The sequence below is a fragment of the Poecilia latipinna genome, unplaced genomic scaffold (assembly GCF_001443285.1).
Source record: "Poecilia latipinna isolate Pla-1442-1.1 unplaced genomic scaffold, P_latipinna-1.0 Scaffold1531, whole genome shotgun sequence".
Taxonomy (NCBI): Eukaryota; Metazoa; Chordata; class Actinopteri; order Cyprinodontiformes; family Poeciliidae; genus Poecilia; species Poecilia latipinna.
Window position 1 is genome coordinate 1 of NW_015114147.1, and position 66,330 is coordinate 66,330.

Here is a 66,330-nt window from a genome sequence, read left to right on the forward strand (position 1 = left end):
TGGACAGTGTTGTTTTGTCACGAGGGAATGAAAATTTGACACTGGCCATAGAGTACATTTTACACTATTTTCGAGTGGGACCAAATGTTATCTGAAACGGAGTTAAATTCAACTCTATAGGTGTTAAATTGACACTTCGTTTTTTACTGTGAACCTTCATGGCCACCCCTGTTTAAAAAATCGCCTGCCCTGGATAAAAACACTCTGTTGTCCTACGCTTCTGTTGTTCTCCCTCTGTTCACTGATTGGCCCAGTAGAAAATCTATCAACAATCCAAGTCTAAGAGAGAAACCCCAGACTGCGTTGTTAGCAAGTGGAATACAGGAAGGCAATGGACAGTCTATTGTCTCCCCGACCCAGAGAAATATGTTCAGTTCTTCTCAAGGCACACAGGGTCACCTTCTTCAATCAGGAAATACACGTAAAACCAAACAATTAAATAAACAAATGAGTACTTTTTAAGTATTATTTTCCTGGGGTAGCCACTGCATTAAACATTGATATGTGGATCAAATCTAACAACTCCAGTCCTCGAGAGACATCGTCCTCGATGCATACCGGCTCGAACACACCAGAATCAATTGAATGGGTCTTTACTGGGCATCGGCAGAATCTAATGGCATACTGAGGAGGTTGCAGGACTAAGGCACTCTTGGCCTTTGGAGATCTGTGCATGTGTTTCATTTACAGCAGGATTCATCAAATTGAGTGTTTTACTCTAGCATGACAAAACTAATTCAGGTGATTTTTCTCACACTGGCAGTTCAATTATTACCAACGTTTCACATATCGGTAGCAAAAATGGAGACACTTATGAAGCTCTAATTAAAGACCGTATACGGGCAGTCTTTTCCCATCTCTATCGGCCAAACATGAAAACACCCAAACAACAAACACACACCCATCTTTCCAGATTAGGAGGTGAGTAAAGCCATTAGATGATATGGACCAGTATGATTTCAAACGAGCACATGGAGGTTTACTCTTGTCAAACCCCTGCACATAAGAGGAGACTCAATCTCAGCCCAAAGCATATTTTATCATCCCTGAACTGCCTGAGATCCTGAAGAAACGCCCAAACAACTGTTGTTCAGCCCTGAATGCCTCAAATCCAACCTGGAATGAAACATGGACTGTTTCTGCACTCACTGAGGCTGTTTATGTGTCTGATCTCTATGAAACTATTCTTTTAAGCGTATCACTGTTGACATTTCTTTGCTATCAAAAATAAATACAGTTTAGAGTCATAATAATATGAAATTACACCAAAACAAAACTCAGAAGCTTCTGTGTCTGTTGCAGAGCCATAACTAATCCCCTCACATGCCGTTCTAGACATGCCAGTTTCTTGCGAATCAAATCCTTTACAGTCATGGGAATAATTAAGTACAACCCACATTTCGCTAGACACTGGAACCACCCTTATTAGCAACACCTTAAGAGAACTTGAGTAGCTGTGTTCCTCTCTTCTAAACAACAGAGCTTCAGTTCATTTCTGCACATCTCCCTTACGGTATGAGGAGTTTGTGCTGGCATTGCTGCAGAAGGTTCATGCAATGCTTCCAAAAAAGCTACAGCATTTTGCTCCTTTCCTCATCATCCTAGCATGAAATATAATACTTAACATACCTACTTTGGCCTGAAGAGTCAGAGATGGGGGTTCTTAACGCTTCTTTAATTTGAAAAAGCTTGAATTAGCTGGAAATCCTGAGAAGATTGGCAGCTGTTTAAAAGCTCTCCAGTTGTGAATAACCTTTATCTCTGCAGGATAATGGACTTTTAATTGTCCAGAAACGGTCCTGTAACCTTTCCGGGATTAACAGGCAACAACAATTGCTTCTCTAAGGTCATTGCTGATTTCTTTCCTCGGCATTGTTTAAACACACACCGAAACGGCTAAAACTGCTGCTTGATAGCGGCAGTCGTACACTCGAGTGCATTTGATTAGAAGCACCTCGTTGCCACTTTTTACCTCCTGAAGGGTTTATTTTTTTTCCACATAAGTTTGATTCATCTTTTCTGAATAGGTAAGTTGTTGGTGGAACTGGTTGAGTGTTTTTTTTTTTTTTTTTTTTTTTTTTTGCAAAAATTTTGGAGCCTGTTAAAAACCAGGTCTGTTTTTGTATCCTCAAGTGTGGAACCTTAGAATTAAAAATGGGTATTATTGTTGTTTTTGTCAGTTTGTGTACAATAAGGCTAATAAAAATGTTTTATTATTATTATTATTATTTTTTAGCATGTGTGACGTTAAGCATGAATCAGCTTGGGACTTTATTTGGTTTAATTTTGAGCATGACACCAAAATTAAATATTATATATATATATATATATTTTTTTTTTTAACAATTCAAGTGTTAATCCATGTCCAGCTATATATAATTACTGCCCTGGTTCCTTTTCAATAATTCATGTATCAACTCACCGATGATAACGACTAATGAGCAATGAATTATAGTGATACACAGCTTAGCTGCAGCAGACAGCATGATTAAAACATGCTTAACTGTGCCATGCTGATGAACGATGGCCATTCTGGACCGCATACGGCCAGTCATAAAAAGGAGCCAGACTAAATCAAACTGGCGCCTCGGACCATAATGGCTGCACAAACAGCTTCTCGGATTCAATCAATACCGCGATTCAATTCTGACCGTATTTAGTCCTATCGAAGCGTATCTCTAAAGCAATAATTACTTGTTATTGTTTCCTGTTCTTTGACGCTGTGCACTCAGCTTGATAACTGTCAATAGGACAGACAGGCAGCGTGGCAGAATGGGAAGTCCTGTTTAACGGTGCAATAAAATGAGGATCACAACAGTCCGGGGGCAGAGATGAATCATCCAGGCATCTACTTCATGGTGCAGAAGTGAGGAGGAGGAGGAACGAGAGAGTGCGAAGAAAAAGAGGGGACAGTGGAGCAGAGCAAAGCGAGCGGCGAGACAGAAAAGTCAAAGGGGAAAAGATGAAAAAAAAAGAAAAGAAGAAGAAGAAGATTGCTCTGAGGGGCAAACGGTACGAGAGAAGCCAAAAAAAACAAAAAACTGAAAGGAAATCCAGGAAGTGAGGCTGGCATATGACTGAGAGCAGCGGCTGAGAACAAACTGAGCGGAAAGATAAAAGGAAAAGGGGAAATGTGGAGGAGACGAAAAGGACAGATCGACGTGAGAAAATAAAGCAGAGAATCGAACCGATTAATCTCAGGAGAAAAACGATTGTTAAAATTCTGAAACTCTCTTTGATTTCTTTGTTTTCTAAAGCTTCAGTAAAGTTAGCGAGTCACGGTCGGACCACGCGACGGATTTGATTTTCCCATCCGTGACCTCAGCAGAAGGGCGATTCGACGACAACTGGGCCATTCATGCATTTTTTTTTTTTTTTTTTTGTATGGAGAATCAACCGAGTCTTGTAATCAGAGGTCAGGATGAATGGATGAATGGATCTATCATTAGTTGGAAATTGGCCACAGTACAACCAATTGCTGCTACTCCAAAAAAAAAAAAAATCACCAATCTTATGTAATTCGAGGACTAACTTTTTAACACATCTAGAAACAGAGGAAGAGAATCTCTTACATGTAAAACACAGAGCAAAGTCAGGCAGAACATGGCTGGCTCCGCAAGCTCAAGATGCTTTCATCAATTTCTGCTCTAATTCAGGAAGTAAAGACACGAGCATTCAGGAAATTCGGCAACTGATTCAACTGCAGACACACACACATATGCACACAAACAAACACACAAACGCAGAGTCATGCTGAGATTTCGCTCTAGCAGACAGGCTGAAGGCTGAGATTCTCCTGCAGAAGCACAACAAAGCCACTCTGGGGGGTTTAGCTCTGTGGCACCGCAGACTGAAGGCAGAGATTTAACACACAGAGGCACGTCGGGCAGGCAATGTCAGCCAGACAGATCACAGTGGAGGGGAGAGAAGACACCATTAATACTACAGATGGAAAGTGTGAGAGCAACTCTAGTCGCCGAGCCGACCAGCTGAGAGGATGGATGTGGAAAAGGAGAGGGCACTGGTCTTGTAGCGATACATCATTCAGAAAAGACAAATTTACCCGACCGCATTCGAATGCTTGTGTTTCCAGACCTTAGCAGAGGTGGAGGACACCTGGTTGGCATGTAGCTACTGCACCTCAGTCAGTGAGAATTAGGTCAAATTTCACTCGGGTGGCTGTTCATGAACACATGCGAATTGTAAAATGATTGTCAGCTCGAGCTGCAAACTATAGCTAGCCGTTGCTTCTGTAGATAGAAACATTTACTCAATGCAAGTATACAACTGTTAGCCTGTATTTTGGATTCTTTCCTCTTGTTCTTTTCACAGAAAGGACACCTCGGGGAGCGCTTCTTTGTTAAGCCGTGTCTGTTTCTTTCATGGAGCTGTTGATGGAGCAACACTGTCGATATCCGAGTGTACTCCTTTTGTTTTCTTTCCTGTAGGACGTATTTACGGCCCAGTTCTACGTGTTTCAATATTTTCCTTTGAAGCAGTTGGTGTAGCTAATATTGACATTAATTATGTAAAAGCTCCTTGTTTTTTCAAGCAGAACTTACTTCTTGAGCAGTGATGTTGCAGTTAGCTGTGTACCCTTAACAGAGCTATTGACGGAGCTGCTGCTATTAACTTTGTAATGTCTTTGGACTTTTCCATTGAAAGTACTGCTCTTCCTGCGCATCAATGTCTAGTTACGTCTCTCTATTGTTAAAAGTCAGTCAGTCGTTTCCACTGTCACAACACCCTTGCTCAGGAAGAGGGATTGCTGCAACAGCAATGACTTGGTACAATTAGTTTTGCTTCCTCAGATTTTTTATGATTTTTTTCTAATGACCCTAACTTAAATGGACTGCATAGTATTACAGTATTGTCTGAACTGGACTTCATATAATTGGTTCTGATCAGAATTTGTCATACATTCAGTTCTGTAATGTATTGTTTTGCAATAAACTGGATTTAAATTTGATTTGGACCAAAGGTAAATTATACATGTGACCAAATTATACATTGGACCTGTTTTACTTGCAAGGTGCCTTTGACTTGTGATGTAATAAAACTGAAGTCAATTTTATAAGTAATTAATTTTAATGCCCCCCTGGACACTTAATTTATTTTGTCTTTAACTGCAGGTGATGCGTCTAAAGCCACACATAATAACAAAGCAACCTGCGTTAACTGCAGCAGCCTTTTCCTTTTTTACGCCTCAGAGTCAGACAGAAAGAAAACCGATCGTCAGCAGACCACCACTGTCACGACCATAAACGGCAACCCTGGAAACCGGAGGCTTCATTACATCACAACTTACAACTAATGCCACTCGCGCCAGCAAACTCTCTGTACCTTACCGGAAAGACCGGCAGTTTCCATGGGAACAAGACAGAACAAGAAAAAGAGAGGGATGGAGAGACACGGGAGAGAATGGATGCTGGGGGTGTCGAGAAACAAAGAGAAGCAGAGAGAAGAAGATGTTTTTTTTTGTTTGTCACAAGAGAAAATAATTCAACCTTATATGCAGGGAGAGGAAAGAGACAGGCGTCCATACAGTCTGTGTTTTGGATGTGGACAATCTGGCTGTCAGGAGAGGTTAAATAAGGATGTTTACTCTGACGAGAGTCCCTGAATGCTCCGTCAACCCCTAGGAGTCCGTGTCCTCTGAGACCATGTGGGGGCCAGACAGGGATTGGTAAACAACACTGTGAACAGAAGCCACTCCTAACAGCGGTCACTGTGCAGCTTCACTCGTCCCTCAACACCAGCTGTTATATGAGCACTACGTCAGTGAAATGTCTCTCAATGTATCTGGAGGAGTCACTGAATACATCTCTCTGAGCCACACAAACAAACAACAAAATAACCTTCAGATAAGAAAGAAAGAAAGAAAGAAAGAAAGAAAGAAAGAAAGAAAGAAGGAAAGAAAGAAAGAAAGAAAGGAAGGAAGAAAAGTGTTTGACAGTTCAGTGAACTCGGTTTTTCTGCTCTTTAAATCTTAAAAATCTTTTGAAGGATACCACAAACACATTCCTCAGGGTTGTTTCAAGGTACCTTGTGTCGACTTGTCTCTCCAAGGTTTTGGATCTGTTTTCGAGCTTGAGCTGAAAGCAAACAAGCCTGATAACCACACTGGAATGATCTTACCTTCTTAACAATTGCTCTCTTCACAAGAAATGACTGAGAGCTTGGAAACATTACTTAACAAAGAGATTGAGAAACAAACGGCGTTCATACAAGTAGCAAAAACAACCTCATGACACCATTCTGCTCTTTACCCTTCAAGGTGGTTATTCAACAGACCTACTATTGTTTAGCACTTAGCTTGCTCTAAAGTGGAATATTTTAGAAATTACTTTGCTCAAGTGTGATTTTGACCCATTCTTCTACAGAAACAGTCTTCAAATTTCGAATGGGGTCCTGCTGCACTCTGATCTCCAGATTTCCAGATGATCTGAATGGGACAATGGGACAGTTTAACTTTCTTACGCTGAAACCAATTAAGATTTCCTATGACTATGTGCTTGAAACTATTGTCTTGCTTAGAAATCCATCATCATCAGATTCTTATCAAGGATGTCCTGGTGCATCTCTCATTCCTTCAATTATATAAAGTCTGCCAGCACCATAAGCTGAAAATATTCAAACTGGGAAAAGATTAGGCATGTTCAGTAATTATTTTACCCCCTATTTGTTGCACCCTACCAGGTTTTGGCTCCTTGTAGGGTGCCCAAATGTAAATCAGTCTCATGGTTGGGACAAGACATGGAGCAGCAGACCATAAACGAACCTCATCTAAGGTGTTGAGGGTCCTAAATTTCCGAGAGGGCTATGAGAGTTTGGTTGTCATCTCATTTTTTTATTTTTTTTTTATTTTTATTTCATTGCTGGTCTTACCTCAAAAAGACCAGTTATGCAACAAGAGCAATATCCGGGTCTCAGGACCCGGCGTCTTTAAAAGCTCTCTCTCAAAGTAAAAGAAATGTAAAAAGGGATCAGACAGCGCAGCTGTAAAAAGCTGGCACTTTGGCTCCAGTTACTGACCAAGTCCCAGGTGTATCTTTAGAGAGCGTCTTTGCTCTGCTCGGCGGTTATGACATCAAGGCGTTGCCTATAGAAACAGTCTCCGAGGCTGCTACAGCTGATTATCACACAGTACATGTCACTAAAAGTAAATATTGACAATATACGATATTGTAGATGGATTTTTTTCCTGCTAGTTCTCATTTTCTGTTCAGTTTTTTTAAACTGGTTTTGCATTTCTAGGCGAATATTTTTTTTGTCATAATTTATGAGGCAAATGTCAGATTGAAGAGCAGACAGCAGTAAGTCAGTCATATGATGATTTAATAATAGAAACCAAAAGCATTTACAGGACAACGCCGGAGAAGGGAAGAGCATGTATGGACGTAGGAAGCTAGAAAAATGGCTCCAGTGGGAATACATACACACACTCACAGAGGTAATTAAGGGGATGAGGAACAGCTGGGACTAATTTCTGGGGAAGGAAAAGACACTGAGTATGGAACACAAACATGATTGAGGTAAAATATGATTCACAATGCTAATCAATGTTCAACAAAACAGAAGAAGAATGTTCAACAAAACGCAAATACTCGAAGATTATGACAATTTGGTAGTTTGCTTCATCGTTTCCTGCTTCTTCTCAGTCATTTTCTAGCTTATTGTTGATATTTTATGGTTATTGTCTGTCCTTGATTCTACGATGCTTTTTAAGTTTGCTATTCTTTAGAATTGTCTCGTGATTCTTGTCAAACTGTAATATAATTTTCTCCCTCCTTGTTACTTCTCTTGTTTTTTTTAAATGGTCTTCTCGTGATGGATGTGTGGCTCTTGCTGTCTGTTGGTGCACATTAATCAGTCCCTGCTAAACAGCATTCACCTGTTTGTGTGTGCGCGCGCGCGCGCAATGCAGAGATCATTCATGGATGTAATAGTAACGATTAGGTGACATTTGCTAAGGTCAGCATGCGTATGTTTGTGTGTTCCTTTCTGGAAATCCACCAGCAATAAGGAGCTAAATGGTTGTCAGAGCAACAAAGAGCCCATCTCCAAACGCCTTCTTGCAGTCTCTCCTTCCCTCCCCGTCATCTCGCTCTGCTCCTCCGCGGTGTGTTTGTCTGTCTGTGTCCTCGCAGGCCTCCCGAGCACACAGCGCGCCGAGTTAACGGGGGAGAGAAAAGACGAGGAAAGATGTGGGGAGCGTGCGACGGAGAGGAACCAGAAATACATTGCGATGCTGACCTACATTCTCACTACCAGACACTTCAGCAGCACAGATGTTGCTCCATCCCCGTCATTCCTTAGCTGCAACATGCGACCACAACATCTGCCCGCACCGACGGCAGCCTCATTTTGAGCTTCTGTGCATACCCAACGAACGCTGCCCATCAGGAGGTTTTTGTTTGTATTTGCTTGTGTGCACCGGCGATGGGGAGGGTAGGAGGATTTGCAGCGAATTTCTGCGCTTAAAAGCGGCACCTGACTTAGTTGGTGCGTCCACGTTTCTGTTAGGCGTGTGGACGCCACTGCACTCCTGTTAATAACCTGCATCCGGAAGGCTCTCTTCAGCCCTCCAAATCCTAAATCTGATGATGCAAGCGTCAGGGATGAAGACTTATTTCAGGCTTCACATGTTTAATATTTCTCGAGCCGAGCTGCAGCCTGATCTCATTGCTTTGTCTTCCATGAGTGCAACATAGAAAATCCCTTAGCATACTGTGATAGAAAATGTTTCAGGCTTCATTATTAGGTGTTGGTCAAGATTAAAAAATATATTGACTTCCACAGTTTATCAACTGACAACCTCTAACTTCAACATATTACGTTGGATTTGATGTAACTTCCTTGGAAAAGTAAGGAAATTGACACGTGGCTTTAAAGAAAAAATGCTTAGTAATACCAAACATGGAGTGTGGCATGCATTTGTATTCAGCAACCCTGAGTCAATATTTTGTAGAGCCTTCTATAATTACAGCCGCAAGTCTTTTGGGGTTTGTCTCCACCAGCTTTGCTCATGTCCAGACTGATGTCTTTGCCCATTCAGCCTCGCAGAGCAGCTAAAGTTCAATCAGAAAGAGAGAAATTGTATTTAGAGAATCCGTGAACATCAATTTTCAAATCTTTGCCACAGATTCTCAATTGGCTTGGATTTGTCTGGGTCATTGTAACACATGAACATGCTTTGATAGAAACCACTGGATTGAAGCTCCAGCTGGTGCTGAAGGATTGGAGTAATTTGGGGTGCTGCATGTTTTTTGTGAATTTTTTTTTTAAATTAAGATTTGACTAAAAGTCGCTTCTGTGGATCAACAACTAAAATGATTTCTGTCTTAATCTTGTCTAACTTATGCTGTTCATGTATTTGTTGCCCCGTGCACAGGAGACGGAGTTTAGGGTTCCAGCAGCATTTACTTCAGTTTCCAGTCACACAAAAAATGGGTAGAATTTTTAAAAAAAAAAAAAAAAAAAAAAAAAAAAAAAGCACCACCACTGATAATTCTCCGTATAAAACAATCCCCAAGCCTGTCTCTATGAATGTTTGTTTCAGAGCCGCAAACGAAGTCGATGTTGTTCTTGTTCTCTCTTAATGATGAATAATGCGCCGGACTAATCTTCCAGGCGGAGAGGAATTTTTCTGAATGAGTGCAACGCCACTTCACTATTTACATTTAAATTAAAAAGCACCTGCGTGCGGAGGTGAAGGATTTGCTTTGTCTGTAATCTGAGAACAATGGCGAGCAGACATCCACTCATGACACAGGCGGAGGGGCGACAGAGGAAGTGATGGTGTTTCTGAGTAATTGCTTTGCATCTCGGAAAGGTGAGTGATGGACATTTTCAGCTGAGTTTTTTTTGTTGTTGTTTTAACATTAAATATCTGACATTATGCTCTAATGTCAGATATTTAAACGTTTATTTATAAGTAAGTTCATAAAAAAATGAATTCATGTCATGCACATGAGTTTTAATGTTTTGAAAGTTGCATTGGAAGTTCAACAGATGAATATGGAAAACATATTTCCTCCACAAGGCTTTTAAAGTCATTTCATGTTTTGTCGTCTCAATGTGCTTCTTACTTTCATGCGAGTTGCTCATTTTTCATTTCTATGGAGAGGGCTCACTCAGCTGCCTTCATTTTACAAATCAAGAGGGATTTTTCTTTGATTTACTGCTGAAAATAGTAATAAATTGTATTTGAACTTCCTTAGCATTCAAGAGAACATTTAACTTGGTTTATATTTATAAAATGGATCTTTTCCTGTGGTCGTAGAGAAATGTTATTTTATTTTGTTGCAGTGTGGTCAAAAATACTTTTTTTGGAACTGAAAGGAACAAGAAGAGCTCCACTACTGAGTGATCACTTCTCCAGAACTAAATCTGACTGAAAATCAAAGGAGTCCAATTGCACAGAATGAATGCAAATAGAGGAGGAAAAAGCTCCAAAGTTACTTTTTAACATCTAAATGTTTTATGTCACAAAAACCTGGCATTGCAACATGAGTGTGTAAACTCTTTGTATCCACAGTGTAGCTTAAGAAGCCACAAGGAAACGGATCAGAATCAAACAGTTTGTCCTGAAATAATACATCTTATTTTTCACTGAAATTAAACAAGACTCCTGACTCATTTAAAAAAATAAAATTAAAATCTGACGCATTTTCAACGGCAGAATACTTCAGCTCAGGTTCTTTACAACATATATATTTGTCAGCTGAAAACCAAGCTCCTAGATTGTGATAAATGAAATCAATGGCAGGACCAGCTATGGCTGCCGAGATATGTGTGAGCATAAAAGGCCTCCAGGAGCATCGAGTGAGTCCCGTTATTGTTTTAGTCCCTGTTCTGCTCAAACTATCAATGTAATTAGGCGTTAAGAATGCTTTTGCACTTTCGAGGGCGCCGCTGGGGGAATCGGCAGCCAAGGTCGGCAGGGATTAAACGTGTTGGTCAGAAAAAGAGTGCAAATGCTATATTGATTAAGCACTGATGCTGCATTGACTAAATGTGTCAATAAAGAGTTGGGAGGGTTGAGGGAGGCCCTCCCTGCTCTGAGGAACGAGTGTGGCTGACTGATATACGGTAAAGATTGTTAAAGCACTCGGTAAGACAGCAAAGTCAATTATCTGTTTGTGTTGGGATGTTCTGGATAAAAAGCTTCCCTACACCACGCTAACACCCCAACACTATGAGCTGAACGCATCCTGCTTGTGATTATGTCAACCAATAATCGGTTCCCTTTTGCATCTTTGCTGCTCTCAGCCTGCTTGTTCTCGTTCCTGCGTTTTTGGACGTATTAATCACTCACAGTCCAGTCAGGTCTCCAACTTTAGCTCACTTATTATTTCATGCCTTCATGCCTCTCACTGACACCAGATGTGGAACATCAAATCTAATCAAAGCAATTACGATTAATCAGAGCCGAGAGCCGCCTTGCAAGCAGAACTAAATCAAAGCAGGAAAAAGTCAGATGTTAGAAAACACGGCTGGTCACCACAGCCAGAGACAGATGGCTGCTTTGCTTGATTTTAGGGGTTTGCGCAAATCTATAAAAAAACAAAAACAAAAAGAAAAAAACAGTTCTCCACCTAGTTAAGATAAGAATTCACCAGTTGCTGTCCAAAAAGGGGGCAAACTACAGGGCAGAGAGCTACGGTAGGAAAAGTTTAGAATGGCCTTGGAAAAATCCAGACAAGAATTTGTTTCAGAATGTGTGGCGAAATTTGCAAAGCGATGTTCACCGACACTCTTTATTCAGACAGAGCTACTGTCCAAAGAACAATGAATCAAAACTTCAGCCTGTTGGTGAATAAAACTGGTGGAGAGAAACTCCGTACTTCTAACAAATATAAGTCCAGTAAAAAATTATTCAACACAGCACTGACTCATAAAGGTGAATACAAACTTATTAAGCATTTTGAAAACCGAACATCTTTTTATTCTGCTTTATTATTGTATGCTTCTCAATGATCTGTCCCGCAGCACTGTACTTGAAGAAATGTTAATGTTGGCTTCTGACATAAAGCTCAGCCACACATGAATCCCAAAACAACTAAATTAAAGATTAAAGCTTGAATCTTTCATCTCGGTCAACTGCTAGAAAAACTCTTTGCCGGTGAATGACAGAGAAAACAAGCCCCATAGCTTTCAGGCGTAATAGAAAATTACTTGATGGCTCTATTTTGTTAAAGCGGCTATATTAAGATTGTTTTACTGATCTCATCTGCAGACTGCAGCTCCTCGCTGTGCGGTCCAAGCAGCCATATGCTGTGTCAGCAGAGGCACGAAGATGTTCAGATTCGCGTTGTAGCAACATGAATGAGTGTTGTAAAAAAAAAAAAACTAAAATCTGCTTATGTTCCAGCATCAAGCTGCAGCCATTTAATGCAGCCCCGTTGTGGCGCATTTGACCTCTAACCGGCACTGGTCCAAAGATAAATGGGAGGCGTCTTTACTGCTGCCCCTGCTTTCTGCGTGCGTGTTTAGCAGAGGATGCACGCCTCAAGACGAGGCAGGTAACTGCATTACTGATGCAGCTGCGGCGCTGTCAGCGGTTTGAGTCGTGATTAACATCGGCCCGCGTCTTTTAACATCTGAAAAGAGGTCCATCAGACATACACACACACACACACACACACACACACACACGCAGACAAACGGAGACCTCCGCAGCACCTCTGGCTCTTTGTCTGGAATCTTAAAAAGAGAATCTGTTTCCTCTCCTGAAAATCACTTGGTGCTCTCACTCGCGCCCATGCTCCCTTTTTGTCCTCGCAAACACAACAACGGTCTAAGAGCAAGCGGAGAGGAGACACCTGTGGCCTGTCTGATTGAGAGCTGTTTTACTTTTTAAAAAATACGCATGAATCTCCGATGTGACCTCCCGAGATCACATCGGAGAATGAAACAAGTATTTTTGTGTGTGAGCCGGTCGGTTTTTATGGCGCCTGAGAGAGAATTTGTTCCAATGCTGAATTTCACGTGAACTGATACTTCACGAAGATGTGGAGATGAAGTGTTTGTTTTTTCTTGTCTTGTTTAGGGCCTCATTCTCATTTGTACCTCAATCTGGACTTTGACTGGGCCATTACAACACATGGATAGGTTTTGAATTAAATTTTTCTCGTGTGGCTCCAGTTGGATGTTTGCATAGACATTATAAAGTCCTTTTTCAGTCTCATCTCTTTCAGAGCATCATCTTCCACGTTTGCTGTCATTCTGCATGGCAAGCCGTAAACAGGATTTCAGTAAATCATAGCACTCTTCCTTAAAGACCAGGTTTGTCCACAGCACAACTAATAATTGTCATGTCAACATATCTGCCCATCAGAGCTGAGCTAGTATCAGTGTTAGAGATTCTGAGATTTGCAGGTTTTTTTTTTTAACTTGACAATTATGCCGTATAACTTCAACCCCCAATGAAATACATTTAAGTTCTTCATTGCAGCTTGTCAAAATGTGGAAAAGTTCCATTAGCATTCAAGATATTGAGTACTACAGAGCTTACAGCTGAGTTAATGTTGCTTAAAAATGTCAAGAATCTATTTGATCACCTTTAACTCGTGAAACGTCGGTAATTCAGCACCTTAAGTATCAAATTGTTTCTCCTAAAACAATTTGATACTTAAAAACTGCAACAAAAAGAGCAGAAAGAACAACTTGGAGGACTAAAACATGACAAGTGAAAGTTTCTCATAATTACAGTCAGTTTAAAAGGCTTTGCAAGGTCAAAATAAATCAGCAGAAAATGAACTCTGATGTTATTTCTCGAGAACTGGCCTGTCTGTTTTCAAGGAGTTGTAAAGAACCAGTCCAAAAAAAGACACTGTCACACAATAAGTTAAAAAAATAAAAATAAAAACTTGTTTTGCACTAGAAACGTCCACTGACAATCTGTTTGAGCAAAAGGATGACTTTTTCTTTTTTTTAAAAAAGTTGTTTAAGTGGATCAGCTTGTGAATACTATCTACAGTGCATAGAAACTGTATTTTTCAAATAACTATTTCATTTATTAAGGGAAGACCGAGCCAGCAAAATGCGAAACATAGATCTTAAAAACATGAATTAGGACTGAATAATCTAAAAATAATGCCATAACAAATGTACCTTTTAATTATTTAGCTCCAGAGAACTTAGGTGCAGAGGACAATTATATTTTCACACAGGGAAAGGTTTGTTAGAACATTTATGTTCTCTTCATAAAACGAATCATGATTTGTTCTTTATCTCTGGTTATCTTTTGGCTAATATTAGAAAGTGTTTCTGATTAGAAACATGTTATTGGAGTGAGAAAATTAAAAAAAAAGGAAAAACGAAAGAAAGTTAAAGCAGAGCACATTAATCTATACTCATACTTTTAAACAGGTTTGGCTCGTGCACCGCTAACAAACTTTGATTCAAATAATCAAGAACCTCTCTCCAGAGAGGATCCACACCTCAAGTCAGACACTGCTTGGTGATTTCCCACAGTGGGGTTGAATTTTTGAACATTGCTTAAAAGTCTTTAATTTATGGAGGTGGGTGGGGATTTGAAACAGAGCGATACCGCATGTGAAAAAGCACATGATTCTCATAGTCTTTAAATGGAAACATATCTTTTTTATTTTCTCGAGCTGGTCTCCTGGAAGCAACAAGCTGCTGGGGCTCTGGGATGCCCCCAAATCAAACATTTTATGTGTAAATATGCAACCAAATCATGGATAAAGATAAGAGGAAAAAGCAAGAGAAAATTCAGGTCTAAATGATCACGTGCGTATTCATGGCAGAAGACAGCTACAGTTACACATGCGTCTTAACTATGCGGGATTTGTACTTGCTGCCACAATCAGATTCAGCACCACAGAAACACTTGTAATTTTAGCCTAAGGATCATTGTAAATTCATAAAGCAGTCATCCAATCAGACAGCAAGTGAGAGAAACAGGTTGTGGGCTGAACTGTGCTTTTTGTTCGGGTCAGCAAATGACTATAACCGTAACTATGTCAACCGCAGGACCTCTCTATAATCGCCAACAACCACTGAGTGAATACATGTGAAGGTCAAAGTCTGTGTGTTTCTCCTCGGCTCTGTCTCTTGAGATGAAAACGTGTCGAAATGTGTTTTTTTTTTATTTGTTTTTTTTTATACAAGTTTCATTATTTGTTTAAACCCATGAAGACATGTTGACATACTTGGTGTTACAAGACAAGCCACATTAGTTTTTTTTTTTTTGGCTTTTTGCATCTGCAGGCTGCAGAGCAGCATCAGTGGTCTCAGCAAAATAAACAAGGGTCCAGTGACTGAAGCAAAAAATAGTAGCCAGGTTTCCCAAAAAACCTGTCTGGACTAGATATAACTAAAGTAAAAGGTCATGCTCGCATTCACAGCTCAAGTTTTGGTGGATTAAAAGTGGTAAAACTTGTCAGAGAAGCAGCAAATCACTTGGAACAGATTTAACGTTGTGACATTTTGGAGATTGTTTAGATTGTATCTGGCAACTTCAAACAAAACTTTTCTCACTTTTATGATGAACAATGTGTGTCCTGCACACCTTTCCCACTGGTCTGAATGCACATCACTTTGTCATCCTAATGGACTTTTGCTCTTTTACATGTCATGCAGCATCTCCAAAACATGTCAAACTTTACACTACTTTGTATAATCCACAGGGTGCTACATCTCTCTAATTTCAGTCTTTGGATATGAACGGAGTGTCTAACATTCCCTCGGCATCAAGACTTTTGAGGTGTGATTAACAGATTTGAACATGAAGTTTCTGAAATGTTTGCCTATTCCTCTTTGTAAAATAACTCAAGCTCAGTCCAGTTGAATAGGGATTGTTGTTAGTCCCTATTCAATCAGACAACCATTTTTTAAGTCTGTCCACAATAGGATTAGATATAGGGGTGCACCGATTTATTGGTACCGGTTTCCTTAATTGCCGGTTAGTGTCAGTACAGTTTAAATTGAAGCATGTGACTGATTTAAAATGGCCTAGTGAAAGTACATACCTAATTAGGGGTGCACGGATTGCAGTTCTCTGGCTGATCGCCGATTCCCGATCTTTTAAAAAGCTTAACCTGCCAATTCCGATTTTAGCCGTCACCAATTTCTTTGGTCTGAAATATTGCTCAATATAGCAAGAAAGTTATTGAGCTGGCAACAGTGGGGTCACTATTGTTAATTGTAAACCTGCAGACATAACTTGGTGGGCCGGTCTGTCAATCAAACCTCTCTCACCGGAGAGCAAAAGAGGACAGTAGCTGATTCTTAGGCCTTTGCCAAGCTAGATAAGATTGGTGGATAAGATCGGCTTCACATGTAAAAATCGGCCGATCTCCGCAGTTAGTTCTGGTCGTTTTGTGAACTTGTAAATGGAGCAGTCACACTACTTAGCAGTTTTTTTCACTTATTTGACAACTTGGACTTTTTTTTCAAATCAAATCAGGTCAAAATGAATTTCTTTTCTATATTTAAAACAACAATAGTGGACTAAAGTGCAACAAATATATAAAATCACCAGTAGCTCTCAGAGTTACAATACAATAAAAACAAAACCAGGTAAAATAATATACAACATAGCGAAAATAGGTATTGCAATTAATACAATGTGATGCATCTCTCTGAAACTATTGTAAATCTTCCTTGTTAATTGTGTCTGTAACAGGGCTGATCTTCCTGTGGTTTATCATCAATAAGCTTGTTATTAGTTGCTAGTACTTGTTTTGGGTATCATTGCAGATAGTGTAAGGCCATAGTTTTTCTGGGTCTACTCTACAAAGGTCTGGCTATTTCTTCTTTCCTAAATGTGATTTTTTTTTTTTCTCATCTCGATTCCCCAAATTATGTTTACTTCTGAACATTTATCTTGTTTGCTTCATGGTTTTAGATTTGTAAGCCTTCTATCTCTTTTTACATTTCCTTTGGATCCCCTTGTAGCTACATGTGTCTGTTTTTAGTGCCTTTGGATTACTCCTGTTTTGCTCTGTGTTTCTGTTTTGCATCTTTGTCTTGTTGTTTTGAAGGCTCTAAAGAACCTGGAGCTCCTCGGCCCGTCAGGATTGTCGGTAATCCTCGCATCCTTTGTGCTGTGTGATGGAGAAAAGGGTATTATTTTGCATTTTATGTGGGATTAAAAGATCTTAAGACGTCTTAGGTTTAACCCGGTGAACTCTGCAGGAACCGGGCTCATCCACAAATGCCCTCGGCTGCTGTCCAACTGTAAATCAAAGAAGCGACTTAGCTATTAACACGCTGCTGCTTACTGCAGTTTATTTATTTGCTAGAGGCCCCTTCGTTCAGCTTTGCAATCGAACATGCGCACCTTTCTTAATTTCATCACTTTTCCACTGACTCCCCCCCACCCCTTCTGCGCTGGAGTTGTTATCTGGCTCCATAGATATGAAAGCACATCAGAGTTGCTAGGCAATGTAAGAAGGGCAAAAACAGCTGAGATGTTGACGTCTGACTTGCCATCATCCTGCTGTGAGCCGGTCAGGGCTTTGGTAATGAGAGCCTGGGGACCCAGCCCGACCTGCTGCGTGCATGTGAGAGAGGAGGGAGAGGGTGTTCATAATGTGGGTTGGTTACTTTATTCTGGGCATTTCAGGATATTTGATTGCAGTGGAGCCAGCTGCAGCGCGGCCACATTTGCAGGGATAAAAAAAAGTCAAGTGTTTAACCAGAGTCATGTGGATCTAACTAACATGATTACATGCAAATTTCTTGGAAAATTTGCACAACCAATGGAAGCCGGACTCTGCATCATATGACTGAAACTTGTACATCTCTGACCATTATTTTGGTTCATATTGAGCTCATTTAGTTTTTAATAGACAGTATTGGTTGTTTAGTTGGCCCAAATTAAACTGTTTATTACCACATATATCTATTTAATGATCAGCTATGTTCCAGATACCGATAGAGTTGCTCTAATCAGATTCCTACTGGTTTCTGGTTTTCTTTGACTTCTTGTTGACAGATGCTAATTTGAATGAGATTTTATTTCATTTTTTTCTCATTTATTCTTATTACATAAAAAAACTGTAGACAATGTTTTGATTCAAGATTTATTCCCTTTTAAACTTTTTCACAATTGATGGCAATGAAAGTCTAAACTTCAATGTATTTTAATGACCTTGTATAAGATGGATCAATAAATAGTGGGAAATAATTGTAAAGTGTAAGAAAAATCACATGTGCTCTTCAAAAAGGTCTAAAAATAAAAATCTAAATAATGTGGTTTGCAGGTTTATTCTACTTTGTGAATCTGCCTTTTGTTTCACATACAACTGCAGTCATTTTGGAGTATTTCTATATCAACTATGCACATTTTTACTCATTTTTCTTTACAAAATATCTCAGGCTCAGTCAGATTAGATGAAGAGTGTCTGTAAACATCAGTTTTTGCGACAGATTCTCAACTGGATTTATGCCCAGACTTTGACTGGACCCTTCAAGCACATGAATGTGCTCTGATCTAAATCTTACAGCCAAAGCTAGATGCTGGTTGTTTTGGCTGTAAAGTAAATCTCTGCTTCAGTTTGAAGTGTTATGCAGCCTCAAATAGGTTTCTCCTTCAGAACTGAACTGCATTTAGCTCTGTCCATTTTCCCATCAGTTCTGACCAACTTGTCTCTCTGGAAAAAAGCAACCATACACATTTGCAGTTCCACTACAAATGTGTGAAAACCTTGTCAATTTTCCACTTATGTTGGAAAATAAATATCATATTGGCATTGCTTCCATTGAATAAGAAGCGAAGTTAAAATCACACGTGAATAGGTTTGTTACTTCACTAAAAAAACATCCCGCGCCACTTTATCCTGCCACTTCCTGTCATCTTCTCTGTTTTTTTCCGTCAGAAGTTGCATCAGTTTGTTGATCACATGGCTCCTGTGAGGCAAAAAAAAAGTGTTTCTGTTGCAGTTTTGTAAAATACGGTCATTTTGATGCCATCAAAGATCCAAAAATTTGAATAGAAATATTTGTTTTTGTTTTTTCTACCATCATGTGTATCCAACAGGGATGAGCTTGTAGGGTAATGTACAGGCATACAGAGTTTAGGTGAAAAAATAAAAATCTCATCTCATCTTAACAGACTATCTTCATCCACATGTTTACTGCATGTAGCTTCTTATGGCTTTCTTTCAACAATGAATTTCTTTTTGCCTCTTCTCTGGAGCTTCTTCAGGGTTACTATGGACCTCTGCTCTCTGATCAATGTGTTGCATCATATGATGGATCGAACAGAGCTCTGTGAGACATTCAAAGCCAGGAATATTGTTTTATAACCTTACTCTGCTACAAACTTCTCTATATACGTCTCACTAAGTTGGCCGCCTTGCTCCTTGGTTTTCATGAAGCTGTTTGTTCATTAATGCTGTCAGACAAAACCCAGAGGCCTTCACAGAACAGTTGGACTCATAATGAGACAAAAATAGGTTTATTCTATTTAATAATTATGTGACTTTTAAAGAAAGTTGCTTGCATTGGATTTTTATTTACGGGTATCAGATTACAGGCAATTTTTAGTTTTAAAATCTTTGTTAGCATAAAAAAAAACATATTATTTTTCCATCCACTTCACTTACGCACTACTTTCTGTTGATTAATCACATAAGATAGCAACAAAAATACACTGAAGGTTGTGGTTGCAGTAGAACAATTTGGAAAACCTGTTCAAGGGGTATAAATACCTCTGCAAGGAACTTTATATTTTAGGCTTAGCTGCGGTCCATCTCCCAGTAAGGTCAGCTAAGGGTTGCCCTGTGCATGTCCAGACCTATGTTCGTGTCTGCACAGGTGTGTTCACTCAAAAACAGAGACATATTGGAGAGATAAGTGAGCTGAAGATTAGCGAGCGGGAACAACGCTCTCAACCCTCGGTTCTCCAGCCTCGCCCTGCTCCATCCCTCTCCGCCCTCCTTCCACTCTAATCGCACAGCTAATTGACTCAGCCAGATTTGGCAACAGGCTTATTAGTGTCATTTCACACAACAAGGAATGACCTATGCATATGGTGCAACGGTGACGGTCAAGATGGAGTGCACTCTTTACGATTAGAATCCAATATGACCTATAAACAGCCCATTCGTGTGAGCGCTACACTGGTCTCATTTTCAGCCAAAATCTGCAGAAGGAAAAAAAAAAAGATACTTCATCCCACTGTGTGTGTGTCCAGTACATGCAAGAAGAAGCAGATGTTTCAGTGCCTCAACTTTCCTTTAATGCAGTGAATATTAATGGCACCGCGTTAGTGTTATTTCGCAGCAGGTAAAGTTTGGGTGCTTAGAAGCATCTGGCGCCTCCAACGAGGGGAGCTGGAGGTCAAGGGGGGTCAAGAGAGTCCATGGTGTGATCAAGTAATTTGCATTTTAAATGCAGATTTGTTTATGTCTGAGTTATTTTTTAGTTTGTGATAATATAATAAAATTGCGTTCCTTTTTGATGAGCAACTCCAATATTCTTAAATGACCCCTATCTAACCATCCATTTTAACACATTATGCAGCACATAACTTCTGCTTGTAACAGGTTGTAGAAGGAATGGCCACATGACCGATAGTTCATATACATGTTTTTTTATATAGATTTTTTATAATTTTTTTTTTTTTTTACAAGTATAGGCCAAATATAAACAAGTCTTTATTTATTTATTTTTAATCTATTACTGCCTATGTCACTTTTCCCCTCCTTTTTATTTAAAAAATACTGATTCCTATCCCCTAAACCTGAAGACTGCAATTCTTACTTTCTAGTTTTTAATTATTTTACTATTTATAAATATAACATTGTGGCAACTCTAACAATTCTATTATAGCGATCATTGTTTGCGTGCCATCCAAAGATTATGTGCGACCCCCCATCGAGGCACCCCTTTAAAAAACTTTTTGGAGGCACCCTTGTAATCAATCCAGCTGGGTTTGTGTGTCTGCGTGAATAGAGGTGTGTTTGTGCGGCAGATCTTACCACTGTGCGCGCTGAACCAGCGGGGTGCAATGTGCAGGGGTAAGGTGTCAGCCAGCGACCCCCGGGACCCCAAATAGAGCACCCCGTCCGTGTGATGCCCGCCGCCCCCAGAGTCCTGGTAGCCAGTTCCGTGGGGGGCCGCCGTAGTGCCCCCAGACCCTCCTCCTGCTCGGTCCGAGTCCGTCCCTCTTGGGGTGTAGAAGCCGAAGGGCACGGCGGGACTGTGTTCGATGCCCATCCCGGCCACGGAGCTCACCGAGCGGCTCCGCAGGCCCATGGTGCCGCTCGGCCGGTAGTGACCAAAGTGGGCCGAGGGTGGCACCGCGCTGTCATCCGAAGAGACGCCGGGAAAAGCACCCCGGGGCCGCCCTGCCGTGCTCTGCTTCCCCCCCATCCAAAGCGGGAGAGAAATGGGTGGGGGTTCTGGGTGGCTCGATCCGTAAAGGGGTCGAGAAAGCCCAAACAGGCTGTGCCCCCCCTTCCCTCCCCTCGTTCCTGTCGGTCTCTCGGCCTGCCTGCCTGTCTGTCTGTCCGTGTGTCTCAGCAGACTCGTCAGCTCTGACTCTCTGCAGACGCAACAGCCCGTTTCCCTGCCGAGCGGAACATGAGCCAGCCCTGACGTCTGGATTCACCTCACCCTCAGACAAATTAATATATTATAATTAAAATAGATAACCTCGACACAACCGGAGGGGGCGGGAGGGGGGGTGGCTGCCGAGCCGAACCAAATCCCTGCAAGGTTAAACAGATGCACGCCGCTCCCCCGCGCTGTCCCAGCTGCTTCAGACGGCTGAATCACCCCGGCCGGTGCGGATCACAGGAGCGCCGCAGTCTTTACTCCGCTGCTCTCCACTCATCTGATCTCAGACATCGTGACAACTGTTGCTGTCTGTCTGACCGCCAGAAAAAAATAAAAGACGGTCTGTCTTGGAAATAAATGACGTCGTCACCGAGCGCTGGTCCGGTCCGGTGAGCTCCAACCAGAGGACACGTCTTCTCCTCCTCCTCCTGCCCCCCTCCCCGGAGATCGGGGTCACAGTGAAGCCGCTCCCCTGCGCTCAGATCGGGCGCTCCTCTCCGCTCCTCGCCGCCGCCGCTGCTGCCGCTGCTGCTGCTGCTGCTGCTCCTGACCAGACAATGGACGCGCTCAGTGCGCAAGCTCGGATCATAAACACAGACAGACGGGAGACGGCGCAGCAACACTTTGTTTTAATTCCTCGACATGGGATTGGCCTGGATTTCTCTACGTGTGGGGGGTCTGATCTGCTGGATCAGACAGGGGGCATTTCAGGATAACTTGCGACAGGTGCGGTGAGGCCGGCAGGCACCTGAAGGTGAACTGGGCTACGTTCTTGTGCACCAGTCTTTGGAAGAAGAAAGTGTGATAAGATGTGCGATTTGCTTTTATTACCTACTTCCCCAATTGAAACAGCTTCCTGCTAAGTCAACAAGTTCTGAGGGCTGATTCTTAAGAGCCACAGTTCTCAAAGGGATGGATGAATGAGGCCCCATGAAAATAAAAAAAAATCTATTTTGTTATTGGTCGTTTATCAATAACAAAATCCCAATAAGAACTTTTATTTGTCTTTTGTGTAATATCTATCCTCTTTTTTGCTTTTTGCCAGACTTAAATGTTCATGTCATGAAGCAAATGGGATGGGAGGACTATCTAATCCCCCCATCTCTTAACAGGTTGTGCCTTTCCTGGCAGCAGGGACTGCCATACGTCTTTTACTTCAGTGTGATGGGGCCCACTCTTCTCTGCAGAATTGTTTTATTATGGCCACACTGGAGGGCTTTCCCACATGAATGGCATAATTGAAGTCATGCCAAAGCATCTCAAATGCAGTCAAAATGTGGTGGCAGAGCCGTTCTAAACACCGGCCAATCTCCTTTTGGATGACTCAAAAGACTTGAGCCCGCAATGGCGATTTAACTTCCAGCAGAGCAACAAAGAACCAACCATATAGTGGAATGATCTGAATCAAAGTGTGTGGAATGACCCAGTTAAAATTCTGTCATTTCCTGAGTCTAATTGAGAAACATTAATAATCATGTTTTGCAAATTCCGAGTTTCTCTTTCCCCAAGCATTTATGTGTGGGGTTTCATTTTAAACTAATAAACTTAACGGGCTGACATCCGTTCTGGTACTTTTACTGTCCACAAGGCTGCAAAACGGACAGTGTCTGTGAACATAAATGTTCAGGCCTCACTAAAGATTCTTGAATTAATTTAGATTGGGACTTAGACTGGGCCAATCCAGACGCTGAAACTACACTGGTATGAACCATTCAAGTGTAACTCTGGTTGTATGTTTGGGTTTGTGTCCTGCTGGAAGCTGCTTCAGTACAGCTGGTCTAGTCAATGCAAATAAAATACACAGATGTTTGTGGCTGCTTGTGTTTTTTTCTTTTTCATTTTTTCTTTTCCTAACCCTACTTAATTTTCCAGCTGGCAGGTTTTGTTTGTCTTCTTGTTTCTATGTTTGGTTGAGTGTCTTACCACGTGCAGGTCTCTTGCAGTTGACTTGGTCTTTCTCCCCAATAAGGTAAGCTATTGTAAAGTCCTTACTGTCATGCAGAAGGTGTTAATCTGTCCTGCCGTAATGACAGCAGGCCTATAAATGGTCTACTCTCTGCTGCTCAGGCATGTAATCACACTCGCAGACTCAAACCAAACACAATCCACTCAAGAGGGTCCCATGTAAATTTAAGAGCCTGACAGAAAATAAATAACGTAAATTCATCCAGAGAAAGAAAGCAACGTTGTTGTGTAGAAATCATCCCTCTGTTACATTTTTGTAATCTTTTGAACGTATTACCTGCTTTCTCGGGCTTTCAGTAGGTCACTCTTAGGTTTTCTTTCAATCCCTGACCATTTACAGAGGAATGTTTCCTTGTTTGTTTAATCCACCTTTTTCCAGCACATAAATTATTCAGATATAAAAAGGCTCCTAACCCTTAAGTATTGAACCAACGTTGTGTCTTCAGGCACTTTGTTACCAGAATCTACCAAGGCGTCAATTTATTTTTACTTCTTGTGCAAAAAACGTAAAATATAACATAGTTAGAGAGAAAACAGAATTCTAGCTCCGAAAAAGCTGTTCTTCTGGAGCTGCTTGATTAAACCTTTGTATACTGAAAAGCAGCCTTGCTGCATTTTCGCTGTTACTTAAGCAAATCAGATACTGTTCATCTGCTTGGCGTAGTTGTTTTCCACAGCACTTCTTCCTTTGCCCTCCACATTCCTCATTTTTAAACCCCATGCTGCACAGAAAGTATGCTGCAAAGCTCTGGCACATGGATAGGTGGTCCAAGTCCAAAGTAATACTTTGAAAGTCCTTTATTTAGCCTCAGAAAACTTGTGATCAATGCTTATTTAAAACAAAACATAAAAGTCTGGCTACTTGGAGGCAATACATAAAGCTAAAGGTGAACATTCGAACCAGTGAGGCATGGGTGGGTTAAAGATGCGTAATTTGAAAGTACTGTTACAGTGAGAGAGGTGGTGTATGGAAAAGAGAGATCACTCTAACTTTGACCATCCAGTAAAAACCGTCTATCTCTTTCTGCTACATCCAGCAAGCCACCAATATATATTTTCAGATCTCCTTAATTTATATTGGTCAATCACACCAGCCTTCCAAAAGTTGATGTAGCTCGCCAGTCCGTCACAGGACAAAACAGAGAAAACAGGGCAAACAACCATGCACACAAACACTCCTACGTAAGTGCAGTTTAGAAAGAGCAATTCACCTTTCAGTCATGTTTCTGGACTGTGGGAGGAAGCCGGAGTACCAGAACCCAGGCAAGCACGGGGAGAACATGCAAACTCCTGAGACTAGGATTTAAACCCAGGATTTAAACGCAAAACCACAGTGCTAGTATGCCACTGTGCAGCCCTGCCATATTCTATCAAAGCTTTAATGCATTTTCTAGCTGAGTTTCTAAACCGCTTGAGATATTGAGTGTCTACAGTTGATCCTCTCTGTGGCTGATTCTGTGTGATTTATTTCTCATGGGTCCATTTTGGATAAGTTTGTGCCACTTTATGGTCATTTAGAGGCACTTTGCATCTATAAGACAGACATTTATACTCCAGAGCTTCTTCAAGATAAGTCATTCAGTGATCTGTGTCTGTATGCATGGCAGCTGAGAGCTTTTACAAATCAATATCAGCAATAAAAACAAACTGTCTATAAACTGAGAGACAAATTCAATATTCTTCAATTTTTTTTTTATAGCAGCCCAAATAAGCTCAAACTGTTTGTCTTAGGAAAACTGTGTCATTCCGAATCTCCACTTAGCAGCTGACCCAACCAGTTAGTAACCACAGCAGCAAGAATACGCTGTTATTAGTCTGTCTTCTGATGGACTGATGGAATTTGTCACAAATGGAAGAAATGCTGACACCAGTTGGTGAAATCGAGTACTGCAGCGTCAACAAACGCTTCACTTGGGTTTGGATTCAGACTTCCAGAAAGTGGACCATTCTGAGCTAAAGTTTTTCCTGGGTTTCTGCATTAACACAGACTTACTGGTGTTTACTCCAGCATCTCTGTTGTTAGTGATTAACAAATCAAAATATTCACATCTTGACTATTAAATTCTGCCTCAATAATGGAGAGATTAGTTTTGTTTTGTCAAAGTCTATAGCTAGAGATAGGGCTGTAACCCATAATCACCAAAATTAACAGAAATAACTCACACCACATATGTGCATTTGGGAATTACTGAATGAAATAGTCACTTTTTGATGCCATTCTTGAGAAAATTCTAATCAAAAGTATTTATTATCTTCTAGTTAATCAGTGAATAAGAAGAATCACTTCACTGTCATTTATAAACAAGCATTGACCTCTTGTTTTAAAAATTATAGATTTAATATTTGAGTATACTTTTGTTTCCTATTTACAAACATAATTCAAAGGATAAAATTACTACATAAAATTTATAGTCAGCAAAAATAAAAACATTGCGGAAACCTCAAGCTTTGGTGAGACCAAACTAATTCTGTTGTAGCATTTTAAAAACACTTTTAAAAATGAAATAAAACGTAATAACATATTACAAACATTGATAAGGCTTTAACTGGATTTCCTCAGCCACAGTAATACAATCTCATTATTTGATGTCACATTTTTATCATTTCAAGTAATTAAGAACAAAAACAGCAGCTATACTTTTTGTATTCTGTCTTCCAGGTGCCCTGGCATCCAACAGAAAGTACAGTGGTGATACATCTTGAAATTTTCTTCAATGAATTCTGGTGCACACCTACACGGACAACCTAATGATTTTTTTTTTTACTCCAATCTTATGCCATACTCTCACCCTCTGGAGAGAACTTCAGTTTATAACTCTCCTCTTTGGAGGATTTTCCCAGGATTCATCAGGTTCCTTGGGTCCAGACTGTCCTTGAGTCCCTGCATGACATGAATGGCCAGAGGTCCCACCTCCTCACACAGCAGCGCTCTCTTTCCTAAACCCACACCGTGCTCTCCTGTACACGTGCCGTCCATGGCCAATGCTCGCCTGCAGAAGAACGAAGAGAAAATTAGATTTTTGCATGTCAATGACACAGAGAGGAAACACAGACAGAAAGTCAGACAGTCACAGGTTGCAGGCATTGGTTCAGCCCTCAGAGAAATGTTACCTGGCCAGCCTCTCTGTGAACAGATGGACCTGGTGCAGCTCGTCTGGATCATTTGGATCCACAACCATCAGACAGTGGAAGTTACCGTCACCAACATGACCTGCAATAGGACCTGAAACAGAATGGGCTTGTATCCATTAAGCAGAAAACGCCCATTGGATGTTTTATGTGTGTTCATTTTATTTTACTTGGATTTGCTAAACAATCAATCTAGTTTATTTTTATAGCACATTTCAGCAACAAGGCAGTTCAAAGTACTTTACATCATAAAAACAAACTAAAAAAATACAAAGTCATAGAACACACACTCAACAATTGTGTTGCATGTACACTGCTGGTTTGTTAAGTGATAAAACTGAACTAGGTTGAATGCACTTAGAGGTTTGCTTTGCTAAAAACCTCTAAAACACCAGAAGTTCTCGTCTTTCTCTCACCTGTCAGCCGGCTCTCAAGCAGGTCCTTCTTTGTCTCCACGATAATCTGAGGAAGTTGCGACAGAGGGACACACACGTCTGTGGAGTAGGCCTTCACAAATCACACACACATATACAAGAAAGATAAGGTCACCATATCGGAATGGCTCTAAGCAGCTGTCTGTTGAAATCTTTAAAATTTAAACCATTAGTAGAGAGAGACGCATAAATGCCCCAAAAGGCAGCAGTTTGCTTCAGATTTGGATAAATAATGTGCAAGAACAGCAGCAGTCAACAAGACACCAGGGTTACTCTACAAAAAAAGGGTTAGGGTTACCCTTCATATATTAAGTAAAAAAAGTTTAATATAGGTCTTAATTGCATGTCCTTTGACTGCTCTTCCACACAAAGCTAGATAGAAATGCACTACTACAATATGAAACTGGCCTCCATCTTACTTGATGGAAAAAAAAAAAAAAAAAAACTGAGTACACTGAAAAAGCAAGGGCCATAGTATGACAATGACAATGATTTGTAACAATATGATTATACTGTTAATATTTGAGACCATCGGTTATAAATTGATCTAAGATTTGGTATAGTCGGAAATGCATCACATCTTGATATGGTTGACTTTTGCAGGTGTAATGTTGCGTGTTTCAATATCCTGATTAGTTTTACCTTGCAGCCCGGTCTCAGTGCCTGTGCAGCGTACCAGGCGTCATGGCGAGCTTTCCACAGACGGTTCCTTGTTTCGGCGTCTCGAGCCCACTGAAAGTCTGAGCCTTCATTACTCTGTGTAATCTCCTCTGGAGAAACAAACACGGAGACTGTAAGTGTTTTACTTTCCAGTATGACTCTTGATTCTTAAGTAATTTCCATTAGCTGGGTTCTATTCGTTTGTTGCCCAAATATCAAAAAATAATTAGTCTTAGCTTTACAATCACAACAGCCGATCTGTGTTAACACATTTGAAGGAGCAAGAGTCTTGAAGCTAACAGCAAATGTCAGAGAAATTGTTCCCGTTCACCACTCTCTCACACACCAGCCGTGCTGACTTGTTCTTCCAGGCTGCGTTCCGACCCGTGGAACTCCAGGAACAGAGTTGGGGTGACGGGGTAGGACAGAGAGCTGAACTTGTTGCACGCATCAATCATGACATCATCCAGAAACTCTGAAAGCAAAAAACACACAATGGAAATAGAGAGGGAAGAGGAATACAAATGTGACATTCTACATGTTGCTAATTTATTGAAGTCGCTTTATATTTCGTAGATGTCAACTTTTAACAAGTAGAAGATGTTTGACTTGTCCGTACCAATACGAGCAATAGGGACTCCAGTCTGCAGGATCTGCACGGTGCTGTCTACAGCGGCCTGGACGGAGGGAAAAGAGCAGACAGCCGACACCATGGCCTCTGGGACGCCGTATAGCCGTAACGTAGTCTTGGTAATGATACCCAAAGTGCCCTCTGAGCCCACAAACAGGTTTGTCAAGTTGTATCCTGCAGAAGTTTTCCTGAAAACAAAATAATGATGATGAAACTACAACAAGCAAGGCTACAGGGTGTATGTGATGGTTGACGTTGTACCTGGGACGCCTGCCTTTCCCGGCTGTATGTATGACCGTTCCATTAGACAAAACCACCTCCAGGTTCATGACGTTTTCTCTCATAGTGCCATAACGCACAGCGTTTGTTCCCGAAGCACTGGTGGCAGCCATGCCGCAGAGGGAAGCATCAGCTCCAGGATCTAAAACCAACGTCCAAGAAGACAGCTAGTTTGCCAGCGACAAGATTATTTATTACACAGGCACCTGAACTTTACCGGGTTCTGAAGAGATTTAAATCCTACAGAAAATATATCAAACAATAGACTCCACCATGTCATTAATTAGTCAAACAAATATCAAGCCATGACGAAAAAGGGTAATAAAACTAAAATGCACAACAAAAATCTAAAGCTGCTGTTTCCCATCACAATTATACTTTAATATTGCTAAGAGCTTCACAATAATCCACTAACTGCACAGAAACAACCGCACAGAAGTTAGCATTTAATCTGTAAACTGTGATTCATGGAGTATAAACTGGAGACTGTGTGACTGACCCACAGGGAACCATAGGCCTGTGTCCCGTAGGTAGGCGTTAAGAGCTTTCCGGGTCACACCAGGCTCAACGGTCACATCAAAGTCCTCTGGGTGAAGGTCTAAGATCTGATCCATGTTCCTCAAACTGAAGCAAACACCACCCTGAAAAAAGAATCACAGAGACGCATAAAATAAATATTTTTCAGATTGTTTTTTTTTTCACCTAAGAACGCATATGTTGGATTTTGTGTTTTCGAAACAAACAGTTTTGCATTTAAAGATTAAAACCAAAGCCCAATTGGACATGCTCCTGGAAACACAAACTTTTTTTTTTTTTTTTTTTGTCAGAGATGCATTCATGGAACAAATATTGACACACACTCTCACCTTCACCGCACCAACCCCTCCCTCCAAGCCCGTCCCAGTGCCAAATGGGATGATGGGAAGGTTGTGGTCATGACAGACTTTTGCTAGAGCACTGACCTCCTCCACACAGCGCGGGAACACAACCACATCTGGGGGCCGACATCTGCACAGAAGCAATGCATGATTCAGGTCACCCTCCACCGTTCACAGAAAAGAACACACGAGTTTTATTTATGTTTCTACAGCAGTGCTCGTAGTAAACAGAGAACTTCTGACCTGTGCACAGACTCGTCTTTGCCATGTTGTTCTCTGACGGCTTCACCCAGAGAGACGTTGTCCTTTCCACATATAGTTCTAAATGCAGAGAGAACCTTGTCTACAGCAGCTTTCTGAACAAATGACACAATAGTTTTCACTCAATAGGTCCATATCAGTTTTTTAAACATTTTCTTTAACTGGTCAGTGTTGTGTCTGACATTTAACTATATATTTCACTTTGCTACCAATGAAGATTATTTACGGACATTAGCGAAGCTGGGGATAAACTACTCTTGTGTCACCGAACCATCAATGATTTGATGCAATGCCAACGTCACGTGATTCATATTTAACCCGATTACAATGGCGGACCGGGTGTGATAGTTTGCAGGGGAAAAGTGTTAGGTTACGACAAAAATAAATAAGCTGTCTACTATTCCAGAATAACAGATTCTAAAAATAAAAGCAAAAAATAATTAAGAAACAATGCGCAAATGGAGCGAATGTATTATGGTGTTTTTCTACACTTATACACTAAAAACAAATGCATACTACGTTAAATAATTATCATTTCACATTTGAATGCATAATATTGCCCCGACTTTGAGTAGTAACCTTTAATTCCCCCTGGTTTCACTTTGCAAACGACCTTCTGAGACAAGGCTAAATAAATAAATAAATTTAAAAAAAGATACAACTCACCCTGGTGGTGTTTTCTAATGTTATGTTGCGATACTGAATGAGACTCCACCGGAGGGAAAGCAGCCTACGGCTCGGTGTCAAATTAAGCCACATTGTTTACCTGTGAACACGGTTCCTGACTCGTTAAGTTCATAATAATAAACATCACACAGAAGAGCTTCCGTTATTTTTGTTTTTTCAAAATAAAATAAACACAAATCAGACCTTGAGCGCCGTCTTGACTGCTGTTTATATTTTATATTTTTAAATAATACTGCACAATTAAAGCAAAAACATGTTTAGATTCATAATCCATGTTCTTATGGTGTGTTTTCCATGTGCAAATATATGTACAGTAATTGTTACGGAAGCCTAGAGCGGACGTTTTAAGCATATACTTTTTCCCGGTCGTTTTCCTGAGGTAAAGAGTTAATCTCGAGAAAACCATCGTGGAAAAAGTGTTTGCAGAAAACGTTGGTTTTTTTTAAAAAAAAAAAGAAAAAGAAAATAAAATTCAGTTGCACGTTTTTTTTTAATGAGAGTAAATTCGTAGTGAATAGAATGGACCCTTTGTTTTTTTATTTCTTTATGTTTTATTTTATTTTTTATATTTCATTTTTGCTAATGAAAAAACTAATAAGCGCAAAGTATTTGCTTTTATTTCGAAGATTCCCTTTATGTTCTTGTCGTCACCAAATGAGAAACTTAGTTGTTTTTTTGTCGGTAGATGGCGCTGATGACTGACGCAAAAGTGGGATCAAAGTTTAGGCTTACCACAAGACTGCACAGGTAGTGCTTACACATTTTCATGTCATTGTAAAGTTTACAGAATATTTGATAAATATTCGCTGTCTTTGGCTGAAGACATCTGTTATGACGTCGTGACGTGCTGTTTTCACTGTCATCGCTATTATCAGACGCACCGCTGTTTCCTGTAGAAAATGCCTCGAAATCTCAAACTTTTGTAAGAAACATCATGAAGCGCAAAAATTATATCATAATTATTGACTTAAAGTTTGAAACCCGTAAAAACCCAAAGTATTATGACAGGTTAAACATTAGTTTTGGTGTCACTACACCTGAGACTTTCCTATTTCTCCTCTGAAACTGGAAGGGCAATGTATCCTGTCGACCTGCCAGCTGTGGACGACACCGAGCTGACATCCGCATCTGAAAATTACCTAGCTTCACTGAACGCAACACATTCCTGCAATGAGTGGTTTCGGTCATTACTGACGTCAAAAGAGGTTGGATAACGCTTTCTTATTCTTGCCATTAACTGCATTTTTTTTTACATTTATATAAATGTAACTGTTTTGATTCCATGTACAGATTTATTATATATTAATTACCTACTTTTATAACGTTGAGACTTGTTACTGTCAAATATTTGAAGGTAAGTGAGTGAGAAAAAAAGAAAAAAAAAACACCAAAGAAACAATAATGAAAAATGATCAGCAATAAAAATATATGACATTTTGAATAATTATTATTAATTTTTACATTCAAATGGTTTTAAATCTAAAAGCAACAAGACTGACAATGATTTTTTTCCCTTTTCAAACCACAGCATAACAGTAATGTTATTATTAATGATGTTAAACTAATTTTTTTTTTAAATCATTGTTAGACTGAAATACTTGTAGACTTCTACATCTGACTGATTGACAGAAATCATGACAGCAACAAGAAAACAGTCGGTTGAAACAATTGAAACTGTTACAAAAACCCCTTCGAGAAGTTCGCTCAGACTGTGACAAAAGGTTAAAAGGTCTAAAATGTATATGAAGGACAAACAAAATGTCCAGGATTATAAAAGTGAAACATGGTAAAACCCTGGACCAGCTAGAAAGTTAGAGTAAACTACTATTGTGAACTCTACAATTCCAGCTGAAGGAAATGGGATTTAACACGTTGAAAAACCAAAGTAACAGAAACTAGAGGAGCTCCAGATGGAAGCCTTTATCCCTAATGCACAGGTGGATCTCGTTTCCAACAGTACAAAAAGGGATTGTTTATAATGAAGTCATTTTTGGGGAGAAAAAAATATTCTGTCCACCATGCACAAAGCCTTCCAACTTCTCTGCAGTAAAGCCAAACCAGTTCCATGAAATAACTTGAAAACAGTCTGGATCTCAAATCAAGGGGAAGTTTCAAACGTTGCATGACCGAGCTCCGTCCTGCAAAGCTGATCTGTCAGCTGCTGCGCAGGAATGCTGGATCCATGCCTCAAGGAATCCAAACTGTCAGAATAGCCAGAGGAGCTGCAGCAGAATATAAATATATAAAGACAAATAATAGGGCTTCATCTCTTCTGCTGCTGTTACAAAATGCAACACCACTTACACATTGTTTTTAAACTGTTGTCGTTTTCTTCATGTAGATTGCTGTAACACCAGCCAACATCAGACAGCTCCAGCTGTTTGAGGACGAACATCCTGCCTGCACTGTGCTGGCGCTTCATCCTCCGCATGATCAAACACAGGGTTTGGAACCAAACACGGTGTTTCAACGCCATGTCAGACGCAGACTCAACTCCTACCTCTCTGTTTTTACCTTCTAGTCTTAGCTTTATACTTGCACAAGAAGTGGTGGCCATTGGACGACGTGCTGCAGACCTCCAGTGAGTCCAGAAGTGGCTTGCAGCCAGTAAGTGAAACAATTTTAGAATCTGGTGAGACAATATCTCTTCTGGATCTGAGAGAACATCACATGTAGGACTTCCTGCACATTTGTCACTTGCAATATAGATTGAGGTCCAGTGAGTGAAGCATCTCTGTATTATCTGCACCTGCGCACGTCGTCCACAGGTGCAATCCATCATGGAGAGGTTGATCGTGTTCCTGCTCAGTCAGGTGGTGGAGAGGCCACATGGAGAGGTGTCCTTCTCCCTGCATCCACCCACAGAAACCTGCAAAGTGCTGTGGAAGGACGGACAGGCGGTCGGCTTCTACACCATCAAACACAAAGGTGGGGAAGATCAGTCAGTTTCCATTAAAGTTTAAAATGTTCAAATAGAAGACATGTAAGTTTTAAAGATACAGTGCTCTGCCGCAGCTGGACGGAAAGCGATTCGTGATTTTCAGTAGTTTCTTCAGACGGATATCTGATATGTTTGTCCTGCATTTGTATGATTTCTCTCATGTCTCTCTGATTCAACACTTTGAATCCACTTCTGCTGTAAATAAAACTGTAAGATTTTGAAAGTATGCCTCTACCAGCTTGGCACTTAACGGCGACTACAACTTCCGACTATTCTTTTTTGCAGAATAGCTCAAGCTTAGCCAGACTGGATGCAGAGCAAACGTGGAAATCAATTTTCAAATGTTGTCAGATTTCATTCTGGACCTTCACCGAACCACTTCCAAATGAATAAGCTCGATCTAAACCTTAATACTGTTGTTTTCCTGGAAAACGCCTACAAACTTGAAATGCTCCTCTGAAGTGAAACATCCTGTGGTCAAGCAAAAAACAATGAAAAGTCTTTCCTGTGCTGTTTCAGGCAGACTTTGTGACAGCTGGAGCAGCCGCTGCTACCTGCTGCCTGTCCTGGACACTGTGCTGGTGAGGAGACGATACAGGAGGAGAGGCTTCGGCCTTCAGATCCTGCACGACTTCTGCTCCTCCTTCTCCTCGGAGGAGTTCCTCGGAGTCAGCTTTCCCTTGTCGTCCGGCATGGTGGCAGGTCAGTATGTTTATTTCAAATTTAAACCCCTTCCTTGCATTTTATTTTTGTGTTGGGGAAGAATGTTTTGTGTTTTGCTGGCATATTAGGCAGACAAAATGAATATTTCATAAGACCTGTAACCATTGCAATGGCAACTTTCAGTTTTACTTGGAAATGTTCTGACATGCTATTGTCAATGGGGGAAACTCTATACTTGATATCTGGCTCTATTTACATGCTTTTCATGTCAAACTTTTTTTTTTTCCTTTTACTTCACCATGTTGATTATCCATGAATGAGGAACAGCTGGTGACTTAAGTTACCACTTTGGAGTCAGGGGGTTGGCAAAAAGGACAATTGTTAATAAAGTGATTAATTTTTTTGTCCCTTCATGCGTCACTTTTTGATGTCTGTCATTTACTGTGTGCTGTGACATTTGGGCTCGGATGTAACATAAAGTTTCCCATATGGGCACCCTTATTCGGAGTGGTGGTCAAGCTGCGGCTGCCTTTTTTATGCTTTACGTCTTAATGGCTAACAGCTCGCAGCACAAAGACAGGAGCTTTAATGGCCTCTCTCTGACCAGGTGGAGAGCTGAGTCAGTTTATTGTTTTCACCTCCAGTTGTTTCCTGCCAGGTGAAACGTCCTGAGGGGACAGTTGTTTGTTAAAGACTTATTAGTTCTGACTATTATTCCTTTCAACTCTTGCCACAGGGGGAGATTCAATACGCTCCCTGTTTAACACCTCCATGGAGCAAAACATGGTAAATTTAATGACCTGGAATCCCACCTCCTGCTTGGTTCGTCTTTTTATCTGCAGATAAAACAGACTCAGTCATACATGCTTCTAAAATTGCCCACATCTGTTTAATGGATCCTAGGGTAATCCAGCATGCATTTGTAGCAGTTTCCAGAAACCCCTGCCTTATTAATGTAATTAAACCTGCATGTGTGGACAGTTCTGCAGAGTGATGAGGTCAGAAGGCAGCAAACCCCTAGAATAGATGGTCTGGTTATCTAAGTGGAAAACCTGACCCACTGAGGGAGAAGTGTATAAAAAAGACTTTAAAGAAAAAAGTAAAACAACAAATTATGAAACTAAATGTTTTTAGGGCCTTGTGCAGAATGTTAAAGTTTATTTAATTAGTTTTTTTTTTCTTTTAACGCCGTGTTTAGTGATCAGGAAGTTCCTGCAGCAGCACGAGGAACATCGGGCGCGTCTCTATGAGGTGGAGGCTCCAGGAGGGTGGAGTCAGAGAAGAAACATCTGGCTCAACATCCAACTCGGTCGCTACGCTTCTGAGCAGGTGAATTGCCCCTTTTCTCTCAGACCATTATGAAAGAAAGCATGTTGTTTCTTATCATGTACTTACAAGGAAAAAAAACAGTAAAAAAATTAAGTACACAATTACTAAAGTAGGAAAATCAGTGTTCTACAAGTACAACTTTCCCCCAAGCTTATTGACACCCCTGGTAAAACCTGTGCAATAAGACCTAATTGCACAAATGTACTCAAGTTAGGTTTTGCTAAACTCTACATTGAGATTATAGTAGGAGCACATATATAGGTTATCTTGGCTTCTTAAAGGTTCTTCCAGGATCAAATGAACAAGAACTGAGATCACTGGGAATATTATGAGTAACGGTCAGAGTCAGATGAAGTTTATCATCATGGAATCCACTGATGAGTATAGAAAACCCCTCTGTTTCCAAACGTATACATTGCATGAGCTGATTGTGAACAATGATGGGAGTGGTTTGTAATAACAAGAAATGGAATTAAAAAATATTGTATGTTTTTAAAGCTGTTTCTGTCCGCCCACAGACTGGTTCAGCTGTCCTGACCCCAGTGAACCCCTGTAACTCGAACGCTCCCCCGATAACGGCCTCTGCTCTGCTCTGTGATGTGAACCAGGAAGATAACTCCCTGAGCAGCAAGCTCTCAGGGACAGGATGTTGCTCTTCAGTCTGCACTGATATTCTGGATTTTAAAGCTCCCTGCAGGCCCCGAAAGTTTGAAATGGAAGGAAGCTTCATCAAGGAAGCCTAGAATAGAAAGACCAGAGGAGATGCAAAACAGGTCCAAAAGAGCCAGAAGAACATCCATCAATGAGTAAAAACACAAACCTAGCTCATTGCACAACATCACGCTCTAGCAGGAGCCCTTGTGTGCGAGGGGTGCATGAAAGGGCTTTCAAATATCAAAATGAGAAAAAGCTGCATGCTGTATGCAGATTTTGTGTTTCAGAATTTATTTCTTACTCAAGACAGGCAAAACATTTTAGCTTTTTGGAGCTCACCTGTTCTATTTTTCTGGTCATTCTGTGGTAATTTTACCCCCTATATCTTACTTTATGCTTCTTGTATTTCTGAATATTTAATTATTTTCACCTTAAAAGTCCTGTTTTGATGGAGGCAACTCAACTATCATCAGATAGAACACAGATAGATGGATAGATCTGTCTGTTATTTTGTTCTTTGTAATTTATGTTAAATAAAAACTACAGATCTATATAAAATTTCCTATGTTCCCATATTTATATAACATTAAGAGTACCTGGGATCCATCAATGTCCGTTTCTCTAATAACTTTTCATTATAAATAGTGACGAGGTATAAAACTTGCCCTGGAAAATATCACATACAAGACTGCATGATGTAATGACGCATTTAAAATCCACTTAAATAAAACATGTTATTCAGTCATGCTCCGTTGTACCTTTCTTGTTTCGATCTTTGGTTTGCACTTATCTGGCGGCACTGCAGGCGTAAAAAACGAGCGCACCTCGCTCTAGCACAGCTACATGTAGGAACAGGAAGTTTGGAAACAGGAAAAAAGTCCCTGAGAGGGAAGAAAAACTTGAGATTACGTTTAAAAAAATGAGCAGAATCTATCACAACACGTCTTTACAGAACAAACCGGTGCACAATGAGAGTTTTGACCGTGTGTGGTGTCCTTCTTCGTATGAAAGGTAGGAGCTCCAAACTAATAAATCCATCAAAGTGCAGTTTCACCAAATCCCAATAGTAAAATCACAGTTTTTCTATTGCTCTTAACATTAAGAGCAGAACGCTTTTATGTATATCCTAAAAACCTTTAACTCCAAAAAATAAACAATTCGGCTGTAATCTGCAAAGTGCTAAAGGAGATAATGTTGAGATACCTATACAACAATACAAAAACATCAACACATTTATATCCGCATCAATATGCTAGAACCTTTAATGCAGTACTTTACAAACCAAACATATTTTAAAATTGAAATGTAATAACTGATCAGTTTGACAATAATTGTACTCATTCAGTTCAAACTTGACATTTTGCTGTCTCTCAGTGGTCCTGGGATTCTTCTGGAGGGGAAACTGATGGATGTTTCCAGACATTCAATCAGTGATGTCAACGGACAAAAGGTGTACCAGACTTATTTATATAATTTTACTATATTTTCTCTTATTTCAGCTAATTAATTTTGGCTACATGTGGTTCAAATTTATTTATATTCATAAAATTATTAAAAATTCAATTATTTTGTTGTTTTAATTTAGCGTGGTGTAATGTGTTTTGATTTGATTTTATTCTTTGTTATTTTAGTTTTATTTTAGGTTGGCATGTTTTAAATTTATTTTTAGATTGTAATCTATGTCTTTTTTGTTATTTGATGGATTTATGTTTATTTCTGTTAATTTTTTTATTTGACGCTTTTACTTTTTATTTTGTTTTTGTGTTTTTTACTTTTGCATATTAGATTACATTTGACTACCTTACTATTATTTTTTTCAGTATGATTTTTCTTTAATTCTTTATTTCGATTCCTGTTTTGTTGGATTATTTTTCGTTTAATTTAATTAACACAGGAGGTGTTCTTGAAGTGCAGCATTTGTTTTGTTAAAGAAGATATATATGTGAATAAAACCAGCAAATATGAAACCAAAGCTAATTGCTAAAAAAAAAAAAATGAGATAACTAAAGGTTTGAGTTGTTGTCATATTTGTAAAAACAGCTTTATAAGGGAATTTATCCAAGCTTTGCAAAGCTGAGTTGGCTCTACTGTAAGGGTGCATTTGATTGATATAAAGATATAAAAAACATATATATATTCAGAAGGTACCAGAGCCAAACCAAACCAAAATTAAAAGCAAAGACTGATGAAAATTAAACTACTCTTCGTTTTCTCTCCTGATATCTTCTAAAAAAAAAAAAAATGTCAGGTACGTTTCTACGTGCTGTACATCAAACCCGGACGCATCCACCAGAGGAAATTCGAAGCCAGTGGGAAGGAGGTGGAGCCGAACTTCAGCGACACCAGAAAGGTCAACACAGGCTTCCTTATGTCCTCCTACAGTGAGTGATGACCACAGTTTTTGTGTATCTTCAGTCTTCACCATTATCTTGGTGCGAACTGCATATCAGATTAGAAAAAACAAACTTTCACACTGTGGGAAAAATAGTTTTATTTTCCGTCACCTTTTTAAATTAAATTGATTTAAACATGCTTTTTTTTTTTTTTTTTTGTCTGTGCAGAGGTGGAAGCCAAAGGAGAGTCCGACCGCCTGACTGAAGATCAGCTGTCGCAGACGATCAACAAAGCTGAGCTGGTTAAAATCACGGACAAGCACCGACCTGCTGGGAGCTGGGCCTTTTGGTACCCAGAGTCGGAGATGGACAAAACAGAGCTGGAAATGGGACAGGAAGTCCGACTGAAGACCAGAGGAAACAGTCCTTTCATCTGTCAGTGTGCTTTAATTATTTAGTTGGCTCCCATAATAAAAAAAAAAAAGCTTATTTAGCTGTGCAGTAAATTTACCACATTACAAGCCTAAAAACCAAAGACGTAATGATCAAGAACTCAAATAATTGGTTCTGTTGCTTTTTGAACCTCTGCTGTGCGTCACGTGCAGCGTGGACCACATTCCTGACTTTCTTATCTCACAGTCTCTTTAGCCAAAGTGGACAGCGGGACGGTGACCAAATGCAACTTTGCTGGAGATGAAAAGGCCGGCGCCTCGTGGACCGACAAGATAATGGCCAACAAAACAGACGGCAGCAGCTCTCAGGGGCCTGGAGCGGCAGGGGAGGGAGCCGAGGAGGACGAATGGGTCAGAATCACATCTAATTATTTGTTGAATTTAATTTTTGTTTGTTGTTTTAGTTTTGTTCATGTTTTTTTTTATTAAATGTGACTCATTAGCTTTTCTTATGATTAATCTAGCATTAGAAAAACGTTTATTTACTTTTAGTTCCAAAAGATCTGACATTTTTGTATGTAATTGTTATTAAAATTACGTTTGCTTTGAACTTTAATCACATTTTGGTGTAATAAATAATAAACAATTTGAAATAGATAAAAATAATGCTAGTATGACGTATTTCTGTGATTAATTGACCAGAAAATGGAATAGGAATTTTAATGCTTAGCAAGATAAGTACTTCACTCATGACTTGAGCCTCACTTAATGACTTCTGACTTTGGTAAATAAATGCTTAACGAGGAAGAGACCAGCTGCCACAGTAGTAATCTATAGTGTGTATTTCTGCATGCAAATAGACAATCATATTTGCCTATTAGTTATTTTTTTAATAGGAGTTCTGCATGTGCCTGGATTTGTTGCTCGTAAGCTGATCTGCATTTCTCTCCAGGACGATTGAAGACAACGTGGGTTCTGATCTGGTCTTCAGGGTTAAACGGTTTTCATCCTGCATCAACTCTGAAGATTGCAGCTGCAGTGCTTTTAAAAAAAAAATAACAATAAAAAAAAAGTATGTTTTTGTTTTATCTTTTGAATTAAATGGCCTCGTTTATACAAATTTGACTACCACACACAGCCTGAATAGCGTCATTAATCACTGTTACAAAGTTATTTTCTTTTTCTCTTTTTTTTTTCTTTCACATCGTCCTCTGTGATGAGACGAGAGAAGAACAGATGCTCTTCGAGTTCTTGTTTTTACTCCGTTTGTCTGAGAATAAAGCTCAGGCACCTAAGACAAGATTTCTTTCCCAAATTTATTCCATATTAGGGAAAAGTTCAAAGTCTCTTTCCGAGCAGCCAGATTTTCTCAAAATCTTGAAGGTCATTCAAAACCCTTCATCACAAACAGCCTAGTTTAAATTTTTACCGTTTCTTTTTAAGTCGATTGTTCCTGAATCTGTAACGTTTGACTGCTTCTGTCCTAATTTTCCTTAAAGTATTTGAACTGCAACTGCATACTATGATAAAAAAAATAAAATAAAATAGGTTAGTTGATAAGTTGAGAAACAACAAATCTGTTTACAGCCTAAACCAAGTATTTACAAGCCCCCCCCCCCCGCCCTGAAAGTTACACTTGATTTTCAGTTTTTGTGAACAGTTCAGTCATTCCATTAGCTGATGCTGGATTGAACAGTTCTGACATGTTGAAAGTTTGGGATTTTGCTGTTTAACCCAACTATCTGCTTTAAACCTCTCCTTAACTTTCTCCCTCCCTTTACTAATTCACTTTTGAAGCCATTTTCTTGCACCGTTTTTTATTTAGAGGCATTGGAGTAAAACACAAACATTCAAAACACTTTATATGTGAAAAAAATGCAGCATGCACCACATTTCCTTACACTTTATTGCTTTGTTTTCATCTCTTCAGCATAATACCAATAAAGTATGATTGTTAGCTTGTTGAAGCGTAAATCCTGTTTCCAGTCTTTTAAAGTTGGTCAACCACAGGAATATGTCTTTGTGAAGGTGCTGCTAACAAAGTGCCAAAATAGCCGGTTTGAAGTCCTATACTAAGTTGTTTTTCACTTGTGGACACAACACAGGGCCATTTCTGGAGCTTAGGAATCTTTTTTTAAACCTTCAGACAGAAATCAGTGGTAAAAGTGATGGAGAGTTAATTTTCACCCTGGGCTGTCTGTTCACTTTGCTTTTGAGGGCCCAAATAAATCATCCTACATGCTTACAAGCTGGCTGTGCAACGAAGGAATCCTTCGAAAAACAAACTGGTAATTAAAACAAGTTGTGTCTGATTACGTCTAATCTCAGTTCAGACTCGGACAGCGTGGCATTTCCTGTTGCTAAAACTAAAATAACATAGACCAAATGAAAGGGCTCGCTGTTGATGTTTTATTATTAAAAATAACAATTTCAGCAAAAAAAAAAAAAAAATGAATGCAATAACAGTAATTGGATTGTTTGATTTCAACATTCAATGCTCAAGCGAACTTTCAGATGTTATTCTGGATGTTTGTGTGTGTTTGGGAACCAGCAGCAGCATGGAGACCGGTTATGTGAGGATTACTATTATATATATTTTTTAAACTAAAGTTGTGTATTGGGACAGTAAAATAATAATCAAACTGTCAGTCCGTAAAAGAAAAAAAGTATATTCATTAAATTTATATAAATCAGCAGCAACACACACAAGAAATCTCATATAAGAACATCTTTACCAATGCAGGAAACGCACAATTCATAAAAGGGAATAAAATCTATGTTTTTACTATTTGCATTGAATATGCTATAAATAATATTCATTATTTACACAAACAAGAGCACACCTCTCTTGTCTGTGCTACACATCACACCACTTCTGTCTGATCAAATGGAAATCTGTAAAATCCTTTAACTTCATCTCTACTTAGATTTACTAGAGCCGCCTGAAAACCGGTTTAACCGCTGATCCGATGGGCCGCAAAACATCTGGAGCTTTGATTATTCTAGATTGGCAGTCTCTCTTTCAAACCACTCCAGGACCGCGTCGTGGTTCTCCTGGACCCACTGGATGTTGACTTGGGTCTGCTCGATGGCCTGAAGTGTGGCTCTGTAAGCGCCGTTCATCTCTGTGTGGTCCCTGAAGCGAATCAGCTGGAGACACAAATTGACGTGATTAAAAACACAAAAGTGTGGAAGCTAAATCCGACAGAAAGAGCCCTCACCTTCAGTGACACTACTCCTAATCATTAGGAAATATTATAATCTTTTGCAAACATATTGTCCAAAAGATTTCAGAGATTTGTGGAAAGCAGAAAAGATGTGTACGTGTCTGATTTTACTGTAATGACCAAATTCCTTTTCCAGACTCTTAACTAAACATAATACACAAATCTTAAAGATAAGTTACTAATTAGATAAATAAGCTGGGTGATGTCAAATAATTTATTTTCAAAAGTCTTATCGATATAGGAGACAAATGAACAAAACCAAGGAAATGATTTGTGTGTGTGTGTGTTTTTGAATAGAAAAATAAATTCACATTTTTAGAAGATTGAAACATAAAATACAGCTACAAAATTGTTAAAAACTTTGATTTATTGTAAAATGAGGTTTATTAATAAGACTTGTGAAAGCGTTATCAGCATATCTAACAAAAGATGGTTGAGTGTGAACCATTGTGTTAACCAGTGTGGAACAAATAGATTAAATAAAAGTTCTAGATTATACTACACAATAAAACGACACCTAAAACTACACCATAATCATCAATTCTCTGGTGAAAATGAGTGAATAATGTGAAAAGCTGTAAGTAAGTAATTGCTACTTACATGTCAAACACAAAGAAAACTCATTCAAAAGTGCAAACATTCAATAAGCTAATAAAGTGGAATAATGATAATGAAATATGATTTCAGATGCTAAAAATTATAAACCACTCACAAATAATTCAGAAGAGAAATGAAGAGTTGAAGTTATAACATATTTATATGACCTACTTAGTTTTTTTTTTTACAAGAACAAACCTCAGCAAAGCCAAACTTTGACCAATAGACTCACATTGTCATCATAGTTTATATAACATTTCTGATAAGTGACCTTTGACACATTCAGCTGATTAAGTAATATGAGGAAACATCTGGATAAACACAAATAAACCTGATAACTCATTAAATTCAGGCTCAGAACTCAAGACTCAACAAAATGAATAAATAAATACCAAACTTTATCTTAAACCGGACCGGTCATGATGGGACAGATTTGTGATCGATTAGGTGTCAGGGCGCTTTGGTTTACTCATGCAAGCGCAAAAGCAGATAATCAGAATAAAACCTGGTTCGAGGTGTGGCATTTATTCAACATTTGCAGATAAAATGTGAGTTAATTACCTCCTGCAGCTCAAAAGGTGTGGAGAACCTTCTGGTCACACCCATAACCAGGGAAGCAGCATCCCTGAAAAACAGCAGCAACAGCATTTAAAAAAAAAACAAGTGAAGAAGCTGAAGAAACCAGTAAATCAAGCAGAGTAGAGGGTGGAGTATATCTGCTTTTTAATTTACTTTAGTTCACATGCTTCAAACTCAAGTGAGCCAAATCCGGCTTTTTATGTGGCCTGCTAAATTCTAGACTAAATACTAAGTGTGCTTAAATATCATGTTATCAATCAAATCAATGCAATTTTTACTGACAAATTATATCATTCAGTCCCTCCAGTTTCTTACGAATTATTGCATATTCACACAAAATCAACAAATCCCCATACTTTTTTGCGCTGATACATAACTGGGAGTTTTTTTCAAAAGTTGTGGAAAACGTCTTTGCTTGTACGAAACAGCTGCCTCGGCCTTAATTGATGTCAGATTACAGTCCATGATCTGTACAGTGAGTAATAAAAAGTTACACTTACTGTCATAAATGACCGTAATTATCACAAATATTTCCAAAATGGTACCACAAAAACACTTTGATTAAATCACAAACCAATCTTGAAATCCTGGAGGGACTGAAAAGATGTTTTACATTATTTCATTTTAAGAATTCATTGACTTTTAACAGGTTGTGGGTTTTGTCAATACATCCTGGCACAACCGGCCCTTTAAGAGCATTCATCATCTTGATTTGGCCCAAAACGAAAATGAGTTTGACACCCCTGAAGTTTAGATAATCAACAACTACTGGTTATTCAATAAAATCTTGGATCCTGTGCCTATATAAATACTTAGATACAAAATCTGTTGACTTCCTGGTTACAGCGTAAACAGTGGAGACTTTATGGTGAGGAGCTTTTGATAAGCACTGATTAAATTTCAAGACCTTTGTCCTTGACGACACAGGGCAGGTTTACTGTAAGCCACCGTATGAAACGCTAATTTTTATGACTTCGCTTTAACACGGGCGATTAAATTGTCACGAAGCCTCTGTAAACAACGCCTCCCTGGGCGAGTTGAAGGAACGGTAACCGATGTCTTCTTGGCTCAGCTCCTGTCCTGAAGTGGAGCTGAGAACCAAGATAAACATTGACAGAGGAACGCTTGGGGACCAGCCACTCAGCTGGTTGGTGGTCCTGCAAAACTTTATGTTTATTTGTAGCTAAAAAATGCAGTGTTGACCATATATATGCTGTTTAATGGCGTTTTCTTTATCAGTGTGGTCAATACACAGTGTTTACCCCGTACTCTACTTTTCACCATTAGATATTTTTAAAACATAATAGCCGTACTGCTAAACATCTATTGACAAATTTGTAATTCTTAGTAGTGCCAAATATTAATTTTCCCACAGACAAAACCCAGGATCCATCGATACTCTTAACACAGTGAAACCATTTGCTGCTTCAAAAAGATAAGTTCCAGTTTTTCTTGTCCAAGTTTGATTTCTATTCCTGAACTTTGACTGTTTTTTCCTCCCCATGGTTACAGCTCAAAATCACAAATACGTTTAAAGCCCTCTAAAGAAAATATTTTAAAAAGTGACAGAGGACAACAGTGTTGCCCAAAACAATTAGACAATAATCAGTGTTTGTTATGTAAAGGCCAGCTGGAAGCTTTGGTGTACGTTTTTGGGAATAACATAATTTGATTCAATTCAATAATTAAATGAGTCTCCTTTAAATGTAGTTTGAATTACACAGCTCCTTCCTCTCCACCCTCTGAGGAAATTACGTATTTCAGAGGAACTTCTGACCCAAACATCGGACCTACCCCTGACTGACGTAATCCCAGTGGGCTCTGATGAAGTTCCAAGCCAGCGCTTGGCCCGCGGCGTTTTGCGCTATGTGGTTAACAGTGGAAGTGACATCCATCAGCCGTATCTTATCTGGGTCCAAAGTGTACGACAGGTATCTGTAAGATAAGGAAGGTTCTGATTCAGTGTCTGCTTCACAACACTTGGCATTACTGTAATTCACCTTATCACAGGCGTGTCTGTTATGAAAGTGTTTTTTTATTTTATTTTATTTATTCTCATCACCTGTTGAGGAGCCAAGTCTTCTTGGTGCAGGACAGAGCTTTTCTGAGCTGGTCTTTCTCTGAGGTGTCAGTGGAGCTCAGAAATTTCTCCCAGGCAAACTCCCACTCTTCCCTATCACCAGCGGCCACAGCTTGGCAGTAGATTACAGACCGTAAATTGGTATGAATGCTGAATAACAAACAGAAAAATGCCTTAATCAGCTGATTGAAAATGCATTGTTTATGCAGAACTGTCGACTCAGACTGTTTGCTCTCGAGAAGCTCGTCCACAGGCCCGCGGGATATTTTTTTTCTACAACAATAATGTTGTGAAGAATGCTCTGCCATCTATTCAAGCGCTTACAGACCGAGTCTTAAAATAAAGTAACTCTGGATTGTGATTTAATGTTTCTTTAAGTGTATTCGATCTGATCTCAATCAGGTTTTTCAAGAATTTAACTTTTTCTCCTGAGTTACACATCCTGGCTTGAAATGTTGCAAAGTCCCTCAATAATCTGCCCTAAAATCCAACATGGCTGCTGCACGTATAGAAACTGCAGTAGTAAACTGCTGAGTTTCTCATCTGAAAGTCGTTAAATTAGTCACGCACATTTGTTACTGACCAGTGTGTGTGACTAACTGTGATCACTGGAGATGCTACGGGCTTGTCTTACTGATTAGGGATTTGCCTCGTCACTGAGCTTCCAGCAAACCTCACAGATTTTCTGACTGTCAGAAACTTCTTCAGTAAACAGCAGAGACAGATAAACACACCAGAGTTAGCTCTGGAGGTGACGTGGAAAAAATAAAGGTCGTCTTGTTTGCTGTGTTTTCATATGACGTCAAACTTCCCATCACAACACTTCTTCTTTTTTTCTTATTAAAATGGCTGAAAATACATGCACATATTTTTTCTTTATTATTTTATTTCCTCTAAAGTTTATATGTTTATGCTCTATATCTGTCCTCCGTAAAGACACTTGAAAAGAGAAGTCAAATTTCTTGGTTGTTCACATAATCATGTCCTTTGAACTCCTATGGAAGAGGACACTCAATACGCCAGCTGTTCTGATTTACATTGTTGGGTTGTTTTATGTTTTAAGACAATAATTTAATCATTACTTGGACGTAAACGGGGGTAAGCCTTCAGATAAAATACCAAATGCTTCTACATCAAGGAAAATCAGATGAGAATAGCAAATATTCTAGACTGAAAATGTAGAAGAGATTCATTTTGTTTTGTTTTTTTTCCCAGTACATCACACAAACATCACATGCACTAACAAGCAGTTACGGGCTACTACTGACAAACTAACATTACACGCAATTGTGTATGAGCTTCTCCCCACAACTGCTTGAAATGGCTTATAATTACATGCAATTGTGGACTGATACACAACCACATTTTAAGCCGGCATATGCAACACATGCAATGATAGTTAAAGCTGCACCTGCAGACATTTCAGAAAACTGACTGGAGAAAATTACAGCAACAAAACTAACAAACATCGGAGTTCCTTGTTGGTTAAATTTTAGCAGATACTTTCAAATTTTGTAATAAAGCAATCATTTTTAAAATCCAGAGTGGTGCAGCTTTAGAATAAACCACGATGCCGCGACACCAAAAGACACAAAAAGTGAGCAGACAGCACCTACCTTCTCTAAATCACTGCTGGAGAGAGCAAAGCTACAGAATGCAAGGGATGCTATTACAGTTACCGTCAAATTATGGCTCTTCAGAAAACAGAGAAGTTATATTCATCTCAAACCATACGTGTTGGTGTCGTTTCTGTCCATCCACTCAGCAAACTTCTCGGTAGCCATCTCCACACAATCTGGGAGTCCATTGGAGCAGGCCACCTCGATGGCAGTGATCTGGTTGTGCCTTTAAATAACATCACAGACAGAACCCAACGGTTGAAAGTCACAAACACATTTAAACGCTTTTCAGAGTCAACTTTAAATAAACTGCGCATTTCAATGATGTATTTTTGTCTTTCTAAATGACTAATTCAAGTTCATGTTTGCAACATCGTCAAACCTTTTCTCCTCAGAACTAGTTTGGGTAAAATTAGTAACATTCATACGAAAAGTGTGTCAAAAGGAAAAAAAAAAAAAAAGCAGGAAATGAAATCCCTGACCAATATATAATTTGCATGCTTCTGCTGTCAAGATGGATGCCAGTGCCCTGTGTACCAAAGTACTCAGCATAAAAAAGTGTCTGGCTGTGAATTTTATAGACCTCAAACAAGCAAATCTGGTTATGATTAACCTGAACTCTTCCACTTTAACCTGTTAGTTTAGCAGCTCCAGGTGGAGTGAAGTAGATTTTTGCTTACTGTAATGAGTGATCATCGGGGACGGTCGAGTCGTCTGTTTGGTTTTTGAAGAAGTTATAAAGCTCCTCTACTTGATGTCGAAGATAAAGCTGCAGAGAGAGAGAGCGAAATTTACAGCAGACTTTCCAGGTCATGCTTTTCTAACATCTGATCAACTTTAAGAGTAAACTAGTAAGAATGGTTTTATATCCACTGAACCTGGTTGTAAGATAACCCCATATAATAAAACAAGAGAATGTTCTACTTGCTTTATTATATTAAGCAACAGCATTTTATTGGCGCTTGCCTGCATGGGGCCGTACACCTCGGAACGATCAAACATCAGGATGAAGTACTCCAGATTCCTGATGGCTGATTCCCAGGGGAGGTAAGCCGTCTCGCTACGGAGGAAACGGGTCGACTTCAGAGCCAGAGTCACGTCGACCTGCTTTGCCCTGAGAAGAATAGAGGACGGTAGAGACGGTTTGCAGAGACTGCTGAAGAATAATCGTCGTTTCATTAAGCTGGAGATTTGTTTTAAATGGGTGCGTTGTTGCTCAACCTACAAATCATCGTTCAAGTCAAATATGTTTGGGAACAAATCAGTTAAGACACATTTTTACAAAAGTATATCAACAGATCAAAGCAGGTTGCAAAATCTTTCAGAGGGACATTATCATTCACCCATTTCCTCATTCGGTGTTGCTTTGAACTGGAACCAGTTCCTCTTTAAACAAACCAGGGTCAAATCGAATCCAATATTTTCACTTCTGAAGTTATATCCTTTAATCCCTGTGTCACTTTTTCCTGTCAGTATTGGTGAAAAATGATTTAAGGATTTCAGTACCTAGCCAAGTTGAAGGCATCGTCAACCAGCTGCGCTCGGTTCATCAGAGGGATGCGCTGCAAATGAGAGAATTCAGTGTTTTAACGAAGCACCCAACTGGATCCCAAAAACATATTTTAAATATGAACCCCAAGAATAATCCCCAGGCACGGTTTGTAATTCAAATGGAAAAATCTGAATTTTTTTGAAAACATTTAAAAAAAACTGTGAGTGTTTTAGTCTTACTTTATGTCCCTCAGGCACATTCCAGGAAACCGAGCAATTATTTCCCCCTTGTTAAGTTCTCCCATTTATGGATCTTGCCCTGTCCACCAATGTGGAGTCATGTTGAAAGAGGATTTTGTTTATTCTCGTCTAATTGTTTCTTAGTGTTCTCTTTACAGAAATGACGGGTCATTTCTTGTCCATCATTTACGTTCTACACACCTTCTAAACTTCTTAAGCCAGTCTCTTCTCTGACAGGGTGGACCGCAATTAAGATAAAAGATTTGCATTTGGTAAAACATTATTTTTCTTACTTTGACTTTCCAAATAAGGACTTTAACCTGGCAGCATAAAAAAAATGCTCCAATTAACAAAGTGCTCATACGACTGGTGATACAGGGGCGAGATTCAGACCGGCGTACGATCCTGTGGTTTCGTAAGTCTGAAAGCGTTGGCTGACGGTTTGCTGTTTGTGTGTGTGTGCGTGTGTGTGTGTGCGTGTGTGTGTGTGTGTGTAAGTTGGCTGTGTTGGACATCATCTGTTCAGGATTAACAACAGTTGTAGAAAAAGTTTTGAATGAGGCCTGGACATTTTTTGGGAGTATGTAGCTCCCCAGACCTAAATCAGTCTTGTGTTCCACCTTTAAAGAACAAAGCTTTTACTTCTTTTTCTTTTTTTTTTTTGTAGGTGTGTAGAAAGTACAGACATTGAAAAATCTTTAGTATTCAGATGCTTTTACAGTTGCTAATCAACTTAATTCAGATTCTGCCTGGGTCATTCCTCGTTTCTATCTGTTCACTTGAGGGATTTGATCATGAATCCAAAGCTCATCATCGCGTCCTTTTAAAGGACAAGCGTGCAGTGTTGTCCTTGTCTGGTAAAATGTTTTAGTGAGAATAATCTGGAAAGCATTTAGTTCAGCTGCTAAACTCACAGATGGATTTGTTTCCAGCTGCCACAGCAGGCGATCCCAGTTCTCTGCATTGTAGTTGACTCTGTAGTATCCAGTGGTGTTGATGTTAACCAGGATCCACTCTCCTTTCTTTGAAATTAACTCATCCATCCCGTCTGTTCCGAGAAAAATGTTTGGAGAGCACATTTTAAAACTCAACACAAAACTGTAGATTTTGGAAAAGAACACCAAATAAGTCCAGAGCAGTTCTGTTTCCCAGGACAAATTATAACAATTCAGGCCTTTGGGCACAAAGACAATCCCCCAAACAGCCCTGCATGCAAACAAAACACCAAACCCAAAGCAGATGTCTTTTCAAGAGATGATTTTTGGTTTATATCTAAGATATAAAGCTAAGATTATATCTAAGATTGCTATATCTATATCTAGAGTAAAATAAAATTTTTTTTCCTCTTTGTTCTCCCCTTATCTTTAGTCATGAAATATAAATGTCACGGAGGTTTGTCCATTTATTTGTTGATCATCTTATTGCATATCAACTTGGAGAACTTATGCACTTATGTTTTTGAGTCTAATTAATTGAGATATTGGATTACTTTGCAGTTTTTTTGTAGCATTGCATGGTGTGACTTTTGTTTCTGGGATGTCCAATCCTGACATCATTGGCAAACCATTTTATGTTGTTTCCACTTCTGGATGACCTTTCTCATTTTACAACACTGGAATTTAGATTATTTGGAAAAAGATCTAACTACTCTTCACAGATTCATGGAGAGCAACAATTGCTTCACTAGGGTCACTGGCATTGTGGTAAAAGATACTTTAATGCTCTGGAGCAGCAAACGGACAAAATTCAGACATTTTTTGAGGTAATCAAAGAAGTTGGTGATCAATTAAAGATTCCTTTAATTAGAAACTCTCTTATAGAGCCTTTAAAAGGATGAACTATGTCCTAATCGAACCCTTAAAGTCAGTTTGTTATATTAATCCCTGATAACGCTCAAGAATGGAAGTAAAGTGTCCATTTCTTTTTTACCACAAATGAATGCTGGGCTAATAATCAAAAATGCTGTAAAGCTTTTTGTATGTCTCTTCAGTCTGGATTAATCTGATTGGTTAAGAACAGAAAAAAAAAAAAAAAAAAAAACAATTCTGGACAATGTTGTGATTTCTGTGTGAGTGTTAGGGGTGTTAGCTGTGTGTTCCTGCACATTACCTCTTTCTCTCTCTCCCAGCCAGAAATCATTCGGTTCAGAAATATTTGTGGTGTATGTGATGGGAATCTTCCACAATAGACTAGACAAAGAAAAAAAATATATATGTTAAAATGTGGCCAAAGGGCTTATAGTGCAGAAAGTAAGTCTGAACAGAAGCATACAGTCTTTTAAGGCTTTTTAAGGAAAACAGAACACAGACAAGTCTGCAGACAACAACAAAAAGACATCAGGTCTGCTGCACAGTGACGGCACCTTATGCTGCAGCTGCAGGAGGGGTCGAATAAAAAATGAAAACCAGATCACAGTTTGCTAAATCATTCCACCGCGGTTTCATGACGTACACAGTTAAAGAAAAAAAAAAAAATTGACTTGAAACATTCTGGTATACTCAGCTGTAATCAGCCGCAGTGATTTCATGAAGGCCTGACAGGAAGACAAAAAAAAAGAACAAATTGGCCTGCAGGGACCTTCTGTGTTTTAAAAAACGAATCTGACAGAAAGAAATTCAGCACATTGTAACTTTGCCAAACTTTTTTTTTTTTTTTTAACAGAAGACACATGATCACAACTAGTGAGATAAAAAGCTCAGCTAGCCATCTGCTACTTCATGGAAACAGGCTCATACATGTAATACATAATAGCTTCTAATGAAGCGAGTTTAGACCTGTTGGAAGTAAGAAGCAAAATTATACAATTACATATTAGTTTTGACTTTTTTTTTTAAATTGTCACAATCCAGTGACATTCAAAGGGCCCCCAAGCAGCATTAACAGAAAAAAAAAAATCCCTTACTAATTTTCTAATGTTGCTCCATAGTTTTAAGACCATTGGTAAGATTTTATAGCTTTAATATTAACACTAATTTTTTTTCATGTAACTTTAATATTACATGAAAATATTAGGTACAAATGATGACTTTCAAAATTATGACTAAACCAACAACCGTCAAATATGCATAAAATATGCAGAGATAACAGAAAGCTTTACTACTTTTAAAGATTAAGTCATTTAACAGCTCTGATTATTGCTGTTCATTTAGACTGGACTTTGGCTTCACTGTCACCATGTTTTCCATTTAAAAAAAAAAAAAAAAGCCCAAACTTGGATCCAGCAGAGCTGTTGTAGAGGAAGTGCTTCTGGTTGATCGATCCGCTGATGGTGTTGATGGTGACGACAGGATAGCCGATTTGAGTGGTCCAATTTTCCATGAATTCTTGAACTGTGGGCTTGGATTCTTTATTACGGGCCTGCAAAGATGATCACAAGCCAGTTGTACGTAGCCATACGTTTGAGTTCAGATGTTCATACTTGATGCAATCGCTGTTTGAAACCACAAGACTTTTTTTTTTTTTTTTTTTACGTTTTGAATGAAGACCCACAGGTCTTCTTGGTCTGCATTTCCTCCTCTGTGCGTTTTGAGGTACTCCTAAAAAGCAGGAAAAAACAAAAGTTAACATTGAAATAAAGCTCTACGCTTCTGCGGTTCTGTCTAAATCAGAGTATTAAATCTGACTTGAACCTTACTGTTTCTCTGCACAGCATACATTTACAGTTGAAATTGGTCATTTTGAGAAAGTCGGTCTACACAACGCTGGCAATATTGGACACCAAACTGAATCAGAGAACCTTCAAATCCCGTCTTACACTTGGCAAGCCTGCTTGCACAAGCAGACAATTCAGAAACACTATTTCGATAGTTGGTGATATTATGACACTCGGCCAACTCATCAAATTAGAAATCTGCTCTGCTCTGGTTTCCTTCTGGCCTTGGTATGATTCATCTGAGTATGGTGAACTGGAAATGTCTGGATACTGTTTGTGCTTGGACCAGAGGCTGTCTGGGTTTAACTCCAAATAGACAAAGTTATGATGAAGGGATCAGAGGCCACCTTTGAGTTCCAGAGAATAGGTGCAAGACTCTGAACCTGACGTCTGCAGCCTGTTGCTTTTCAGACTTCCACAATGGCTTCTGTTAACTTGGGATAAAAACAATGAAGAACATGTGTTGTGTTGAAAATGACAGCAAGAGTACTAGTACTAAATTTACTTGGATCCATTCTTCTTGACATTAAGTTGGAAGCTATGTGCTTTTATTTTTACATCAACTTCCACAAGTTGATGTAAAAATCACGCCACAGAAATAAATGTATTGTTTTTTGCATTTTTTTAAATTATTATTTATTTCAAAACCCACAAATAGAAATAAAATGGTGGATGTTTAAAAATGAAGAAATTTCTTCTTGTAGCTATTTATCAACAATTGTGAGTTATCCTTCTTCCATAGCTTGTTTAGCATCAATCAAATGAATATTATTTAACAGGACAAGGCATTTGTAAGAATTGCAGCATCATTTTCATGTGTTTGACATGGGTGCCTTACTCTGATGCCGTCGTCAAAAGCTTTGTCTTTCACATACTCCGCCAGCATTCTCAGCACCATGGCCCCCTGCAGAGCACATGAAACCAGGGCTTCTTATAAACACAACACAAGCTTTCAGAAGAAAAAAACAAGAGAAATCTGATAGAGACCTTTCCAAGAAATATTAGCAAGGAAACATTTGATCCTCAGCAAAACAGAAAAGGACAAATTAACATTAAAGACAAATTAAACTGATATTTTCCAAAACTTCTTCACCACACTATCAAACTCATCTAATTTGCACCAGCAATTTAGGTCCAGTGCCATTACAAGTTCTTACAAAGTAAAAGGTGTAACCAATTGGATCCAAATAAAAACTTTTTTTTTTCTTTTGCCATCTTTTCTGCTAAAAATTGTCTATATTGTGCATGTTTTTAATATTTTTGAATTTGGTGACACTTTAAAAACATAAAACTAAAGATTTTCATCCCTATGAAATAAGTACATCTGTTTAGTCATGGACTGGTTAGAGGCATCAGCGTACACCAAGGCTTTAAAAGGTATGATTTCAAAACTGCCTAAAATGTTACTTCACCATACTGGTGAATTAAAGTACTTAATAGGAGGGTGACGATGTCCCTGGAGTTTTCCCTGTGTTTAGAGTTAGCAGCACTTCTCCTCCCCCACCTGTTGCTAAGCCCTGCAGGCAGGTCAGCTAACTGAACAAAATCTACCACAACTTCATCCTTATTAGAAGAAATGTAAGTTTGTCTGTTTATAAATATTTCTGGTTACAAAAGACACGGACAAAATTGTTCCTTTATATCCTCTGATGTTTTTTGCTTGAAGCTACGCTGATTAGACACACCTTTGAAAAAAAAAAAAAATTCAAGACTTTTCAGTTTGTCTAATTTCATTATTTTTCTGAATGTGTTTGAGCAAAATAAACAACTTTCTTTTAACTCCCAACCCAGAGAAACACTTCAAACGCAAATGTACATTTAACACATAATGATGTGAAAAGGCATGTTTTTTAAAAGCTCAACCAAAAAAAAAATTAAAAACAAGCAAGCATGTGTGTGTGATGTGTGTGGTACTTTACCTTACTGTAGCTTATAGCATCGAACATCCCGAGGATCTCACCAGTTGTCTGGACGTCATTCGGTGGAGCGCTGAGAGGATGGGATGTCAACAGAGCATCCTCCTCAAACGCTGCATGGAGGTCATCCATAATCATTTTCTCTTTCTTTAAAAAAATAAACATAAAAACAGACAAAAAGGCTGTTTAATGACACCTGAAAAGTGTACGGGCTGCACAGTGGTGCAGTTGGTAGATCTGTTGCCTTGCAGCAAGAAGGTTCTGGGTTCGATCTTTCTGCATGGAGTTTGCATGTTCTCCCTGTGCATGCATGGGTTCTCTCCGGGTACTCCGGTTTCCTCCCGCAGTCCAAAAACATGACTGTTAGGTTAATTGGTTTCTCTAAATTCTCCCTAGGTGAGAGCGTGTGTGTGTCCTGACTGTCTCTGTGTTGCCCTGCGACAGACTGGCAACCTGTCCAGGGTGACCCCGCCTCTTGCCCAGAACGTTAGCTGGAGATGGGCACCAGCACCCCTCCCAACCCCACTAAGGGACAAGGGTGTATAGAAAATGGATGGATGGATGAAAAGTGTACAAAGTGGAAGTAGATTATTGAGGCAAAAGTTTGCTGAAGCAATGACAGAATTTGGTCAAATTTTGACATACAAAATAGATTTGATCTCACCCTATGTCATCAAAGATATACATTCTTCACTTTAGCAGTCTTCAAACATTAAAGGAGAGATCAGTCAAAAATGCAGATTAATAAAAGATATCTATGTCTACTTAGGTCCTATAGTGTCAAAAAATAGAAATGACACATATCTTTATCCAACCTGTGGTTCATTATATTCTAAAGGCTTCAGGGGAGAAGTTGAAAGATTTAACCAACCTTTAAAGTTTTAAAGATGTTTGAAGTGCTAAAGACCCAAGTAAAGGTCAAATACTTTGACTTCTTATCAGTCAGTCAGTCAGAGATGAAGGAGTCTTTTGGATGAAAGAGTTGAGAAATGACAGCTGCTTCAAACCAAAGATCATCAGATTACATGTCTGGGGTGATGATAAAAGCCTAAGAAAATTGAGGTCTGGTGGTTTTCATAAGAATTGAGGTAGTTTGGTAAAAAAAAAAAAAAAAACTCCTGGCACTGCTGCTTTTGAGAGCAACTAGCAGTGGATGAGGGGACGGCCAGCCTGAACTTACTATTTGAAATTTCGGCTCAGCGTGGTCCACTGCGAGGTAGGACATGTAGGTGGCGAACCCTTCATTCAGCCAAATTTCATTCCACCATTTCATCGTCACTTGATTTCCAAACCACTGTTGACAAAACAAAAATTCAGCAGTCAATCTGCCGCAAAACTCTACTGTACCTACAGAAGATGCAACTTTTCATGGCAGTAAATACGTCCAGGAGGTATTAAACATTTTTTAATGTGTGTGTGTGTCATTCCAGGAAACACACACAATTTTCTTCCCCCTTACCTGGTGTGCCAACTCATGAGCAATGACAGTGGTGATTACTTCCTTGTGCAGCCATGAGGACACTCCTTCCTCATAGAGCAAGGCTCCTTCCTGGTAAGTGATAAGTCCCCAGTTTTCCATGGCTAACGGTTCCAAGTCCGGTAGAGCAATTTGAGCTTAAGGACACATACAAATATGGGCAAATTATAAGTTACACAACCTGTATGAGCCTGCTTTGACAGATTGTTAAATTATATAGTGGCATTCATTGTGGTTTTAGGGAAAGTGGTTAAAGATTAAAAAAAAAATGTTATCAATCAAAGAAATAAAACAAATTTGTCACATTTTGCCTTAGTCTGTCAATCAAGTTTTAAAATCGTAGTTTTACCGAGGTCTTCCATCCCGTACTGCAGGTCAAAATGCTCTTCGTAGAACTTGAGGATCTCTGCAGTTATTTCGGCGGCATACCGCGTGTGTCCGGCGTCAATGGCTTCGGGACGGGCATAGGTCTGCATAAACAAAACACAAAAATGTTATTTTGATTTTTCTTCAAAACTTGAGAAAGAGAAAGAAGATTGTACAAAGTAAACCAGGTATAATATCATGACCACAGATCTAATCCTGGGTTAGACCCTCATCTAATGTCAAAACAGCCCCGAGAGATCATGTCTCTGTTGCCAATTCTTAGCTGGATCAATTTTCATACCTGCAAACTGAGAAAAACTCAGAAGAGCTGCAGCTTTAGAGATACTCAGACCCATCTAACCACCAGAAACTTGCTCAACTATTCTCCTTTCCGTTTTTCCTGCTTTCAACATTTCAGCTCTGGTCAAAATAATAGGCTTACTATCTGTTGGCTACAAATATGACTGAAGTTTCTAACTAATTAATAAAGAGAATTATTGTTTAACAATTAATTTATAAACCCAGATTCTGAACAACAAGCTATTTCTTAGACTTACTTACTTTAATAGTCACACGGTTTTCTGGGGATGTAGTGAACTTGAACTCTGAGATTGTGAGGGCAAGTAAGTAACTCGACATCTTTGGCGTAGGAAAAAACTGTGTGTATTTCCACTCTTCATCTATACTAGAGGATCCTGCAAGAAGAAGATAATTCACAACAGCATGAGTCACTGCATTAGATCCAAGAATTAGTATACCTTCTTTGCTCATTGTACTTATTTACTTACTTTGTTTCAGTGTGTTTGACAAAGCCTCTGTACCCCGTCTATGGATTACCGTCAGCTGAAAAACAGCCTTCATGTCGGGCTCGTCGAAACATGGAAACAATCTCCTTGCACTTGTTGGCTCCAAATTTGTGGCTACAAGGAATCTATGAAAAAGACATTGTAGTAAAATCAAAAGAATAATATTAAAGCCAAACAGGGATGCATTTTATACTTTAAAAACATAATATATCAAATGTCAAATATGGGGATATTTATTTACTATCTCATGAAGTCTAGAAATCAAATCAGACCAAACAGTGCAAGACTTTGTTATCACTACTTACTTTAAGAAAGCAAAGATAGTTTGTGAACTTGAAAAACATGAAGGAGGTTCAGAATATTTACTTTTTTAAGAAAAAAAAATCTTTCCATTGATGAAATTTTTTTTAGAGTGTCACACAGGTTTAAAATCTTTTAAGTTTTAAATCTCTCAGTTTCTTTTCTTAATGGTATGAAAGCCTAATACCCCACATGGAAATATTTTCCTTAGGATGAAACTGGATTCTTTTTTAATATATTGAAGTATTTTTTAAAAAACATATTGTTTCTCCAAATAGCAAAACATTTCTTTGTTCCATACATCATCTTTGTACTTTATCTGTAACAGCTGAGTTTAAAAGAGCATTATAGTTTAAAAATAAAAAATCACTTACCTTTCCTGTATTGTGTCATTTACAAAGTCAAGGTCGGTTTCAGTATATTTGCTCACATACAGTGCTTGAAGATATTCAGATATTTCTCCCTCAAAAGACAGAAACAAACTGTAATTCCCGTCTGTCTTTAAGTTTTCCTCCATCTCAATCTCCAAGAAGTCACTTTCATCATCGTGTTGTTGGTGTGAGAGGACGCTTAATTTCTTGTTATTGTCGCGGTCTATCACCTCTGGAGGCGACACGCTCAGCTCGAAGCTGTGGAGGAAGATGTGCTTCGTTGCTTGGTGACAGCGGAAGTACACGGTCGAGTTCCCATTGAAGAACAGCGTCTGGTTTGGGGTCGTGACGTTCACCTCTTCCACAATCCTACTGTAGAACTGAGGATGGAGGAAGATCTCGTATCTTTCGGGAATCAGGGACCTCGGCAGCCGCATGACCGGCGGCGGGGCCAGGGTTGTGGACGGGACGGTCGGGAGTTCAGTCATGGTTAGGTTATTAGTCTGTATCTCGAAAACAATCATCATGGAGATCATCCCACCGATGGCAGAAACCGTCAGCACAGCGAAGGCGACGGCCAAAGCTTTGGATAAGGTGGATTTTTGTGGCATTGTGGCAGCTTCCTCTGGCCACCCGTGAGGCGTCCTTTGCGTCGCAGCTGAAGTTGAATCTCTGAGCGTGTCTACCTGTGAACTAAACCAACTTATCTGAAGGCATCCACCTTACTTTTCCCTCATAAACAGGGCTTGGCCTTAAAAATTATAGGTCTGTGCTTGGATTAAGCATTAACCTGAGCAGTGCCAAAGGAGCAAAGAGTAAGTGTTGGAGTGTGAAGAGGGCAATGTTCATTGTAGATAGTCAGGCAGTGCTCTCTCTCACACATCTGGAGGCGCTTACTTGGTCCTACCACTAATGTAAGGGTTAGGTAAACCTCAGGGAGGGCTGCAGTTTCCAAACCATCACACTTTCCTCGCTTTTCCTATTTATAAACACAGCACAAACTGTAAAAACAAATATCACCAAGTGTCTGTCGTGACATGAAAGAAAATGAGCCTCTTCCGATTGTAGCAGGAGTCCAGGTATTCAGCCTGCCATCATCGTGCCCGCGTCCCCCCCAAGGGTTCCCATCCACAGGTAAGCAGGTCCTTGCTGCAGAGGTTTCCAAAGATACGCGTCCGTAAGAAAGGCTCTGTGAGATTGACAAACTCACAGCAAACAAGACGCAAATGAGGAAAGGATGTCTGAGGGGGCTGGATGAAAGAGGTGGAGTAGAGCGGGGGAAAAAAAAGAGGACTGGCTGCAAAGGCTCATCCTGAGGGAGGCTCGACCACCATCACCTCTGTGCTCGAATTTCTCACGTAGGGTTACAAATCAGCAAACAAGGAAAACATAGAAAGGGGTGGTTGTTTGTGAGAAGACCAGATGTTCCCATTTCAGAGAAAAAGTTGTAGGGACATACACAGCGTGAGCTTAGACGGTGTTTCAGTTTTTTTGATTTAGGCAATATTTTACAGTGCTGTGAAAAAGGTTTGTCCGCCTTGCAGGTCTGTTTTTTAAGTATTTTTTTTTTTTTTAAGGAAAAATACTTAATTTCTACACCTAGTGAGTATTTATCCTACTTTTGGCAGGAACCACTCCCATCAAGCATTTGCAAAAAGTCTTTTACATCCAGGTGAAGGGATTCTGGTCCACTCTTCCTTCAAGTGATCTTAATTCAGCCAGAATGGAAGCTTTGCAAAGTTAAGGTCAATTAGATGACTAGGCCTCTCCATAACCTTAATTTTGTTTACAACTATTGAAAGGTTGACTTGTTCAGGTGCTTTGGATCATTGTCCTGCTAGAACCCAAGTGAAGTTGAGCTTGTGGTTGCTGACTGGTCTCTGTGATTCTCCACTGAGATTTTCTGGTAGAACAGAAATGATAGACCATCACATGACCACCGTCATTGGTTTACTGTCAACATGGTGTTCTTTTTGCCACGCGCACTTTCTTCATCAATCCACAAAATATTTTACCAAGAGTCTCAGGATCATCAAGATGTTTGATATTTACCTTTGGTTTGTTTTGGTTTAGCAGAATTTTAGCTTGGTTTCTTTCTTACTGTTAAGAGCAGTAACCTTAATGAGGCCTGCAGTGCTTTGGATGTTCTGAGATTTTTTTGTGGCCTGCCAGATGAGGAGTCATTGCACTTTCAGAGTAATTTTGGTAGACCAGTCACATCTGGGATGGTTCACCGCTGAACTGTGTTTTCCGCTTTTGTGGATTACGGCTCTTGCCGTGGATCCCTGGAGTCCAAACGTATTAGAAATTACTTTGAATGTTTTCATGGAGAGTTTTTAGCCTACTTCATGCTGTCAGACGTGCCCCGTTTCACAGGTTTCTGAATTCTATACATTTGGTGGTACTCAGGTCTGCGGTAGGTGGGGAAATTGAACTAAAGTTTCCAAAAATATTGTCACTCTTGGTCAATGACTTACCAAGGTGGAAATCAACTTTTACTTTATTTTACAATAAGCCAGTTGGTTTTGATAGCCCTTTTCTCTTAATGAGTAGAATAATACATTAAGAATACATTTTGTGTTTACTCTGTATTTGAGAGAAACACAGTAAAAAAAAAAAAAGGAAATCTAAGAAAACAAAGGGAGCAAATTACCTTTCCCTGCCAATGTATACAATGTGTGAAAACATGGCCCTTCGAGAGACAGCAGAACATTTCCGCAGTTTTTGAAAACACTTTGAGGTTTCCTGCATTTATTCCTGGAGTGGTTGCAGTAGCACAAATAAAGAACAACAACAACAAAAAAAAAAACCCTGAAAGGCCAGTCTTTTTATTCTTAAAAACAAGTGGACCAGATTTTACAGCATCTGTGCAAATGTCAGCGCCTCCTGCTCATGTGAAGGACAAATGAATTCTCGGAAATGGAAAAAGGCTCGTCAGTCATATCATTCTGCAAATTTGAAGTGACAGTGGTGTGCTTAACTGGGAAAGAAACCTGACCACAACAGAGCAAAAATGAAAAACGTAAAGCTGCTCTCACACACATTAAATACCCAAAAGCCCACTGTGTTACACAACGCAGCAGTACACACAGAAATCTTCACGACCAAGTCTTTGAAAATGGGGACATCTGCTGACCGGGGGTAAAACTGCGGCTCAAACCGATCGGATTTCTCTGCAAAGAGTCTCGAAAAGCTGGAATGTGACGCGTCGCCCTCTTCCTGAATGAAACTTTCCAAGAAGACAACAGAAATGTGCAAAATGTCTGCAAAATCAAGAGCTGCGGGAGTTCTCCACTCAAACACCATCAAAACAAATACTTTAAAAACGCTGCTGGCTCCCTTTGCTGGAGGAGGAACGGCACAAACAAAACAAACTGTAAAGGAGCACCAGCAATTTTTGAACAATGTGGTCCAGCACTGGAATTAAGTCTCATTTTGCATTCCTGGCCGGCTGTGATTGGAATTACACCAGCTTAACAGCAAAAAGTTTAAAGTATTCAGCAGCAGAGTCAGGGAGCAAAAACACACAAACAGGTTTCAGCTCATTTTCAGACTGAAGCTGCTCTGAGGCTTTAGTTAAAAAGCTCATTTCAACGCATCTTACAGCAATTTTCAGTCCTAAATATTTACTGCATATTTAACTTTCACCTCATCTTTTTTCGTGCAAACTTCTCTAATGCTTCTCCATCACGTCTCTGAAGACAAATATAACCGTATTTCATTTAACCAATCAAACATGAATTTTATAGCACAGGACATGTCATGTTTCAACGTTTAGATGGCTTAGTCTGGAGAAACTGGCAGAAGAAAGGCAAAATATTTTGGAGAATTGTTAGATAAGTATTTTGTTTTTTGGAAGAAAAAGTAGCAAAACTTAAGTTTTTAATAAAAAAAAAACAACAACAAAAAAAAACAACCTTTTTTAATATTTAAATTCATCTGCTTTTCTTCCTGAAATATTACGTTATCCTAACTGGGATGAGTTCTGTTCTAAAAATGTCAACACTGGATAAGACCACACTAAATACAATTTGATGAAGCACAATTTGTGGTAAATTTTCTTTATTTTATTTTATTGTAGAAATTTAAACGTTAAAAGTGGACATTTTGGGGGGAATCTAAACCTGATCTTGAAGAACCTAGAGGCCAAATGAACAGCTCAGCAGCCTTTCTTAGTTCAAAGTAGTGAATCTATTAGGACCTTCTCTGCAAATTAAAAATAATCAAAATTAACATAGCGGTGCAGGATGAAACGGCCGCTCACCTGCCGTTTGTTTCATATTGCCATGGCAACCCAGTAGCAGGCTAGTTGCTGTTTTCTACTTGTCTAAACATTTACTTTTTTTGACAACTATCCTATGTTCAGGTACGTCAAATGTTTGTAACATGTTTCCTAGAAGGTTTATGGGTTTGTCGAGTTTAAATAATTAGCTTAAAACACATAACAGTGCTCCTGAAGCAGGACTGCAAGTAAAATAAGCCAAACAGAAACATTCTGCAACTGGTTTTTACTAGCAAACACAGTAACGTTAGTATATATAAAGTTAAGCTTTGTGTGCTATGATACTGCGAAAAAGAGCACAGGATTATATTATGTTTACGGAACTTTATGCTTGTATTATTGTATTGTATTTTTATATAGTTTTCAAGGTGGTTTGTGTTTCTACAGTGGAATATAAAAGAATGCGAATGAAGCAAGGATATTTAAGACCAGTTCAGTTACAAAGGATGCCATCTAAATATAGATACGTATAAAAATCACAGATAATTTAAAAACAGTTGTTTTTTTAGTATTAACGGAATAAAACAAAAGTTTGGAAACAAAAAAGGTCCATGCTCCATTTTCTGTTTTTAAGCTTCCTTAGGAGTTAAAAATTGGGACTGAAACTTTTTTGACTGCAAAAAAAAATGTTAAAATAACATTTATTATAAAATTTAGATATTTTCCCCCTTAATTTCTGACTGTAATCCTACGGAAACACCATCACAGCAGTGGAGATTACAACCTAAATAACTAAGACAATCATATTATTACTGATGATTATCATCTTTACCATATTTTCATAAATATTCAGCTGAATTCAAACTTCATGCATTAATGCACAAAGTTTAATCTTGGATGAAAAAAAAAAAAATCCTGAAAATATTTTGCCTTTATTCTTCACTGTTCTTTTCCTTGACAACAACAGGTTTTAAAAAGTTTCCAGCTAAATAATGGCGACATTATTCTTCATTCAGTCCTGATCCACGTACTTGTGGCTCTGCTCGTTTCCAAGCCAGTGCAGCGGCAGAGCCCGATCAGGAAGAAGCACCGTTGCCTTTTGCAGATTATCGAACAAATGATTACAAACTCGCTGAGCATCATTGCCTCAATCCTGCGTGTTTTTTTTTACACAAAGAGCAGATTCCAGTTTAGGATCTGGGAGGATCCTGCGGTCACATCCTATTTTTCATCTGCAGCAACGAACGACTTCTGTGTCCTGTGGCAGAATCGGTTTGTTGGAATAAGAGCAACAATGTGGGGAGTAAAGGCAGAGTTTTACTTTGGCTGGAATTTACAATACACAGACGGATCTTCAGTCAGCTGACTACCACAGCCAGCTGTCTAGATGCTGCACACAGTAGCAGGACTGTTCCAGGATGGCGGTCAGCTCCCCGTAGCTCGTCTCCCTCCACGTAGGAAGGAGCCTCTCGTTGTTCAGGGCCTGAAGCTTTGGCGTCCCCTGCTGGAGGACATGGTACAGACAAGGCCACCTGCTCTGGATCCGGAGCCTTGTCCTACGATCCAGCGTGATACCTCGCACTATCTTCTTAGCTCGGAGTTCTCTCAGGGCCGGCAGCTTCAGGCAGGAGAAGACCAAACCGCGGCTGGGCGAGACGTCCAGGAACTCCAGAGACTCGGACTCCAACGAGTATGAGATCCCCAGGTTCCTCAGCGGCACCAGGATGTGCAAAGTCAACGACTTTAGGTTGGGCAGGGATTTGGTAAGCGTCTGGAGCGTGGAGGGGGTCACCAGTTTGAAGACCCAGAAGTACTTGAGCTCGAGGGTCCGTAGCTGCTGGAACCGGGTGAGCAGGGACACAGACAGATCCGACCAGTCGAAATGTAAACGCATCTTGGAGATTCGCGGGCAGCTGTGGGTGAGTTTGCCGAGCAGCTCCTGAAAGCTGGTCACCTGCCAAACCAAAGAAAAGAAGAAAGCTCCTGCTATAAGCTGAGACTGCTGGAGAACATAGCAGCCACTGTTTACCAGGTGCCAGTTTCTCCTGCTGCTCTCCATTTATGGATTATTTGATGCCATCATCTTTCTAGCCTCTCCTGGTTCTTTCGATAGAAGGTACACCTAGTCTAGAGCCTTTATGTTCAGCTGTGTCTGTATCTTTATCCCAACGATGGAGGCATTGCAACAACTAACTTTGTGAACTGTTCCTTTTATGAAGACAGTACCCCTGGTCCACTGGTCCTAAGTTTAATTATGTCTGTCTTCTTTGACGGATCACCTGATGGAGCCACTCCACTCCTAGGGCTGGACAATATGGCTGAAAAACGTATCAAAATATAAGCATTCCTCATCAGTCAATGTCAATAATTGAGGATATTGATAATGATTGATAGGTTTTTTTGTTTTGAATGTCTGAAATACTGCCAAACTGGTGGAATAACCCTTCACGTGTTATCTAGTTTTCAAGTTGAAAACTGGCATGGTGGTGAAACCTGAAACTGCTGCTGCACAAGTTACTCAACAAGCTGTTGCTAGGTGACTAAAGAGTGAGCTAGTTGTTGCCACCAATCTTGCTTAGCTCGCTGTGAGAGGTTGACCAGATAAAAGTATTTTCTCTACCTACATGTCCCAGAATGCTGTGCGGTTCTGGATCGGAGTTCAGTGAATATTCTGCATATTGAATATTGACTATTCTATCAGATGTATTATGTATTGATATTGATCACATGTCTATCTTGACATACAGTTATTGATAACGATCAGTTCTACTTTAGCTGTGTCATCTTCTTATAGCTGTATCTCCCATAGAAAGCACGACTATCCTGCGGTTAGCCACTGAAGAATAATACTGTTAATTACCTGGTCCATCTTGGTTATGCTGTCCTGGTGTGAACTGGAGCTGGAGTGCACCCTTAGGTCCAGTGGCTCAAAGAGGGTAAAGGTCCAGTTGAGGTACAGATGGCTGAGGTCTCTGCAGTGGACGTTATCCAGCAGGTGCCTCAGCAGTTCGCTCCACTTGTTGCAGCGGTCTCCCAGGTCGAAGCTGGCTTTTAGCGTGAGCAGGCTGGCCCGCCGGGAGATCAGATGGTGGGTGTAGTGGTGGACCCAGGCCTTCCATCGCTCAAACTCCCGGTTGGAAACAAGCAGCCCCTCCTGGCCCAGATGGAAGGCGCCGCGCCGAGAGTAGTCTGCAACCCGCCACAGTTTCCACGACCGGACCAGGCAACTCCAGCTCAGGCAAACCAGCGCGCAGCTGCATTTGTCCACCTCGTTCAGGAAGGACAAGACGTGCAGCTGGCACTCCACCGGCAGCGAGTTAAAGGGGAAGAAGTCGTCCATGGCTTTCCGCCTGCTGCTCACTGGGACGAGGAGTTTCTTCTGTGGCGACATCTTCGACGGATGATTAAAGGCTTGTGTTTACTGGTGGAGGTCAGAATCTCCACCAGAAGGTCCTGTGTTCTGGCTTTGCCATAAATATTTCTGCCCTGAAAGATGATCAAGACAGGAGAGTTTATTTTAACCACGTTGTAGGAGTGGCAAATATTTCAGCTTCTAATTCCTATTATAACACATGATGAAACTGGTGACCATGACTATCTCTGAAGTAAACACTACAAATAAGCAAGAGCATGACGACAACATGAAACGGAAAACAAACGCATATAAATAAAGCCAATTTTTTTTGTTTCTTTGATTAGAAAGAAACTAAATATATACTTACGTCTGAAAAGAGGACGTCGGATCAATAAACAACATTCCCGTCATGTTCTCCTTTTTCACAATCCTACCAAGGCTGTGTTAATCCCTGCACCTTTTCCTTCCACTGAATGTTTCAACAATGTGGTTGTTCACAACACACGTGATCAGTCAGCTTCTTGAAGCTGTAAACATTTGTGGCCTACAATCCCTGTGGGTGGTGTAATTTACGGTGGGTGGGAACACTGCCAAATCCCTAATGATTTTCTAAGGCATACACAGTGGTGAAAGTAGGGGGGTACGGCCTAAAAGATTTCGCGGGGGTACGCAGTACCTGCAAGAGAGTGGAGCGGCTGTCTGCTGTAAAAAAAACAGTGGGTTCACTGTGCAGCCGTGAGTGCGCCCACTAATCACCTGTGACTGATTAGTTTTTCAAGAACAATCCAAAACACGACTTAATCAGTTAATAAATAGCTCCCCCACCCCATTTCATATTGTTTCTGAACTGTTCTTTGTTAGAGCAGGGCTGCGACGCGTCGATCGTGGAAGGTTTTGAGTCGATCTCGGCATTAGGTGACAAACTGAACGCCGCCAGGACGCTGAGACCAGCACGTCCTCATCTGACTCCTTATCAAAACCTTCATAACTTTATTAAAGAACAACAAAAAGTCAACGAAACATGTGCAAATTAATGACCCAACAAAAATAATAATCTCAGTGATTACTGTTTCAACAAGGTGTTGCGCAATTCTGTGCGTTTCGGTTCCATGCCAAAATAAAGAGCAGAGCAGGAGTTTAAAATTAACTAATCGACCACCGCTGTGTTCAGGCCTGGAAACCTGATATCGTAACGGACTGAATGCTTTAAACGTAATCTTTACTCGGCTATATATATATATATATAACTGTGGTCT

The 66,330-nt window shown here is 39.7% G+C and overlaps 6 protein-coding genes and 1 long non-coding RNA gene across 12 annotated transcripts in view; 2 read left to right on the plus strand and 5 right to left on the minus strand.

Moving 5' to 3' along the window:
- Positions 1-16,478: 16,478 nt before the first annotated feature.
- On the minus strand, positions 16,479-23,345 carry znrf1 (zinc and ring finger 1). The gene is made up of 2 exons (XM_015058317.1): positions 20,961-23,345; positions 16,479-18,885 (listed from the first exon to the last, which is right to left on the minus strand). The coding sequence occupies exons 1-2, from the start codon at positions 21,352-21,354 to the stop codon at positions 18,875-18,877; spliced, it is 405 nt and encodes a 134-aa protein (XP_014913803.1). The 5' UTR covers positions 21,355-23,345; the 3' UTR covers positions 16,479-18,874.
- Positions 23,346-25,821: 2,476 nt separating this feature from the next.
- Positions 25,822-30,614, minus strand: ldhd (lactate dehydrogenase D). Its single transcript, XM_015058301.1, has 11 exons — positions 30,444-30,614; positions 29,760-29,872; positions 29,505-29,646; positions 29,138-29,279; positions 28,621-28,780; positions 28,348-28,547; positions 28,075-28,203; positions 27,711-27,838; positions 27,051-27,141; positions 26,617-26,728; positions 25,822-26,495 (listed from the first exon to the last, which is right to left on the minus strand). Exons 1-11 carry the CDS (start codon positions 30,534-30,536, stop codon positions 26,315-26,317), a joined length of 1,491 nt encoding a protein of 496 aa, XP_014913787.1. The 5' UTR covers positions 30,537-30,614; the 3' UTR covers positions 25,822-26,314.
- Positions 30,615-30,701: 87 nt separating this feature from the next.
- On the plus strand, positions 30,702-36,781 carry fam169b (family with sequence similarity 169 member B). 3 transcript variants are annotated; one of them, XM_015058307.1, is made up of 8 exons: positions 30,702-31,386; positions 31,537-31,669; positions 32,806-32,908; positions 32,986-33,071; positions 33,233-33,392; positions 33,925-34,107; positions 35,267-35,397; positions 35,916-36,781. In XM_015058307.1, the coding sequence occupies exons 1-8, from the start codon at positions 31,364-31,366 to the stop codon at positions 36,138-36,140; spliced, it is 1,044 nt and encodes a 347-aa protein (XP_014913793.1). In that variant the 5' UTR covers positions 30,702-31,363; the 3' UTR covers positions 36,141-36,781. The 3 variants fall into 3 exon arrangements, with proteins under 3 accessions (XP_014913793.1, XP_014913792.1, XP_014913794.1); XM_015058306.1 differs by having other exon boundaries at positions 30,702-31,211; XM_015058308.1 differs by lacking the exon at positions 35,916-36,781 and having other exon boundaries at positions 30,702-31,211; positions 35,267-35,430.
- On the minus strand, positions 31,894-32,854 carry LOC106963406 (uncharacterized). The gene is made up of 2 exons (XR_001428182.1): positions 32,769-32,854; positions 31,894-32,665 (listed from the first exon to the last, which is right to left on the minus strand). It is a non-coding gene; the product is annotated as an uncharacterized LOC106963406 (long non-coding RNA).
- An 84-nt stretch (positions 36,782-36,865) lies between the features above and the next one.
- arpin (actin related protein 2/3 complex inhibitor) lies at positions 36,866-39,864 on the plus strand. Its single transcript, XM_015058309.1, has 6 exons — positions 36,866-37,062; positions 37,426-37,501; positions 38,300-38,432; positions 38,613-38,819; positions 39,024-39,187; positions 39,729-39,864. Exons 1-6 carry the CDS (start codon positions 36,971-36,973, stop codon positions 39,735-39,737), a joined length of 681 nt encoding a protein of 226 aa, XP_014913795.1. The 5' UTR covers positions 36,866-36,970; the 3' UTR covers positions 39,738-39,864.
- An 85-nt stretch (positions 39,865-39,949) lies between these two features.
- On the minus strand, positions 39,950-58,998 carry anpeplb (alanyl (membrane) aminopeptidase-like b). 2 transcript variants are annotated; one of them, XM_015058299.1, is made up of 20 exons: positions 57,501-58,989; positions 56,809-56,951; positions 56,582-56,715; positions 56,004-56,124; positions 55,637-55,791; positions 55,358-55,471; positions 54,181-54,324; positions 53,100-53,165; positions 52,080-52,145; positions 51,821-51,966; positions 50,719-50,798; positions 49,524-49,657; positions 48,385-48,440; positions 47,845-47,992; positions 47,559-47,647; positions 46,994-47,104; positions 45,242-45,409; positions 44,974-45,114; positions 43,162-43,225; positions 39,950-41,926 (listed from the first exon to the last, which is right to left on the minus strand). In XM_015058299.1, exons 1-20 carry the CDS (start codon positions 58,106-58,108, stop codon positions 41,774-41,776), a joined length of 2,841 nt encoding a protein of 946 aa, XP_014913785.1. In that variant the 5' UTR covers positions 58,109-58,989; the 3' UTR covers positions 39,950-41,773. The 2 variants fall into 2 exon arrangements, with proteins under 2 accessions (XP_014913785.1, XP_014913786.1); XM_015058300.1 differs by lacking the exons at positions 39,950-41,926; positions 43,162-43,225; positions 44,974-45,114 and adding an exon at positions 46,876-46,906 and having other exon boundaries at positions 45,270-45,409; positions 57,501-58,998.
- A 1,311-nt stretch (positions 58,999-60,309) lies between these two features.
- The window catches only part of LOC106963403 (uncharacterized), a 12,184-nt gene continuing 6,163 nt past the window's right edge, over positions 60,310-66,330 (minus strand). The window contains exons 1-3 of one of the 3 annotated variants that reach the window (XM_015058305.1): positions 65,442-65,784; positions 64,580-65,205; positions 60,310-63,673 (exon numbers count right to left, since the gene is read on the minus strand). In XM_015058305.1, coding sequence (XP_014913791.1) covers positions 63,086-63,673; positions 64,580-65,110 — 1,119 coding nt within the window. In that variant the 5' untranslated portion in view covers positions 65,111-65,205; positions 65,442-65,784 and the 3' untranslated portion in view covers positions 60,310-63,085. Of the gene's footprint in view, positions 63,674-64,579; positions 65,206-65,441; positions 65,785-66,330 lie in introns of those variants that run through there. The other 2 variants (XM_015058302.1, XM_015058304.1) reach the window with 2 other exon arrangements.

Coding starts and splice junctions, on each gene's coding strand:
- znrf1 (XM_015058317.1), bottom strand. CDS start 21,354: ATGGGGGGGAAGCAGAGCACGGCAGGGCGGCCCCGGGGTGCTTTTCCC.
- ldhd (XM_015058301.1), bottom strand. CDS start 30,536: ATGTGGCTTAATTTGACACCGAGCCGTAGGCTGCTTTCCCTCCGGTGG. Junction 29,873..30,443: donor CATTAGAAAACACCACCAGG/GTGAGTTGTATC, acceptor TCATTTGTTCAG/AAAGCTGCTGTAGACAAGGT. Junction 28,548..28,620: donor GGGAAAGGCAGGCGTCCCAG/GTACAACGTCAA, acceptor TTTTGTTTTCAG/GAAAACTTCTGCAGGATACA.
- fam169b (XM_015058306.1), top strand. CDS start 31,150: ATGGCGCTGATGACTGACGCAAAAGTGGGATCAAAGTTTAGGCTTACC. Junction 33,393..33,924: donor CTACACCATCAAACACAAAG/GTGGGGAAGATC, acceptor GTGCTGTTTCAG/GCAGACTTTGTGACAGCTGG. Junction 35,398..35,915: donor GTCGCTACGCTTCTGAGCAG/GTGAATTGCCCC, acceptor GTCCGCCCACAG/ACTGGTTCAGCTGTCCTGAC.
- arpin (XM_015058309.1), top strand. CDS start 36,971: ATGAGCAGAATCTATCACAACACGTCTTTACAGAACAAACCGGTGCAC. Junction 37,502..38,299: donor GTGATGTCAACGGACAAAAG/GTGTACCAGACT, acceptor AAAAAATGTCAG/GTACGTTTCTACGTGCTGTA. Junction 38,820..39,023: donor AGGAAACAGTCCTTTCATCT/GTCAGTGTGCTT, acceptor CTTATCTCACAG/TCTCTTTAGCCAAAGTGGAC.
- anpeplb (XM_015058299.1), bottom strand. CDS start 58,108: ATGCCACAAAAATCCACCTTATCCAAAGCTTTGGCCGTCGCCTTCGCT. Junction 53,166..54,180: donor ATGCTATAAGCTACAGTAAG/GTAAAGTACCAC, acceptor TGTGCTCTGCAG/GGGGCCATGGTGCTGAGAAT. Junction 45,115..45,241: donor AAGACTTGGCTCCTCAACAG/GTGATGAGAATA, acceptor CTTATCTTACAG/ATACCTGTCGTACACTTTGG.